Raw genomic sequence first — 72,089 nt, forward strand, 5'->3', positions numbered from 1 at the left:
TAGTGGTAGTAAGTTAATTGGAACTCGTCGCCCTTATTGATGTGTAGGTGTAAATTCATTATGAAATGTTGACTTTAATGAATGTTATAAAGATTTACAGACACGGGTGATGAGATCTGGAAAATCAAAAGAGATCTGCCTCTTGATTGGACATTGATTTTGATCAATATTTGCAACTTGTTTCAATTGAATAACAGAAAAGCCTAGCTTTGGAAAGAGATATCGTCCAATGATGGGTCGGTGACCGTCTTCCACGACAGTTACATCAACGCCCGTGGCTATCCAGTCATTACACTTTATTGATGTATTGATTACACCGACAATCTTGATTATATCATTAGAAAAAGTTTTCAGATCATGTATTTCGGGTGACTGTACCCAATAACTTTCTCTGCATTCGGACACCACTGTGTCCGCCAGACTTGTGTTTACAATAGTGCATGCGCTTCCCGAATCCACCAATGCTTTTTTGCATGTATTTCCAACACAAATGACTAAATTTACGGGTTCTACCTCACGAGTGTCGGTTTTGATGGAAATTGCAGCTACACAGTTATCCTTATAATCATCGTAATCGGAGTCGTAGTTGGCATCGTAAATGCTTTTCTGCTGTAGAAGCTTGCTGATATTGTTAACTTTTTCCGCCGCCGTTGTTGAAGTACCTACTGTGGCCGCCTCAGAAACCGAATCATCTACATAGTTTACTCTAGGTTTTGGTTTACTAGATTGTTTTGATTTGCGACAAACTTTTGCAAAGTGATTAGCGATTCCACAATTTTTACAAGATTTTCCACGAGCAGGACAGTTTTTTCTATGAGAAGGAGTCCAGCCATAGCCACAATTTGGTCAAATTGTAGGTTTGACAAACTGGTTTGTCGGTGCTCGGGTTCTATTCCACGATCCTTGAACACTATTTATCGATTGACTTGAAATTTCAATTGTGGTGTGGGGAATTGGAGTTCCAGAAATTTTCAATTGGTTTTGTATTCCCATTTCAATGTTCATTGCAACCTCGAGATCTTTTTTAGCCGTCCGTGTTTCTTTGAGTAGCTCCCTTTGGATTTCACCATCTTGCATATTAGCAATGAAGACATCCCGAATGATCGACTCCTCGTGACTTCCTAGATCACAGTTGAAAGACAACTCTCGAAGACACCCGTAGAACTTTTCCACAGGTTCTCCTTTCATTTGTTTTCGAGTGAGAAATGTGTACCGATCAAATGTGATATTTCTTTGCTTTGTGAACACCCTATCAAGGCAATCCCAAAGAACTTTTGTTGTCACTCTATCGATCTGGATGCTCGGTTCTTGCGAACCAAATATTCGTCTCCCTTCCATTCCCAAGCTGAGGTATGTTAGAGAGACTTTTTGAGCTGTTCGTTTCTGGTACGTCGATCTCGTTCACTTTGAGCTGTGCTATTTTCGACATCATCCTCGTAAATAGATTCGGGGGGTTAGAGTGACCTTGTTCGGAGGGTCGTCAAGGAGAGTGTCAATTGAAATTCCTTCTTTAGCCATGATAGCCAATTTTAGCATGATCTGCCATCTATCCCATCGCAATGGAGGTTCAAGTGTTGATTTATCCCAAAAGGGCTCGATTCCCAAGAGTGCACGTTCTTTAGTTGCTGACTGCGCCATGTGATATCCCTGACTGTAGAGATACAATTCGTGTCACAAATCCACTTAGAGTTAGGTGAATGGATTCGAGGTGCGAATCCAACTTTTACTGAATTATTGAATTACCACTTTTAGACCTAGCTACAATCGTGTTGCGATTGCAGACAAATATAGTGAGAGTGGAATTCCTCCTCAAATCCAATAGGATCTCGACTAGTGCAAAACAGACTAGATTGAATGCAACTGAATTCAGAAACAAGATTCAAGAGAATGAATAAATAATCAAAAGTGGGGAATGTGAACAATCTGAAATATTGACATGTTAAGCTGCGGTAAATTACTTGTATGTGAACGATGACTTTAGTCTGACAAGGACAAGAATAAAATAATTTAGTACAACTTAATGAACATGAACTAAAATAAGGTACAACCGTACCACAGACGGCAAAGAATGGATATAGTCATCCATATAAAAATGGTTCTTTATTGCATTAACTGCTTTTGGAAATTCAATTGCATTATCTTCTGCGCAACGGTTCAGAACGAAAATTGCACAAAATGGGGAGCAGGTTGCTCCAAAAATTAATCTGGTGAACTGGTATTGGTTAACCATCTCTTCATTGGGCCAGAGAAAGCGTAATGCGGATTGGTCCTCATGCCTTATTGCTATCTGCATGAACATGCCTTCGATATCAGAGAGAATGGCAACTGGGTTTTCACGAAATCTCAGAAGAATTCCTTCCAAGTTGTTCAGCAAATCCGGTTCTGTGATCAAATTGGAGTTCAAAGATTGTCCTCTAAACTTGGCCGCAGCATTTGCTACTCTGCGCACTTTTCCGGGATTGTTTGGATTAACCACCGGGTGATGAGGCAAATACCAAATGTTCTCGGGTTCTGGCTGCTGCATTTCAACTGGCTTGACATAAAATTTTTGAAGATCTGTTGTGAGAGTTTGCTCATACAACTTTTGCGATTGGAGGTCATTACTGAGTCGCTTCTGAAGACGTTTCAGCTGGCTGAGGGCTGCAAAACAATTATTTTCAATTCTCAATGGTTTTTTCCAAGGCAGTCCAATTTCGTACCTCTCACCATTGTAGCTGATTGTTTTGTTCAATATATCAAGGGCTTCCTTTTCAACGGGATTTTTAGATTCACGCTCGGGTTGAGCTCCTTCGGCTTCAATTTTCCAAAATTGCTCAAGCAATTCATCAAGAGGTTGATTGTCGGAGCTTCTTCGTGATACGTGGTACACGTACTGTTTCTGCTGGTGAGATTGTTGTTTGGGTTGCTTTTGCACTCTTTCATACTCTCCAGCTAGGGTCCGTCCAAGCCTCGTCTTTACGCCGAAAGGCTGGTTTTTAGTTGCCGGGATGACTTCAACTGGATGTGTGAAAGCAAAAGTGTTTATTCCCAAAAGTGCACCAATTTTGCCTTCAGCTATTTCTGGGAAGCGAATGTGACGCAATTCTTTGAATGAATCGCAAAGCTGGTTGAGTTCAAATGTATTAGCTGGTGCTACATTTAAACAAGGAGTGCTATAAGTTGCTTTAATTTGAAACTTTTGATCCAAATTTTCGTAGGGTGGAACTGTCACTTGTTCTGAAAATTTTGAAAGTGGCGTATCATGCTCTGTGTTAAGCTACTGAAGCGTAGTGACTTCTTGATCTTCGCATGGAAGGGCAAGGAACTCTGTGAATTTGTCAAGTATGAAAGTAAATTGGCTTCCGGGATCGATCAGAGCGTACGTATCGAAAGCTTTCTTGCCGTTCAAAAAAGATACTGGGATAAGTTGAAGTTGTTCGAACCATTCTTTTGGTGAAGACTCTAGATGATTCACGCTAAAATTTTGGTTGGCATTGTTCAAATTAGCGCGCTGAAATTGATTCTGATTTTTGTTTGCAAAAGACTGTCCGTAGGGGCTATTTTGTGATTTGGATGAGACGCTTGCGTTGTTGTTACTTCCTGGTTCACATTGCCGTTTGACTGGCTGATTTTCTTGGTTGGTAACATTTGTACCTGTGGAATTGCTGGTGGCAAAAGCAGCTGACCGACGCTTGATAATTTTAGCGGGGTCATGCAGTGTTGTGTGGTGGTATCCGCTGCATGTTTGGCAGCGTTTTGTTGATGGGCAATTCTGCTTCTTGTGTTTATTGCTCAAACAGTTCAAGCAAAGATTGCTCTTGCTTACAATATCAAATCGCTGGCTTGGGCTGCATTTTTGGTAGTCGGGACAGGTCGCTATTATATGGTTTCCTCGACAATTTTCGCAAGAACGCTTTGGTTTATTTGCGTTGTTTAGGGGTGGAAATGGAGGGGCGCTAGGCGGTTTCGGAGTACCGCTACTGCTTATTGCTGTTGACTGATTTCGATTAGTCGGCTGTGCTGGAAAGCCTGAACTTTGGGTAAATACTTTTTTTTTCGTGACTGTCGCTGTTGTTCATGTTTCCAGAGCTATTAAAGTTGTTTCCACGAAGTTTATTTTGCTGGAATGTTTTGCGGTTTATCTTATCGTACACAAGTGCTTGAACTTCTAACCATTTCTGAAACTCAACTAAAGTAGCTGGTGTTTTGATTGATGTAACGGTGTACTCTGTCCATTTGAGGAGGATGATATGCGGGACCTTTCTTTAGCTTTCTTCATAAGTGTTGAGCTCTGTAGGTCTGCTGTGTATCCCAGGTATTGGAAAGCTTGCACTAAACGTTTCAAGAACAAAGCAAAGGCTACAACGTTTTGCTTGTTATAGTCAGTAGTTGACTTCCAGTTTTCCAATTGATTTATAAAGGCATTCACCACTATTGTAGGATCACCAAAATATGACATGAGTTCGTTTAAAGCTGTGCTATAATAAGCAGAATCACACGAATACGCTTGGATGACATCTTTTGCTTTTCCAGTAACTGCATTTTGCAGGTAGGTGATACGATGTATGACAGTAAAACTGGTGTTGTTATGTACGAGGCAAAAAAAAGTTATTTATCCATTCGTGGTACTTCAATGGGTTGCCATTAAAGTTTTGAATTGTAAGAGGTGGTAACTTATTGAGTGTTTACCCGTTGGATTCTGCCAATATGGAGCTGTGTTTGAGGTCCATGGTAAAGAATTGATTTCAAATGAAGGGTGTCTGAACCTTTCATTTGATATTGGATGTAATACGCTGGAAAATTGATGTGAATGTGGTAATTGTGACTCGGGATTTTGCTCTACTGAAAGCAGTGCTTGTGGGGGAAACGTTGAGATTGAATGAGCAATGGGAACACTTTCAGTTATTGTTTTTAAACAGGCGGTTTGTTGAACACGGAATGGGTTGAGAGTTATGTTAGAAGTTTGAAAATTGTTTGCGTTTTGGCAGGAATTTTCAGAGAACTGATTAAAATTTGTCATTGGGTTAATCAGTTCAAATGGTTGCTTTGTCTGTTGCAGATGAATATCTAGGTTCTGTTGGTTTTCTTGACTGTAATATTTGACAGAACTGGGATTCATCAAGCGGGGATTGCGTGTTCCTTGGCATTTGGAACAACCCATGCTCTTTGGTTCAAACGTTTGCGTCTGAAACCGTTCCTCGGCGATATCTCGAGAAAATTCAGATAGCATGTTTTTGACTGAAATTGATTATTAAAGTTTTCCTTAGGAAAATGGTTTTGAAATTTATTTTGCGTGCTTACAAAACTAAGCGGCTGGACTGAATCATTGTCTGCTTTAAGCTGCTGCTGGTTGATTGTAAAATTATCAACAGCAGATAACGTTGTATCACTGAGAGCAAAACGATCGAGAGTTTTTGCGACGGTCGTCTCAGGTTTTGCAAAATTTTTATCCGAGTGTTTTACTTCTGACTCCAATGTGTTATCGATGTTAATTGGTCTGAATAAACTTGCTGTACTCATTCCCATAGAAAGCGGATTCTCATTGTTGCCATTTAAAAATTTAGACAACATTGGTTTGGTCGTGTGGCATTCAGACAAAAACAGTGATGGTTTCTCCGGTCTCGGTGGTAAAGGTGGTGTTTTGTTGGAGAATGATGAACGTTCTGGGTTGCTTGCTTCTGGAATCTCGTTCATTGATGGTGAGCATCTCCGTGAGGTTGGATATCTGGCAGTCGTATGAGTTGTTACACTGACATCATCGCGTATCCTAGTTGAAGATTGGCTGAGTAGTCCATCGTCATCTAAACTGTCAATTTCGTGTTCAAATTTCTCTAGACGTGACAGAAGGTTTGAATATCGTTCCATGACAGATGAAGTGCTGCTGGAGTTCGGACTTTCTTTTAACACGGCATCAAATGTTGTTTTCAGCTCGTCAACATTTGCTTTTGCTTTATTAATGAGCAGGGTGAGTGATCTGAAACTCTTTCGCTGATCGATTGCAGTTTGTAAGAGGTCCACCTTGCTTTTCAAACTCAGCTCAGCTATTTTGAATTTGTTTAACGCTTACTGACATCTTTGACTGTTCTTCTTTGTCATCTTGCTCTTGTTGGTCTTTTCGAACTAACAGGTAAAAACGGCTTCGAAACCGGAGCGACGCAAATTTCAAAGTTTAAAAACAATGTTTATGACGCTGTGAGGCTAATCAGCCCCAGGTTTTTTTTGTTGTTGAAAATTACGACGCAACTTTTCCGAAAAACAGAATCCTGAAGTTTTTTTTGTGCAAAATCTAGCTAGTTTTATCTTAAAAAAATAAAAAAAAATAACCGTTTGCGTGCGCTTGTTTCGTTATTTCAATAAACACGACCAAATAATTGCCACAACTTGGGGAAATCAAGATCTAGAATAAGTGTATGGCTCTTGAATAGTTTTTGTTACAATCTTTTACAAGGACAAACCATTTTTGAAAAAGGACCAAAAAAATGTTTAGAGGTTACTACTGCTTAGACCCTGTGTTGAAAAAGTTTAAAAGTTTTTGTTTTATTATTGCGGTGCGAATAGGCAACGTGAGCTACAGACAAGCAGACAAGACAACTCGATTTGTACTGGGGCTCGTTTGAAATTCTTTCCTCTTAAGTTGAACTGCTTGCTTCTTGTTTTCTTTTCAAAACTTTTGAAATCTTTACGTTGAATGTTCCTTCCGCTCTTGTAACTGCTGACACTAAGATTTGAAGATCATCTATGGTAACTACTGACATCAAAAATGCTCTCTTCTTCTATCTGGTGACTACTGAGACCGAAAAGGGGCAAGGGGACTTCTTTCGGCAACTTCTGGGACCGCGGACAGAAAGAAAGAGACGCAACTCAAAGGGATTATTTGAGTGAGCAAATTTAAGAGGGGAGTAATTTCGAGCTTTTGATTTTCTTGCTTTTGGGCTAAAGAAAAGAGTTTTTAATTTTCTTTTTTTTTTTCGTTTTTCTTGAGAAGTTGTTTTCAGTGCATACTACCCGCATAAACTGGCGCGCGGCTAGTACTAAACACAAATTGAAAACAAAAAAATGTGATTGTCTGGTCTCTTAGGAATACATACTACCCCATTAACTAGGCTCGCGGCTAGTAGTATGCAATTTTTTTTGTGAAAGAAGCAATTTAGCAAATGTTCTGTTGCCTCTTTACTAAATGCAAAATCGAAACACTAAAATTGAAGTTTGTTTTAAACCACACTCAGGGGGCTCAATGAATAGGTTTTCTAAGATCTACTAATTGTTTATTTCAAAACGTCAGGAAAACACTTTTTTGAATTTTTAAAGTCAAAGATGCAATTTTGCTAAATTCTAGTTGCCTCTTTGTTAAAAAGCAAAATCCATAAACTAACTTTAAAACCTGTATTATAGCAAAGTGAGGGGGCCAAATCAATAGGTCTTCTTGAATCTACTAATTGTTTATATCATAACGTAAAGAAAACGTTTTTTGAATTTTTAAAGTCAAAGATGCAATTTTTGCCAAATTCTAGTTGCCTCTTTGTTAAAATGCAAAATCCATAAACTAACTTTAAAACTGGTATAATAAAAAAATGGGGGGGCCAATCAATAGGTTTTCTTGGTTCTACTAATTGTTTATATCAAAACGACAAGAAAATGTTTTTTGAATTTTTAAATTAAAAAATGCAATTTTGCCAAATTCTAAGTGCCTCTTTGCTAAAATGAAAAATCCATAAACTAACTTTAAAACTTGTTTTATAGCAAACTGAGGAGGCCCGATCAATTGATTTTCTTGGATCTAGTAAATGTTTATATCATAACGTCAAGAAAACGTTTTTTGATTTTTTAAAGTCAAAGATGCAATTTTTGCCAAATTCTAGTTGCCTCTTTGTTAAAATGCGAAACCCATAAACCGACCTTGAAACCTGTATTATAGTAAACCGAGGGGGCCCAATCAATAGGTCTTCTTGAATCTAGTAATTGTTTATATCATTACGTAAAGAAAACGTTTTTTGAGTTTTTAAAGTCAAAGATGCAATTTTTGCCAAATTCTAGTTGCCTCTTTGTTAAAATGCAAAATCCATAAACTAACTTTAAAACTGGTATAATAAAAAAATGGGGGGGCCCCATCAATAGGTTTTCTTGGTTCTACTAATTGTTTATATCAAAACGACAAGAAAACGTTTTTTGAATTTTTAAATTAAAAAATGCAATTTTGCCAAATTCTAAGTGCCTCTTTGCTAAAATGAAAAATCCATAAACTAACTTTAAAACTTGTTTTATAGCAAACTGAGGAGGCCCGATCAATTGATTTTCTTGGATCTAGTAAATGTTTATATCATAACGTCAAGAAAACGTTTTTTGATTTTTTAAAGTCAAAGATGCAATTTTTGCCAAATTCTAGTTGCCTCTTTGTTAAAATGCGAAACCCATAAACCGACCTTGAAACCTGTATTATAGCAAACCGAGGGGGCCCAATCAATAGGTCTTCTTGAATCTACTAATTGTTTATATCATTACGTAAAGAAAACGTTTTTTGAGTTTTTAAAGTCAAAGATGCAATTTTTGCCAAATTCTAGTTGCCTCTTTGTTAAAATGCAAAATCCATAAACTAACTTTAAAACTTGTATTATAGCAAACCGAGGGGGCCAAATCAATAGTTTTTGTTGTATCTATAAATTGTTTATATCAAAACGACAAGAAAACGTTTTTTGAATTTTTAAATTAAAAAATGCAATTTTGCCAAATTCTAAGTGCCTCTTTGCTAAAATGCAAAATCCATAAACTAACTTTAAAACTTGTATTATAGCAAACTGAGGAGGCCCAATCAATAGGTTTTCTTGGATCTACTAATTGCTTATATCAAAACGACAAGAAAACGTTTTTTGAATTTTTAAATTAAAAAATGCAATTTTGCCAAAATCTAAGTGCCTCTTTGCTAAAATGCAAAATCCATAAACTAACTTTAAAACTTGTATTATAGCAAACTGAGGAGGCCCGATCAACTGATTTTCTTGGATTTATTAAAAAGTTTTCATTTAAAGGTTGGAATAACCTTTTTTGATTTTTGGCGCTCAAAAAACCACTTTTGCGACTTTTTCGTTTTTTGAGCAAAAATTTTACATAAACAACTAGATTAAAAAAAATCAATTCAGGGTCCAACTGAGGTGTTCTTTTCAACTAGTAATTTTATTTTCATGTAGATTTTTTGCGACAAATTGAGAAAAATGTTTTTAAATTTTTCTGATGCAAAAAACGCTATATCGTTTTTTTTCGTACAATCTGTGTGTTTTTTGTTGCTAAATGCTGACATGTGGTTTCTCATGGCTATTTCTTTCATAAACCATCGACAAAAGCTCGTTGGGGGACAATTTTCGTATTTTTGAGATTTTTGTCGCAAAAAACTTCAAGTTTTTTGGATACGCCTAACCGGGGAAGGGACTTCTGAGGTGACGTCTGGAACCTCGGGCGATCATCTCTTGGTGACGTCTGTAACCAAAAAAGTCAGGCTTTCTTGATCGGGTGACGTCTGGAACCCTTGAAAAAAATCTCTTCGTCTTTGGTGTCGTCTGAGACCAAAAACAAATCGTCGTCTTGGGGGGGGGGTCTTTTCTTGATGCTGATTGCCTTCGTCTCGATCATTATTGGTCTACGAACCCATTGAATTCTCGTCAAATGGAGGTGTTGTGTAGCTGGGGGGCAGATAGGCTCCGTTTGGACAATCTTGGTACGGTTTCTTTGTCTTTGGTTGGGGAGGGGGTCTTTTCTTGATGCTGATTGCCTTCGTCTTGATCAGTATTGGTCTAAGAACCCATTGAATTCTCGTCAAATGGAGGTGTTGTGTAACTGGGGGGCAGATAGGCTCCGTTCGGACAATCTTGGTACGGTTTCTTTGTCTTTGGTTGGGGAGGGGGGTGATGTTACCCTCTTTGTTTTTTAAAAAAAATTCCGCTTCAGAACGTAGTCAATGTTTCTTAAGCACGTCGGTAGGTCTCCAATTTATGTAATGAAACATATATTATAGACTTTTGGTTGCTCATATTTGGTTGCAACTTCTGGTCAGATGTTTTTGGGAAAGAGTAACTCTCAGGTTTTTGGCGGTAACTCTCAGGTTTGGCGGTATATATGTAGATATATATATATATATATATATATATATATATATATATATATATATATATATATATATATATATATTTATAAATATATGCACTCGTTATATTTTTTTGTGCCTATTGCCCCATCATATGGACTCATTGCCACCACCTCCTGGTCAGCTCTGTTTTTAATCTTTCGATCTGACCAGAAACGGAATCACGACACGAGAAGTTTTCTTCGCATAACTCAAATTATCGATCTCAACTTACTCTGTATTGCTTGAATTTTTCGTTTCGGCCGTAACTCACGTTGAGGTGCGCAATTCAATGCAGGTGAGATTTGGTTATATAGTGTTGAACAGCACACCGTAGGTTAAGCACAATCCTTCAACCGAGTCTGAGAGCAATTTTAAGAGTCTGAGAGATTGTAAAATCTTGATATTTGGACGTAACCATGTGTTCCGTAAGTGTCTTTAAAAAATAATTACGAGAAAATTTATTCCCATTTTCTCTTATTGCTTAAATTGTTTAATTGCATTGCTAAAAATTAAGAATTGGTGAGTTCACTTCGTGCCTTAAAACGTTGAGTTCTTAATCAAAAAAAACTTTCAGAAAGAAAAAAAACTATTTCGGGTTTAGTTTCATATACCGTGAAATTATAACATTACGTGGCCGATGTGCCAAAAATTGGATTTGTATAATTGATTTTGTTAGGCATTTTCATTATCCCTGTTTTTGGATTAATTTTGTAAGCCGGAATAGAAACGAGTGATACAAGGCTAATGTATTTCAAATTTGCTTCATAATTGGACATTGTGCTCTCAATTTTTACCAACCGTGTTCTTAGGGCTAGCGTGAAAACTTTGTACAATATTTTGTCACTAGTATCTACGCTCCGAAGCACCACTCTAGTCTATTACCGAGGGCTATCTTGCACGATCCTGCAAGAATCTTGCAAGAATCTTGTAAGATTACGCACAATCTTGCCAGATCTTGCAAAATAGCCGTCAGATTTGCAAGAACATTGCAAGACAAGCGTCGATCTTAAAAGATTTCTACAAGATAAGCGTCGAACTCTTGCAAGATTCTTGCAAGATAAGCGTCAAAGTCTTGCAAGATTTTTTGCAAGATAAGCGTCGATTTTGTAATATCAGCGTCTGATTCTCGCAATGATCTTGGTACCCATTAATGAGTCAAAATGATTAGAATTATAAAAAACGTCTCATTAATTGAACAAAATGTCAAACGAAACGTAATATTTGATCAGCTGCAAGGCACTGGAGGCCTTTTTATTAGCTTTTATAGTGATTACAAAACAATTCAAACCTTGCTTGGATAGAACAAACCATTTCAAGGGTCATTGCAAAAATTTTTGGACATGAGTTTTTTAAATACCTTATTGATGGCAGAAATCATATGAAAGTTCCTCTTTTGAACCCAGAGCTCCCTTCGATGGACTGAACTCATAAGAAAATATGGTCATTGAGTTAATTGGTCTTTGAAATTGCAGTTTTTTCTTTACCATTTTTGACGTCTATCTTGCAAGATCTTGTAAAGTTATTGCAAAATAAGCGTCTGGATCTTGTATCTAGCAAGATCGTGCAAGATAAGCGTCATTTGCAAGATCTTTGCAAGATGAGCGTCGGAGTTCGTCTAGGGTAGTTTCCGCATTATAAATAACACAATTCGGCTTCATCTCCTTTCCCATGATATCTATTCACCGAAAAAAGAGAACGGCTAATTAATGATGAATTTCAGAAAATTTCTTCCAGATAATATTAGTGGTTTAAGAAGACAATAAGTGGTTTTGCAATTACCCATAGCACTATCTAGAAGAAGAACTAACTCATTTAATTTTGTCTCCATTAATTACTATTAAAAATTCGGGCAAAAAATTTTAGGCTAATTATATGATCAAAATTTTGGGTTATTTTGTCCGTGAAAGTTCGCGACAAAAATTAAGCTTTTTTCAGGATATCAGTAAGTTGTTTTCACGTTTCGTGTGACTAAATTTGCTCGTTGAAAAGGGTATATGAATCATAAAGACTGATTCACAAATGTCACTGGACTCTACAAAACACAAATTTAATTGAAATTTATTTTTTCGCACATCGGCCACGTATTGAAAACAAAACCACTTAGTGCTAAGAAAATACCTACACTCTGAGTACAATAACTTCTAAAGCTATCCCCCCCCCTGATTACCCATTTCGCTTGAACAAGTTTCAAATGTTATGCCCCTAATCACTCGTTAAATTAACAATTAGCAACGTTGCATTTTACAAAATGTAATAATTTGCAATTGGTATTTTTAAAAATAGTTTTCTATAAAATATTAAATTTCTAAAAGATACAAGAGCTGCGGAAGAAATCTGAAATGCCACCGTCACTTTGGAAAACTTAATGTTTCAAAAATAAACCCTCATGAAATCAGTGAGGAAATCTACTCTTAATCAAGAACACAGTAGCGTTTCGAAGTGTAAACCGTTTTCAAAATCCCTTCCACAGAATTATGTAATTTTAACTTGGATATTTCAAGCAAGGATACGCGACTCACGTCGGAACTCGGGTTTGCATCTGAAAAACCTGCGTTGTTCTTGATTCATGCCTTATTGACTCACTTCAAGAAGAGTCACATAATCTAGACTTGAAACGCGGACTAGGGCATTTTGAACACTTCAGTTTATAATTTAATTTGAGTTTCGAATCAAACCCCTGGGGGGTACATACTGCAAATCCAGGTCTGTTCCTCGCACATTATGTTCAATTTGAACCAATCAAATGTTAGCTGATCCACAATGTAGCGACGGGAGAAAAAGTAAATGCCCTTGTCGTTTGGGTTCAGGATAAACACAGCACCGCGTAAACCACCGTTAATTCTAAGAGGTCCACTTCCAAATCCAACTTCGGATATTATGTTGACACAGAGGCGTTTGCTAAATTTTGACTGAAATAAAAAATAAAATAATTGGCCTGAACAATTCCTGAACAACGTGTTGTCTCTACTAACCTTGTTGTAAGCGCAAGAATTTGAGGCTCAAAAAAGATTAGATTACCCGGTGAGCGCACAAAAATTAGCATCAATTTTGAACAACAGTACGTCTTCCATTTTTTTGAATAAAAATATAGTCATTTGTATACTGCGTTTTTGCCCAAATTCTAGCTAAAATTGTCGGAAATTACATTTTTATTTGAATTAAATTTTAAAAAACCTAGTAATTTTGACGCAAGAATATGCTGAATTTCATGTTTCAATTTTACTTTTATTTGGAATCATGTTTTGTATGGTTTGATTTCCAACATTGTTTATAAACTTCTCGCTTTGATAATTTACCTAAGAATTTAGCGGTCAGCTCCTAACAACCAGTTATCTGATTTGTTTTTGTTCAATAACGTTTGTTATTGTTCGAAAACGTTTATTATTCAATAACGTTGTCTGATTTTGTTATTGTTCAATAACGTTTGTTATTGTTCCCAGTAAGTTCGTAGAATAGACCTAAAAAATTCCATAATCTACAACATGATAACAAAACGAAAAAAATGCATCTCAAGAAAGTTGAAAACTACGATATTTTCGAACAGTAATAAGACAAAAAATTATGTCAGTATAAATTGAGGTTCCAAAATTGAGTTTCAAGTTCTTATATTTTATCAGTTTTAATCTATACTCTAGGAGAATCACTCAGTTGACCACCCAGGTGAACCCGATAGTAAAATCCAATAACAAACATGTGTCTCTAATTTCCATTGCGGAAATTTTTCAATAATTATAAAATCAGTCAATTAATTTATCCGAATAATTGTTTAGTTACAATTAATGATTGCTATACAAAGTTTTATTTTAAAGAACTCTCTAAAATGTAATGCTTTTAAAGCCAGAGCCGTAAAACCTAAAATGTTCATCTTATTAGGATTGTTGCGGAAACCGGCCATTGAACAACAGTAACAGGCATGCAAATACTGTCCACGACTTTTTGTTGGAATTTCATCTGATAATATAATTTAACAAGGCGGCTCGGTAAGGTGCGATGGCACATAAGGTTCCGACCCCGCCCATCCACAATTTTGGCATAATTGTCTACCAAATGAGGAACAGATAGAAAAACCCAAAAATTATTTTTTATGAATCCCGAAAAAGCCCAAGAATTTTCCAAAAAATTCTGTATGAACGATAAGATAGCCTTCCAAGCAAATAATTCAGTGGAGTAAACATTAATGCATTAGATGGCTGTAATATCTCAATATTAAGAAAGCGAGTCAAGACGAACAGCAAAATCAAACAACAACAACAACAAAGATTAATTACATCAAAAAATTTATGTCCCTCTTAAAAACTAAATTTAATAGCAAAGTCAACATACCGTCGGATAAACCTAAAACTAAACAAAAGTAACTTATAAATCACCAGAAAACATATGCAACCAGTCCATAAAATGGTTTGGTAACAATTATACAAAAAAGAACAAAAACAGTAGGTAAAAAAATTAAATTATTTTTTTGAAACAGTTAACTTCAAAGTAATAAATTCCATTAGGAATCAATTAAAATTACCACAAATTGATAGAAGGGCATTAGGACCTGCTTCTATAGAAGGGCATTAGGACCTGTCCTTATTCATTTTTTAAAGCGGCTAAAAAGAACAACAAAGAACAAACAAAATTTCAATTGAAACTTGCCTGAAAACGCTGTCAAAACAGTCAAGCCAAATTTTGGCACACAAAATATATTTGATTGCGCCTTCTTCAAACAGCTAAAATGTAGTACGTGGCCATTCATTAGTAAGACTAGGTAACAAGTAGACAAAAAAAGCGAAGTGCTAAAGTATGTAATACTTTTGATTTTTTTTCGAAACAAAATTACATTCAATATCATAAAAGGCATTAATTACAAAAGAGCTATTTAAATCTGGTCGTTTATTCGTGAAAAAGAAGCCCTCGAGACCTGTAATTATCCAGAATATTTCTTGCATCAACAAAAAGAACGTCAAATATGACAAAAATCAAATTAATTTACTTTTTTTGTGAAAAACCGATGTCGAAGCCAGTAAGGTCATAACAAATTCTTTAGAAAAAAGATTTTGGGACACCAATCCCTTTTGTTCCCTTGACACCCAAAATGTTATATTTGACCTGTAATTAACTAACGAGATTAGGTAACAAAAAGAAACATAAAAAAACAAAATTGCGAAATTAAAAAGTTTTTTTTTAATTTTGGAAAACGATTGTTTTCAAAGTCATGAAAGCCATCAGCTATCTATTAATATCAGAATATCGGTTCTTCTATTCTTCCATGAAAAGCCAATGAAAGCTATCACTATACAGGAAATTTCATACGACCGAACCGACAAATCAAAAATGACAGTTAGAGACAAAATAAATTTAAAAAGTCGAGGCCGTTAAAACGATGATATACCTCTTTCAGGATTTTAATATGTTCAATTGTGCCTTATTTTAAATGCAAATAAGGTGACATGAGAACTGTCAATAATCTGATAATGTGACAAAATTAGAATACGTGAAAAACTGGCAAATATCAAAACAAACAAAAATCTGAAATCTTGTCGTATCAAAGCCAAAAAACAATAACTTCAGGCTTAAAACTGCAACCGAGATTAAATGTTAAATCAGTAGGAAAAAGAAGCAGTCTTTCTTTGCTGACACTCAGCTGGAAGTTGTACAAATTAAGAAAAAAATAGAGGAAAAAATATTTATGCTATAAACTTTCAATTAAAAACGACCATAAACTTTCAATTAAAAAACTAAATGCATTAGCTTGGAGCTGTTTAGCAGGCGAATTGGTCGGACCTATCACTCCTGAGCTTTGATTTGATATGTTCTGTTCTTTATTCTTAAAAAAAAGTTTTTTTTAAAAAAAAAAGACCGACTGATTACAACCCGATTTTTTTCGGATTGTAACAGTCCAAGAATGGCCCAAAACTAGCCCTGTAAATACTTATTGTCAGTTAGGAACAATTGATTTTTCGAATGTTGTAGATATAGATAATTTGTTAGTTGAAAACTCAAAATAAAATCTGCATTTTTGATAATCAACGAGTAAAGTTAGCAAAAAACGGCAAAATTTTAACTACAGTGCACTCTCAGCGGACTCTGAAGTAGAAATAGCCCCCCTCTGAGTCTACAAAGATTGTATGAGTGTTGTTTGGGGGTTTACTGTTGGCAAATTTAATCAAAGTGGACAAAAGTAGCTTATTTCGTGCTGTTTTTGATGAAAAAGGCTAAATTTTGAAATGTTTATCCAGATTTTTTGACCAAAAAAATGAAATCAAAACAATCAACAATGCTTTTTCGTCTTCAAAAATAAAATCAACGACACTATTTATAAAAATTATAACAAATTTTAGCAAAATTGACGAAAATTTAGGCAAAAATTCCGGAAAATGTGAATAAAAACAACGTGAATTCACTCTTCTATTCTCAGAAGTTTAAACCTCGATAACTCCCTGTAAAAAACGAAAATTAAAAAAACTTTTTAATTCCATATTCTACGCTGGACGAGCTTTCTAATGATACCAGTCTCAACTCTCTACGAAGAATATATCGAGCGGCGAAAATTCACGGAACAAAAAAAACCCAGTTGAGTATATAGTTCCTCCCCCCCTCAAGAGGGTCGGAACAATTACTTTAATGCTTAAAAGGAATCAAATAAATAGAGGTATCACCCATTAATTTCGTGGTTCTTGGAAAAAGACTTTTTGAATCATCATCATCGACAGTTTTTCCGACCTCACTGTATCAACTGGGTTTTTGTTAAGTGCGTTTTTTGTTAACTGGATTTTTGTTGACTTCTCAATCAAATTTGGCCGATCGATTTTGTCGCAAAATTATGATTTTGAAACATTATGTGCAAACGCGCTTGAGTGAACCAACTTAGTTTCACACAAAAAAGTTAAAAAATGTGCAAATACACATTAATTGAAGGCCCTCTTTTTAATGACCAACACACATTTAACCTCACGTCAATTCCACTAAAATCAAAAAAATGTTTATTAGCCATTCATTAAGAACAATTTCAAGTTAATTTACTATGATTACGCAAAAACGCAATTTTTTACAGTTCATTTTTCTTGGATGGGCAGTTAATGTTATATTGTCATTTACAAGGCACTCAATTGTGTCTCAGCCCTCTAAAACTAAAAATTTTCTCCAGAAATATTTCACAAAAATGCAACACACATCATTTAACTATTCGTCAATGAGAAACCACTATCAAATTGTATTTAAGCACAACACTTTCTCCTGATCTAACTCAACACAGTGTTTTCAAAAAATTAAAAAAAAACTATGCTTTTATATGAAGAATGTAACCATCAAACGCTTAGGCGTCCCTTGTTATAACAATAACAAAATGGAAAAAAAGTCAAATAGTTACTGCCTCGTAGCACGTCATGAGCGGCTAAATTTGGTGAATCATTGTTAAATATAATATTATTTATGGTAGCCATAATTTTCAGTAATTTGACTATGTAGTTGCTGCAATCCGACATTTTGGTCGCTCGTATTTCATACCAACAGTTCACATGGTCAATTTGCCTATGTATTGGTCAAATCAGTAGTATCACCAATTGCCACCTTCGTAATTGCAGGACAAATTTTGATCCCAGTAGGCCTTCTTGCAAATCCAAAAAAATATATAACTTTTTCCAGTCATTCAACTGAGAAATTTGGCGTTTAAATCTATTTCTCATTTGTTTCTATTCCATGTCTGATTTAATGCAAAAGGAGGACCTCTTCCGTTTGTGCCCTCTCCCCCCAGGTAAGTGGTGGTTGTATATTATTTGCACCCTAGACGCACGTGACATAAATTTTAATTTAAATATTTTCGATGTAATGGCACGTGAACTGTAATTACGGGTGCATAACTTACTCGGGCACAAATAAAAAATATTTCGAAAAAGGATATCAATACGAATATTTTGTTTTTTATTTTCATTTTTTCAGCATAATCAGGTCCAATTTGTTTTAGTAAAAACAAGTAAAACTGCTTTCTGGATGTACATTTTTGAGGTAGCACTGAACAAATACAGTTTTTGTAACCACGAGCGAGAACTGAAGTCAAACTAGTAGTTTTTAACCTGTGCAGTCGCCTAAAGTATTTCTCCAATTCTCTCAAGCTCATGTTCCTGAAAGTCTCCATTTTGCTATTTTTTAAATTCTTAAATGCGCTTTTTCTCCTACGAAATTTTAATTTAAATTGCGAGCCTGTGCTCTGAACGATGTCTCGTATATTGCGGAACCATAATTATTTTCTCTACAATCCATCTACGTAGAAAGTGTCCTGAAGAAATATTGATTCGAAAAAAAATGTCAATTGAAGCCGTTTCCAACGTCAGAAAAGGTGTTTTAGCGCGTAACGTTTGCCTTTTGTATTTAACAATTTTACGTGGAGCCTTTTTTTTGCATTTCGTTCCAGTGTTTTTTTATCTTTTAATTAATTACCTAAACTAACTACTATCACTATTTGTACCAAGAAAAGTTAGATATCCTATCTCTTGATAATTGCAAGGTGCATGAAAGTCAAATTGTTTGGATCTTTGTTGGATTATTATGTTCTGGGAAAAACATGCGCAAACGCACCTTACCAAGCCTCCTTCTTTTTAATGAAATCAACTGAATCAACTGAATGAGAAAAAAATGTTATATTTCTAATTGCAGGGAACTCCATATTGTGCTCCAAACCTTTAAAACTAGAAGTTTTTTCCAGAATTGCTTCAAAAAATGTTACAAACTTCATTTCACAACTTCATTGAGAAATTTTCATCAAATTGTCGTTAAGGACGACATTTTGTCCTAATCTAACTCAACACGGCATTTTCACTAAATTACAAACAAACTGTGCTGCAATTGCAACCGTCAAATTTTTACGAGTGCAAAATTCTTTAATTAAAAAATTAGAGCTTGAAAAAGTTGCCCAAAACATTTGCCTCGTATCGGTCGGATCGTGAGCGGCTAAATTTTGTTATTTATATTCGATGCATGGTTGATTATGGTAGTCACAAAACTGACTTTCGGTAAATTGACTATAAAGAGCTAAAACTCGAAACTTTAAGCGCTCGTATACCACACCAATGATCAACAATTTTGATAAAAATCCTGTTGCTGCCTATGTATTGGTCTAATACTTGTGTACAAAAATTGTTGACCTTTGTAAGTTTAAAGCAAAACTTCATCACAGTACTACACACTAAAAAAAGTTCCGGTAATTGGATTTTCAGGTGAATTTCAGGTGTAAAGGAACCTGGAACACAACTGAACTGTAGTTCAGGTAAATTTTTACCTGAGCAATTTCAGGTGTATTTAACTGATATTTTTTTTCTAATTACTGCATTGAACAATGTAACGACAAAAATCTTTCATCAAATAAAACTAAACGAAAACACGACAAAATTTCAAATTCAAGGGGAAACAACATCACAATTAATCACAAGGTTTTTTTTGCCTGAAAATTCACGTAAAATTCAGGTACAATTACCTGAACTGTACAAATTACCTGAACAGTTCGGGTATTTTTTTCAGGTAATTTTCAGGTAAGTTCAGCTGAAAATTCAGGTAGTGGTACCTGAATTTTTCAGGTAAATTTCAGGTATTTAGGTGTGTTTAGGTATGGTTGAGCTGAGACAAATCTACGTGAACTGTTCAGGTAAGTTCAAGTGTTTGTTCAGATAAATTTGTACCTGAACTTTTTTCCTATAGATCCATAGAACTATATCTTTTTCTAGTCATTTAATTGGGAAAAATCCTGCTAAATTTGCGTCTCTATCTCTATCTCAATTTTATTCGACGTTTGATTTAATTCATAAGGATCATCATGAAAAAGACCCTGATTTATTCCATTTCTGCCCCCAGCTTAGTGGTGAAAATTATTTCGCCCCACCAACCAACGTACGCACCATCTTTTTTCGTTACAATGTAATGGCACTTAATTAGATCTTGAATAAAGTAATGGGCGGCACAAACGGAATAAATCTAAACAATCTTTACTGTTTTTCTGTGTTTCAGAAAAAACACTTGGAACAAGTGCAGTTTTTACAATCATTAGCCAGCTCAAAGGCTCCCTATCTCTTGTTATAGAGTGTCACGATTTTGCTAGTTCTATCTTATACTTCAATGAGATTTATCCAAAACCAGTTTTACTCTCAATTATGTCACACGTATTTACTAAGTGTTTCATCATAATAGATGACAAGTGTTTATTAAACTCTGATTTCTGACGCATCAATTTTTCTGTCAATATATTGAGACGAGACTGCTTAAACAATGAAGTTATTAATGAAGAGTACTCAAAATGAGTAATATTATCATCGGATTATTTTACAAGCCAATTTTGGCTTTCAATTTTGACCTAGAACTATCATTTTTGGCAAGTTTTACTTGTGCAACATTGTTAACGGATAAAATAATCATTGAAGTCTTCTGCAGATTTAACATTGAAGAATCTCAATTTTTGAGCCTATTAATGAAATAATTCAAGCAAATATTTACAATAATATGGCCCCATAACGTAACGTAACCTTGCCCGTGCCAAGGATTTTGCCCAAAAATAATTGGGAAAAGAGTTGACAGAGTGTAAAAAATTAAAAAATCACAACAGTATTTCTCCGTTTAATAAGGGTGGAAAAGGTAATTTAATCTCATTATAGAGTAGACACTGCTTTTCCTAGCTCTTACTTAATGGTCCATTTTGGTTTTTGGCAAATCGGTTTCTTGTTTCAGTTCATTACTGACTTGATTCGCCTGGAAGCAGTAACCGGATCGAATTTTTTACCCCAAAAAGATGATAAATTAAGGGGGTAATTGGGGACATTTTTTGGAAAATTTATCCCAAAACTCTTACATTTTGAGGCAGGTAATTGGGTGGATACGATGCAAGAATTGACGTAACAGGGGGTAATTTTGGGGTGAATTTGATGCAAGGGATGGGCTAAATTACACTAAAAGAGAAAACATTGCTGAAGCATTACCCTAATTAGGTTGACTTTTTTGTCCTGGCCTGTGAAGTTGACAGCCCTTGCTAGGTAGACATTGGGTTCCAGTCCCAACAATTGACCATTCTCTATGTAAGTTGCCAGCTGATTTTCACAACACGGGCCTTTCTCTACGGAAAAAAAAAACAGTGAATCATTGATGACCGCCAAGTAAAATGTTAAATCTGCTTTCTCTACATTCCTTCGGCAACCCCCCCCCCCCCAACTTGCGTGCAACGCTTTGTATAAGAACAACATTTGTCAAAATGTTAATGGTCGACAAATTAAATAGTGTAGTATTAAAAGAGCCGTTACAAATGAGCGGATAATTAATCCCGCATTAGAGCGAACGTATTTAGGCGCTAATTAACCATTCTTTCGCCGCGCGCTAAACAAACTAACGCTTGTTAAGACTACCAGTACACAAGTATTTAAACAACTCAGTTCGACTTATTTAAATAACACAACTTTAGGCCTGGATCTCCTCGCTTATATCCAGGATAGAAAATGTACATTGTTGAACGTAGGCGGCCTGTAAAACCACAGTTTCTTTTGATTTAAATTACTTCTGCTTTTGACAGTTGCAATGCAGATCTTTTCCCCCAATTTCAATAAAGATGAAGCAGATTGCTTCAGGGGAAAAGACAATAGAGTCTCATAAAAAGCCCCCAAGAAAACCATAATTGTTGCGGTTTTAGAAGAGGGGAAAAGCAGAAAACAGGCGCCTACGAAATCAATAATTGATGCTCTCAGCTTTTTAGATTTTTATTATTTTTTGGAGTTTCAATAATTTCTCCGTGAGATAAAAAAGAGTTAATTCTCTTGCCTTCTCGGCCAATAGGAAAATTAAGAAGCACCTCACTATGAACGTGAGTTTGTGATTCGCTCCCTATCGGCCCAAACGGAGCTGAGAGGAATTAATTGTTTCTCTCAGCGAAGTGGGACGGAATAAAATTAGAGAGACAGAAATCACTCCCAGAAACAAGCAGCAGACAACTGCTTTCATTTTTCTCAAAATTTAACTTCACTTTAACAATAAAATAGTCGAACAAAATTGTTTAATAACTTAGACAAATAATTCCAGATTTAATTTTATAACTTTCTTTTTCGACAAATAACATAACTGAAGAAACACCCAAGTGAACGATCGCCCAACAGCTCACCTCCAATTCACCACTACACAACTGGTAATTAGTAAGCTGAAATTTTATATTTACTCTTTTATAAATTTAATACTTTCAGCCCCCCAACTATTTTAAATTGAGACTTATAGCACAGACAGGTCTTAGGCATATATCTTTGCCTTCGATTTGTTATATCTTTTGTCAAGTTTGACTGGCATACATAAAGAGATCCCGTATTGTGTGATCTGTAGCAGCCCAGCCAAATTTGATAACTGGTGCGCCCAGAGGAAAGAATCACGCCTGAATTTTTGTTTTTCTATCCGATCGGATTAAAATAGTAAAATAACCACTACCACAGAAGTGAAAGCACACTAATAGACAAACAAATAGAGTAATTTATATCAAATTTACGGCCGAAATACAGTAAATTTACATTAAAATAGTAACAGGCAACTGATTCTTTGCTCTTGTAAAATTGTTCTGACCCGGGTGGGGGTAATCTATGTCCAATTTTTAGTTTATTTATATAACAATTGAAGTACTTTTACATTTTATAGTCAAAATTTAACCAAAAATCATCCCCCCAAAACCTATTTAGCCTAATTTTCACCCAATTTTCATCAAATTTATGGTTAAATTTTAGTATTTACACCTTAAATGACCGAAATTCAACCAGATTCTATCCCCCCAAAACATATTTAATTTGATTTTAACCCAATTTTCACCAAATTTATGGTTAAATTTTAGTATTTTCACTCTAAATAGTCGGAATTTATACAGAATTTATCCCCACAAAACTTGTTTAGACTATTTCTGACCCAATTGGGACCAAATTTATGATTAAATTGTAGCATATACACTCCAAATAACCAAAAATTATCCAAATTTCACCGCCCCAACACCTAATTAAACTAAACTTTAGCCGATTTTCACCAAATTCACAGCAGAATTTTAGCATTTTCACACTAAATGGCCGATTTTTAACCAAAAATCATCCCCCCAAATCATATTTAGAGTAACATATGTCTAATTTTTACTAAATTTTTGACCAAAATATAGCATTTTCAAACAATTTAACGTAAATTTAACCAGAATTCATCCCCCCAATACGTGTTTAGTGTAATTTATATCTAATTTTCTACACATTTAAGCACACGTTGTTGCATTTTCACATTAGCTAACCCAATTTTGGTTAAATTTAAGCCTTCCTTAGTTGAATATTCACTCTGTTTTATCAATTCCTTGACCCGGGTGGGGTAATATTAATCAAATTTTAACCAAATAAACATTATTTTGACTTAAATCCTCAAAAACTAACCAGATTTTAACAAAATTAACGTCACTTTTATCATAATTTAACGGATACTAATCACATTTAAGCCTTAAAAACATCATTCTTATCCAATTTTAACCAATATTACTCAAGAAAATAGCCATATTAACGTCATTCTTACAAAAAATTAGGAAATATTAACCATAATTCTCCCGCTGATTTTTGTATAACTTATGCATCTGAGAACCCAAATTTTCAGAATTTACTAACTTTGTTGAAAACTAAAAACAGTGTGATCGAGATTCCCGCAGAAAATTTAGCCAATAATTAATTAAAAGAGCGTAAACTAGCCTTTTTAACCCAATTTGTACACAAATTTATCATAGAAAAGTTGTTGTCTCATGTTAAAATACGGTCATTAACAGACTCAAGCACTTTAGAAACAATATTTAAACACAATAATAGCTACAAAAATACTACTACTGATGTACTAAACATCCCGTACTAAACGTTTTTATACTGTCTTCTGTGTAATTTCATACAAAAATACATTAATAAAACAACAAAAACAATTGTTCTATGTTATTTATATGTCATATATTAAAGTAAACGTTCAAGATCTAAATATAAGTATTAAAGTACATAACAAAATAGGCAAAGTTTCATATTATTTAACTGACCAGAACAGAAACTTTTTATGCATTTACCATCACTCTTCTAGCGAAACAGAAACTGAAATCTACATAACTTACAAGTGGACCAACCCAAACTTTAAGGAACTTTTGTGTGCTCTAAGAAATCAGAACAGTGTGATAGAATTAGCATAAACGTTATCATCTTGTGTGTGGATGAGCCACCAAAATAAAATTCCCCCGTTTGGCTTACAAATCTTAAAAATCATTAAACCCAAATACATCAACGTTTCTCCTGACGATCCGAGTTTACCAGATAGAGTTAAATTACTTATAAAAACAGAATTTGTCACACAAATTAGATTTTCAAAAATAAACAGGTTTCACCAATACTCTGTTGGATTTAAACACTCTGAAAGCACTTATCCTTGGTTATTAAATTTTACCGTTGAGCAAACCGATATTTACTCTTGGGTTGAAATTTTTAGTACTGATAACGGCAAAAACTTTGAATTTAAAATACAATCATTAAACGGTCCTAAAAAAATAAAATTCATAACACAAAACAAACAGTTCAACTTTCTACTTTAGTATTAGTGTTTTATTACTTAATTGTTATAACAAAAATATTTTCTACACTAATTACTCAAACTAATAGTACTTTCGTATAAAATATTCTTTTCATACACTAAATTAAAACATGGCAGCGAACGTTGTTGCGTACCCCGACATAGCGTTAGAGAAATTTACAGGTTTAGATCCATCTGAAGATGCCCAGGAATTCTTTAGTTTAATACAAAGAAAAATCCAATTCTCACTAGGAACAAGAGATCCTGCGGATGCTGATTTGCAAGCAGCATACGACGCTAGACAAAAAGCGTTGTTTGGTTCGGTTTTGCGTGGGCCCGCAGCCCAATGGTTTGAAACCTTAGCACCAGGTTTAGTATGGAACGAAGTTAGAAATCAGTTCATTACCCGTTTTACTGATGCAAAAGACAAGTATAGGAAAAGAATTGAAGTCGAGAGTATTAAAAGGCAACCAGATGAGTTGATAAAAAGCAATACACACCGAGTAACAAAAGCAGTTGAAAAAGGATGGCCAGATCCAGATTTTAACAACGACCAGCGTAACGCTAAGTGTATGGAGTACTTTGTAAGAGGATTAACGCCACCTACACTCAAGCAAAAGGCACATCAGCGGTTAATAGAAAACCCAGCTACAACTTGGCAACAATTACAGGATCATGTAGCAACTAAAGACTTAAGTTTTTCTGTTAGCAGTGAATTCACGGGTACTGCCTCAAGTAGTATCGACAATAAAATAGAAATAGAAGGGTTAAAAAACCAACTCACAGAAATTGCAAATCTAATGAAAGATCATAAAATAAACGCCACATACAACAACGACAATCCCAGATTCAAACAAAACCAGGCTAGATTCTGCAAGTTTTGCAAACGTTCAGGTCACACAATAGTTTTCTGCTTTAAGTACAAGGACATTAAAAACGAAAACCGAAACCCACCTCAACAACGAGAAATGTTCACAGATAATTATAAACGTAGTAGGAGCCATTCACCAGGTCAACAAAATTATAAATCAAACAATTATGACAATCGAAATTCTAGGGACCGACAAACAAATAGTTATAACCAAAATCAATCCAATTATCAAAACAATTCTAGACCAGAATATCGACATCGATCACCGTACCCATCAAATTCTTCAAACAATCACCGCTCATCTTACGATAACCGATCACAGGAACGACAAAATAACTATCGAAACATTTCTTACAGAGATAACAATAGGCAAAATAGTAGGGACAGACAAAGCAACGGTCCTCCAAGATCAGATAATCAATATCGTGATAGGTGTAGAGATCATGACCGGGATAGGACACCTACTAGACAGAACAATAATACTCATTCAAGAGATAGCAGTGAAGGGCGAAGCCCTCGAGTTCACTTTACCAGTGAAACTTCTAGAGACTATTACAATAATGAGAACCACAACGACGAGTATTTAAACTAGACAGGTCTCCGTTCATAAACACTACTGATAACAAAACAAGTTACTCACATATTTACATTAATTTATACCAATCCGTCGGAGACAAAAATAAAAATAACGGCTTAGAAACACAGTTTTTATTGGACACAGGAGCATCAAGCTCTATAATTAATTACCACACTTATCTTGAACTATGTAAATTACAACACATTGAGATGAAAGCTTCAAAAAATCATACTTTAGCGGTTAATGGTGAGAAACTAAAACTTCTAGGTCAAATTACCTTCAAAACTTCTTTCGACATTGAAGGAAAGTATCAAGTGGAAGTTACCACATGGGTTTCAGCCAAAGATGGTTGCAAGCCAAAGTTGTTGGGAATGGATTTCCTTGAATCTACAGTAAAATCTATTGACCTAACCACTCCAAAAATTGATTTAAAAACTTACCCTGAAGTAGCCGTCACATTATCTAGATACCAAACGAAAAGCTATCCATACATTAGTTCTTACAAAATTGTAACTCTTGACCAGCAACTACCATTAGCACCAAAATCAACTCGAGTAATATCAATTAGACCTCCGAATGAATTCTTCAGAAAGGGAACCTCCTTCGTAATTGGAAGTGAACTGCAAGCTCAAGGAATTTATACTTACAATGTTCAGTGTTTTAGAAAAGAAAAGGAATTACCAATAATGCTAAACAACCCTCTAAACAACAAGGTTGTCATCCAAAAGGGTCCTATTGGGCACACTTTAGAAGACATTGAAATTAGACAAGACCCAGAATTTTCTGTAGTTGACAACGTTGCATTCATAAACCACCTAATGAATAGTGACACTAATTGGGATCAAATATTCCATGTTAGTGAAAAACAAGGTCCAAAAATTCAAACTTTCTTTGCAGGCAAAACTCCTGAAAAACAAAAGAAAACAGAAAAGCGAAAAAAGCAACAAGATTTTACCAACAACTACGAATTAGAAACAGACTTTAGCGACGACTTAAAGGATCTTAAGCCACAATTAGAAACAACTGATGAGAACATCAGACCCGTTGAACTTCCCACAGAAAAACTTAACAGATTTGACAAAACCGATCAAGCGTTTCTCAAAAAATTTGATTTCAGTCAAGCTGAGATCAATGACGAAAACTTAGACAAGTTACTGAGGACTTTAACTAAAAATAAAGACGTTTACTCTCAACACAAATACGATGTTGGTAAGATAAAACAAAAGTTTCATGATAAACTGTTACCTAATTCAACTTTGACAAAACAAAGACCATCCAAAGTACCATTACATTATCAGGAAAAACTAGAAAACCTTTTGGAACAACTGTGTAAAACAGGTATAATCCGGGAAATGGGTAATGATAAAGAAATGGGATCAGAATTTATTAATCCAATCATAATCCTACCCAAGGGGAACACAGTAAAACTGGTTATAGATGCCCGATATCTGAATTCAATAACAGACCTTAGTCGATATTCATGGCCACTCGAACCAATCGGAAGTCTATTAACTAGATTAAAAGGTAATTTCTTCACAACCAGTGATCTTTGTTCAGCCTATAACCACGTCCCTCTAACTGAGGAAACCAAACAGCTGGTAAGTTTTGTAATTGGTCCAAAGCAATACACATTTGAACGCAGATTTTACGGCCTATGCGGTCTACCTAACTTCTTCAGTCGTATAATGACTATCCATTTTGCACCATTAATTAGAAAAAAACAAGCTATAACTTACATCGATGACACCATCATGCAAGCGCAAGATGAAACCGAATTGTTTGAAATAATTGACAAGTACCATGAACTTTTAAGGAAATCAGGATTGAAAGCTCAACCTGAAAAGACTAAATTTTTCCTTAGGAAAGTACAGTTCTTGGGACATGTAGTAGGTAAAGATGGGATACAACCAGTCAAGAAGCGAGTAGCAGATTTAAAAGCACTTAAGTCGCCTGAAAACAAACGTGATGTCATGAGAGTTCTAGGTTGCTTAGGATTCTACAGCATGTACATCAAAAATTTGCATGTTGACTGCAAACCATTTTATGACCTAACCCGCACAGAAACTAAATTTGTCTGGACAACAGAACACGAAAAACTGTTTAACGACATTAAAAACAGGATTAGCGAAGATACTATCTTAGCAATACCTGACACTAAATACCCTTTCCACGTGCATGTAGACGCTTCTTCCATAGGAGTAGGCTCAATTCTCGTTCAAGAATTTCCAGAAGGGAAACGAATAGTGTCTTTTAATTCTAGAATTTACACTAAAGAGGAACAAAAAATGAGCACCACAGCACGCGAACTTTGCGGTGTAATATCTGCACTACAAACTTATGAGCATTACCTAATTGGTTCTCCCCATCCAGTATATGTGTACACCGACCATAAGCCTTTAATGTATCTATGGGGTAGAAGAGGAAAACTCTCTCACAGGTTTTTTAGATACCAGTTAGTAATATCTCAATTTCAGAACTTGAAAATTATTTGGACTGAAGGAAAAAACTTAGCTTTTCCTGGCATCCTAAGTCGCAATGTGAAACTTAAAGATCTGGACAAGTATCAACTTAAACACAAAAAGATACCAAAAGACATTAGGTTTTACGACGAGCATGGTAACGAGGAAAAATACTTCATTTTGCGTGATAATGAAAAGGGACCAGCAGATGACTTCTTTCCAATCCTAAAACAAAGCATAACGGGTATCGACAAATTCATTTTCAAAAATGACAAAATGGTAAAGCAAAAGTACGACAATAATCAAAACAGACTTTGCTCAATAAACAATATTTCGGAAGATTTCTCGTATGGTTCATCAATTAACCACTATAGGCGTCACCGCAAACATGAAATAACCCCTGTGTCAGAACAGGAGGAAGACGAAACGTCTGATCATTATACAGAAATTGATTCCTACCCTGATGAAGGGATAACCGAACAAAATTTTGACCCAATTTCGGAATTTGAATTGTTCAATGAGAACCAGTCACCGGAATTAGATTTTGACAAACTCTACATTGATCAAACTAATACCACAGACTCGGAGTACAGATTCCCTCTAGAATACGATAAAGTTTTTCTCGTGAAAAATAGCACTTGTATAGATAAAACCGAATTAGCAAAAAAACTTCCCGAAAATCCAAAAATAAAAGATGCAAGAGAACTCATCGATAAACTGACAATCTTCTCTAAAGAAGTTGATTTAAATACATCGGTAATTTGTCAAGAACAATTAAAAGACCCAGTGATACAACAAATTCGCCAATTAAGGACGAACAATAACAAAGATGAAAAGAAAATTGAATTCCGACAATCTAAAGCCATAATGTCGTACATTAATAACTTTGAGAAACTGAGTTTTGTAGGTAACATCTTATGTATTCAACAACAAACAGACGAACCAGGTATTGAATACTTAAAAATTTGTGTACCACTGTCATTGTTCTTTAAAGTTTTTTAGCTAGCTCATTGTGAACTGTCAGGTCATGTAGGTTTAGATAAAACACTTGCTAATGTAAAACGATTTTTTTATTGGCCCGGAATGTGTAAATGGATTGAAAACCTAATTGCTGATTGCCTTGAATGCCAAAAAAATAAACAAAAACGGAGAGATATCCACGAAGCACCTCTCGAAAAGTGGACTGATACAGTCCCATTCCCCTTTCATACGGTCCATATTGATCACAAAGGACCTTTAAATCCACCATCGAACGGTAAACACCATTGTTTAGTTATTGTCGATTCATTTTCACGTTTCATTCAAGTATACCCCGTACGTTCCACAGACGCAGTAGACACCATAAAAGCTTTAGAAAAGTTCATCTTGTCTTTTGGAATACCACAAAAACTTGTTTATGATAAGGGTTCGGCATTCATGAACCAAGATTTTGCGAGTTACATTCATGAATTAGGTATAACACCCGCACCTCGAACTGCCTATGCGCCTTGGACTAATGATAAAGTCGAGATCCAAAACAAACATCTAGGAGCACATTTCCGAATTTTTCTAAAACAAGCTCGAGGTAAATGGGACGAACTGGCACCAAAATTTGCTTTTTCTCATAACACGGTTCCAAATGCTAGTACTGGAATCTCACCTTATGAAATTGTGTTCGGACAAAAACCACAGATACCTCTGTCACTTAAGTTAGGACTCCTACGAAATTCACAACTCACATGCTCTTCCGAGTTTTGCAAAGACCTGCCTCTTCACAGGCATACCTTGCAAACTTCAAAAAACACCGAAATTGGCAAACTTCTAAAACCGACTATTAACAATTCGTTGCTTATGCGAGAAAACCAATTCAAACAAATATACAATAACGCTTATAAAAAGAGCTTAGAAAACAATAACCGCGCACATAAACATAGAAACAAACACAAAGTAGGTAAGCCACTTGAGGTTGGACAAAAAGTTCTAATGGAAAACCATCAAATTGAGTTAGGAAAGTCAAAAAAATTAAATGAACTACGATCAGGACCTTATACTGTAGAAAAAAAACTAACCAATGTTAACTATGAATTAACTTTAGATAGCAACCCGGCCACCAGGAAGGTCGCTCATAGAAATCACCTAGTCGAGTACTACCCAGCTACTGAAACTATACCAGAGTTAACCCTAGAGTATGGTATAGATAAAAATAATTGTGACACATTTTATAAAAATCTAATGACAAGTCAGATGAATAAACTCAATAGTCCCTTGACTAAATTCTCTTTCCAAAGCCCCACTAACACCGAATATTTCCCCGTGGATAATTTCATACGAAGAGACTCCCCTGTGCAGAACTTCGACCCTGACCGAACACCTACCAATTTTGATTCTGGATTCAACGAAGCAAGTTCAGGTGGTCGTGATAACCCACCTCCAGTCCAAACACACCTACCTAGCGGTAGTCGAACAAGAAGTTCAACTCCTTGCCCACAGCACAATTCTAGAATACCTCTAGACCCTAATTTAAGTCCTCTCCGCCCTAATACATCGGAACAAGGACCTTCTAATTTACAAACTTTAGAAAATAATAATAATAATAGGCGAACTTCTAGTCGCTCGGCCAAGCCGCCATCACGCTATCAAGCCGGATTTACTTAACTTTGTTTTAGGTAGCAATAAATCCAGTCAACATTTACTGGCAGTGCCTATTACTACAACTCATAACCTTAATTCCCGACTTGAAGCGCTAAAAAAAACAGGATGAAAAGATATCCTTGTTTTGAAAAACTTTATTTTTCTTATTTACTTATAAGCCTTTTCTACTTTTGTACTCTTTCTATAGTTATTAACGCTACTGAGGATATTAATGACGTATCTAACAAACTTAGGGTCATTCACTATGACTGTTCTAAAATGAAAGAAAATAAAATGTATGCTTTAACACAAGTTTCTCCTTGCAAAATTACACCCGAAAACATTCAGATGGTTGATACACATGTAACACTTTATCAACGGTCTTATCGGACCTTTGTTAAAGCTCTTATGTGCAAAGTCACTGCAATGCTCATTCGTTATAAATGTGGTATGTTTTCCCATTCATCAATTGTACACAACGCTCCAATAATAACATACGATATTATTGTTTCACCCGAACAATGCCTAAATGCTAATAAAACTGGAAAAATTACTGTTACTGAATTTGACGATGATGACATGGAAATTGACATAAAACATGGAATAAAAACTGTCTCCTATAAAAACCATGGAGTTGATCTTGAAGGTGAATCATCAACATCTTGTGATAATCGTGGTCAAATTAAACATTTCTCTTTTGAAACCCTGATGCAAGAAACTGTACTCGATATTGATCTTAATGACAGAACTGTCTATAACAGTCAAGGACTAAAACTTCCTTGTGCCCTCTCAGAGGGAGGTTGTCATTCGACATCACTCGACCCCTTTGCATACAATTGGGAGGCACCGGAAAATTGTATAGTTATTAAAAGATTTTCACAAATCGCAAAAATGCTAAAACATGAAAACGAACTTGGTAACGTACAGTATTTCATAGTTAGTGATGAAAAATCGGAGACGCCCTATGAACGACCAGGAACGTATTCTCCTGCTGAAATGGACATAAAAATTAGAGTAATTGATGAAAAAGAAAAGGTGTGTGGAAAACCAGAATTTATTTACAGAACAAATTTAGATTCTTTATATGTTTCTTATAAAAGCGGATTTAATATGAAGACTGGCAAACCTTATAAAACAAAAACTCAACAATTTTTTCATAAACTTCGTGTTGAACCTGACAATAGCCTAAGTGTAAATGGGTTTAATAGGAAGCCTTCAGATGAACAGATCCGAACATCCGACAATGGTTTTGTTGCATGGGAACACTTAGACAAAGACAAGTTAGACTATGATCTTAACCTTGCGGTAAAAATGGATTTTGTCATATATCATAATTACATGCAAATAAAACAAGCATGGAAAGGTTTGGTCATAGAACAATGTGATTTTGACCGAACTCAAAAACAAATGATACTAATGCAGGCTATCCAAAACAATCGTTTAGCTGGATATATGTTAACCGGCAACCGCTCGATGTTCTTAGACACATATGGTAGCATAGGTTGGCTGTACCACTGTCCAAAACGAAACTCACCACTTCAGGTTCTTGAACAGTGTTATGATAGGATTCCTATTCATTATGATGGTAGGACAATGTTCGTCGACCAAATTACTCGACAAACCTACCCTTTTGCAAACGAAGTAGATTGCGTTGGAGGCTACAAAAATGCCTACCAATTAGATATTGATAATGAAAATTCATGGTACCATTTGATGCCAGCACCTGTTCCTTTACAACCGCCAAAAATATTCACTTCAAGAGTTATTAGTTCTATTCCAAAATTTACCGGTTACGAATCGCAACGTGCCGGAATTTACACACCAAATCAACTTAAATCTATTTGGGACAATATCTTGCATTCGGAAGCTTCAAAATCTGTCTTGACAAAAATTTCAAGAGAAGTTCTAGAAGGAAGAAGCATAGACTATTCTCAAAAAGATATCTATGCGTCGGCAATGGGAATTAACAGACAAATTTATCTAGATTCTCTTCTTTCACCTACATTTTTTACAAACCAGTTCAAAGGCACTTTTGGAATCATCACTTTTTATCTGGAAAAAATTGGAGTTTATTTTGCTTGTTTCTTGTGCATAAAATTCTTAACTGATGTAATCGTAACAATCATAAGAGCGTTTGAAATCCACAAAATATCCAACAAAACAATGGGTTTTTGGAAAATTCTATTAGGAGCAACATATAATCTATGTATCTTATCGTTCTTTACACCGGTATTCTCTAACGAAACCAAACCGTCGGCCCCACAGAACAACAATCATTTTTTACCGCTTAGTAATTATCAACCTTACAGCACAATAGAAAAAACTTACAAATGCGTTGAGGATCAACCTCGAGAAAATAAAATTGACGAGCATTGTCATACAGAAAATAATAAAGTAGAATACCCAGATCTGGCTTAACATCAACCGCAACCACAAAATGATGCAACCATTCGAAGTGTTGTGGCACCTCCTTAAAAGCTGTTAATAAAAAAATCATCTTTTTTATAAAAAAAATAATTTCTCTCAAAAATAATAAAAATTATTTGTATTAGACTCTATAAGTTAATTAATATCTTGTTTAGATACACCTCAAGGATGCTATGCTATGCAACCCAAATTCATAAAACAGCCTAACGCTTTATTCATTCGATTTGGACAATACACCGGACAGATATTATCCTCAAGTCTTTCCGATTTAAAAACTACTGTAACTATTAGAGTTGCATCTTTCTACTTCAGTGACATTATAGACTTGGACGTACCGCATTCAAATTTTCAATACTTCTCATTGTTAAGAGCCCTGATTGATGACACAATTAGTTTTGTAAACATTGGAGTCGAATACAAAATTGTTTCAAAGCATCTGAAGAAAAATATTATTAGACTTTGACTTTTCCTGTAAGAGACATGTGTGGATTCCTTGCTTGCTTTTTATTTCTTATAATCCATTTTCAACTATGTAATCGCAACTATGTCTATCTAGCTATTGCCTGCACTCTTCCCATACTCCGATTTTGCCTCAGTGAATCCGATTGATATATTATCTATAAATATCAATCGTTGTCAATAATCCTCTTTTCAGAAATAATTGACACACCCTTTTTTATCCTTTTTTTTACATTTACATACTTTCATACATAGTTTTGAAATGAAGAACAATAAGTTAATTAACAACTAAAACGCTTCCATTAATGTACTTTTTGTTTCAAGATAGACTCGTTACAATTTATCAAATAAAGAAAACTTTTGAAGAAAATCACGGAGACATTTTCCCTCAAATCGTTATAGATTTTGAGTTTTGGGACACTTGGGAAAACGATACTGTGATTTTAACCCCTCATTCGTTGTATTGGAATTATTTCGTGTATTTAGCACAATTCGACCCTAATAGTCTGCCAAATGAGCTAGATCAACAACATGATTCATTTAACTAATAGAAACTTACAAATCAGAATCGGAAACCAAAATTTTGAGCTATTAGCCATATACTATGTTTCCGCTATAAGTATAATGACTTTCGCAAAAAACCCATGACAAATATTTGCAGACTTTTAACTATTTTCATTACTCATCCTCAGTTCGCCGAATTCACCATTTTTCTAGCATTCAAAGAGAACTCGGTATTTCAAGTACAACATCCAATCTACATTGCTTAGGTATCATTCTAAACTATGATATTTGCAGTTAACAATAAATTTGTAGAGTTACAAAAAATTCAACGATCTTTTGATGCATACCCAACTCCTGTGCCTACTATGCTAGTAACGCTCAAAGAAATCCAAAGTAAAAAAATTTGTTTAATAAGTATTAATCCTCTCTCAGTTCATTGGAAATTCTTCCTCTTTATTCTAGAAAACCCAAACTGTGTACCTCACAATCTTTATTTTGAATTGCCGAAAAGTGACTCTTCTCAAAACGATTTAATTACTAAAGAATTGGAAACAATTACCAATTAAAAAACAGCAATGATATTCTCATACCAAAATTGCCTTATACAAATTCAATTTTTTGAAAAATCATTTGTGACAACAAAAAGTAACAGAGTTATACCACAACTAATACTCCATTTCGAATATTTAAACACTTGGACTGATGGAACCATCATCTTAACACCATCTTCCCCCTATTGGACATTCTTCATAATTGTATCCCAAGCTTTAAATGGTTCCTAAATCCCTTTTAAATTAGATCTCCTATAATGCTGTTCCACTTTGGTGAGCGACTAGTCAAAGTAGAATCCCTCGAGAAATCATTCATTGAAACTCCCACTGCAGAAATACAGCCCTGTATAATCATACATTATACTGACTACGAACGTGGATGTGAGGGTTCTACTCGAGTCACCATGGGAATGATGCACTGGGAATTCTTTCTGGCACTCATCGATATCGAAGAGCACTTCCCAGTCAACTTGGGCGCTCTTCAGTAAAGTAATTTGTTTTACATAACTTGCTCTCCACAAAATTTTTTTTCTCCTTTCCTCTTCTTCATTTTTTTCTATCCTTTTTTTTCTGATCAATTTGTTCTTTTCCCCTCACTTCTTTCCAAATTGTTAAAACTGAAATGATTTTGTTTATTGGAAAGGAAAAAATTAAAATTGTTAAAGTAGAAAGATGGTTCAATATTTGTTTCACACAGTATAAAGCATGTATCAAGATAACTTATATGTTTTTAAGCACCGGTACCATTAATCATTATTACATTTATCCAAACGAGAAACACTGGAATTTCTTTTTTGCTATTGCAGATTTAAATGTAACTATCCCCAACGAACTTGAACACCATGGATTAGAACTCGTATACCCGGATCTTTCTAATTTGTCCTTATAATGGGAAATTTTCTGAAAATACCGTCTCAGCAACCTAAGATTGATACAACCCCTAAAGTTGAATGCCCTGTTTGTTATCTCCCTTGCCGTCAATTTAAAAAATTGCACAAAAACCCAAACGGTCAACCTCCCCATTTTGCTTGCATTCCCTGTAGAAATGAATTATTTAAGTATTGGAACCAACCTAAATGCCCCATTTGCGTAACTCCCATTTATACAATCAGTCATTGCCATTATTTCCAGTGTGATTCTTGTCAAGAAGTCAAAAAGTTATCCACCTGCCACAGTCACTTCAGAGATTTTCACCCAAAACAGTCAATTTGTTTGCAGTGTATGACCTTCACAACTACTAAATGCCCCTTATGCAAACAAACAATTGACCCAAACAACCCGTGGTAAAATCCTTGATTCAAAACTACCTTCACAAATTATCCAAAATGTTTATCCCCACTTTACTTGATTTTTTATTAATGGCCCTTATAATTATTGCAGCAGCCTTCTCCTTCGTTTTAACCGTTTTCCTCGTAGTTGTAAGTATTCCTTTTAATTTTTTGATGTTCATAATTACATTAGTAATAGACCAAGCAATAAAATCCCAAAATAATCGACAACCAAGTCCTCCAACCGTGCCAATCCCATAATTCCCTCCAATAACAATCTTTCAAAAATGAATACAACTGACAAAGAAACCAATACTATAGAATCCAAACCGGTCTCATTAATTTGTTTATGCTGCAGACGTGAAACAATTGTTTTCAAGAAATTACACGAGAACCCCCCTGACGAACTACCCCACGTAATGTGTCTGCTCTGTTACCAATATGTTATAAAAGATATGGGCTATGACTTTTGCCCAAAATGCTCTAAATTTAATGTTATCTTTTCAATCTTTAACTGGTTTCAATGTGATATTTGCAAACAAACAAGATTTCAATACTCTGTTGCAAAAACGTTTCATCACAGTGATCATAAGCCCGTCAACTTTTGTAAATTTTGCGTAGAAGATTATAAATTATGCCCTCGTTGCGAAAAAACAACCACATAATCTAAAATGCGTTCAAGAACATCCAAAACTTTACTTCTTTCCCTAGTTTTATTTTTAATCCAATCGATATCCCTAATTCACCTCAGTTTTTACCAGGAGCAAATCACCTCCTTCACCCTAGTTCTACACTACTCATTGAATTGGCAAAATGCATCCCGTAACATTGTTTATTCTTCTTTTTGTCCTCTTATGCGCATTGGCAATATCCCTTTTTATTAATCACTACCTCCTTTCCATTTTCTCCAGATACGGAAAATGACCGATCTAGACCTATCCACAAAATATTTATCTTAACCCTAGTTACCTTGCTTGCAATATCGTTCCTTATTAACCTCATCCTACTGCAGTTTCTCAGAGGTTTTCCTGTTTTTGTATAAGGAAAATAAAATAACAGTCACTCGATGGGTCTTTCACAATCTCTATTCGACGGTTTCCGTTGGTTCTATCCCCATAAGGACATTATCTGCCCTATATGTTCACGAAAAACCGTTATTGTAGAGAAACTACACAAGCAATTCCCCAAAGAAAATCCCCACTATGTATGTATTCCTTGCAGAAAAGCACTTTTTAAAAGATACCCAAACCCTAAATGTCCCATCTGTCTTCGACCTTGTCTTCCGTCCTGATCACATCCTACTTCCGATGCAATTTATGCAAAAAAATGAAAACAGAATTAGGAGTAACAAAACACCCACATTTTTCCCAACATGACGAACACCGATTCTGTCGAGTGTGCATAAATAAGCAGAAAAAATGTCCCATTTGCAAAAATTTTTTAGACGACGTTGTCTAAAAATCCAAAAACAACTCAAGTACAAACGATCTTTTTTTCTCTCTTTTAACTTTTCCTCGGGAAGGGGTTACCTCAGCTTTCTCCAGCCTGCCCCCCTTGCTTTTGAACCTAAATAACTTAGAACACTAACACGATAACTGAAATTTCCAAAAACGACCCGAAAAATTTCCTTCTTTCAGCTAAAGCAAGGTTGTCTCCCCAGCTGCACGGGTCGTTGCAGCCGTGTTAGTGTGACGCACGCCCCAAGACTCACACCTCCGGGCAGCGGAGAAAGACGTACTTGTGCCAGGGCTGCCCGCCTGGCATAAGTATAAAAATTTTTTTATTATTGCCCCCCTCCCTTTATTAAAGTTAACTTTGCATTTAGCAAAACAAAAACTTTTCTACCAAACTTTAATAACAAATGCATTTAGCATTATAATTTTTAAGTAAAGCAGTTAGCAACAAAACCTTACAAAAACATTTTTACAATAGAATACATTTTATATTAGCAATACAATTGCAAAGAAGCCATAATGTGTGATATTGATGACACAGGCTAACCAAAATCAAAATATTTTAGATCATTAACAAAGAAATACTCAGAATGACTACCAGACCCACACTCGCAAGCGTGGTAATCCCCAATCAACATCAACAAGTGACAACACAACAAGAACAAACACAAACCCACTCTTCCCAGCCTCCTATCTTCTCAAAGCCTCCATTTACAACCATTGCACCTCCATCAACTTCCAGTCAATATGATCCGCAAAACAATTGGATAGTTAATCGCAAGAGACCAGCTCCAGGAAATCATCAAACCAATCACGCTGAAAAAATCAAGAAATTGTCAAATATTAACGACCTGTTAACGGAAGGTGATAGAAAAAACATCCCTCACTGCCTAGACATACAGAAAACAAGAGAAGCGAAAATTAACACTGAAAACCCCAGGTTTGTTACAAACCTCAAATATGCGCTAAAAACTGAGTATAATAAATTCGCCGTATCCGAAAGGGTCAAAGTGAGCAATATCACTACAGGAGAAGACCTCTTCATGAAAGCAAGCGAACTACCCATTCTTAAAGACTTCTCTTTGAACGACAACCAAAATATATGGAGGATTAAAAACCGAAATCCGACCACAAAAATGTATAACATCAGGAACAATCAGCTGGACATTTACGCTAATGTACCATATGCGGCTATAACTGCTTTTCCTTCAACTAATGAACAGAACGAAATCACGAGAGAATCCATAATTTCGGAAAATACGAGATTCAGACAGGAATTGTTCATCAAAGAGACGGAATTGCAGGAACTGCAAATGAAATTCGAAAGTCTGCAAATGAGCAATACAGAGAAAGGAAGAACAACAAGTGATGACTACTGGAGAAGGCAGTACGTCCTAACAAAACAGCTACAAAAAACAGAAGAAAGCAACCTGAAGCAAATTAACAAAGCATTGGCTCAGAAGCACCTTGAAATAACGTCGGCTAACAAAAAGCTAGGAATGGCAAACAAGGAATTAGTTGAACAGGTCAAACAACTGAACTGCAAGTTAGAGAAAGAAAAAAGGAAGAGGCAAAAACAAAAAAAACTAATAAAGTCACTGATCCCTAAGCACGAGAAGACCCCAGAGCCATGCGATGACAGTCAAGATATACAAGAGGTTCTTTTGATCGAAGACGATGGAAACAGTCCAGTGCCAAGCCCAGTCATTTTGCCCCCAGAATTTTTTGAATAATACAGCACAACATTATCGCCCTTAGCGATTAATTTTATAGCATACCATTATCGCCCTTTGCGATTAATTTCATAACTATCTGAACTTGTAGTAACTCATTTATATGTTCCAAACGCAATAAAACTATATACGATGCAATATATTTCTTTTTTTTAATCATTTTCTTTTCTATCTTAAAAATCGGGGTGAGCTGTAGTATTAAGAGAGCCGTTACAAATGAGCGGATAATTAATCCCGCATTAGAGCGAACGTATTTAGGCGCTAATTAACCATTCTTTCGCCGCGCGCTAAACAAACTAACGCTTGTTAAGACTACCAGTACACAAGTATTTAAACAACTCAGTTCGACTTATTTAAATAACACAACTTTAGGCCTGGATCTCCTCGCTTATATCCAGGATAGAAAATGTACATTGTTGAACGTAGGCGGCCTGTAAAACCACAGTTTCTTTTGATTTAAATTACTTCTGCTTTTGACAGTTGCAATGCAGATCTTTTCCCCCAATTTCAATAAAGATGAAGCAGATTGCTTCAGGGGAAAAGACAATAGAGTCTCATAAAAAGCCCCCAAGAAAACCATAATTGTTGCGGTTTTAGAAGAGGGGAAAAGCAGAAAACAGGCGCCTACGAAATCAATAATTGATGCTCTCAGCTTTTTAGATTTTTATTATTTTTTGGAGTTTCAATAATTTCTCCGTGAGATAAAAAAGAGTTAATTCTCTTGCCTTCTCGGCCAATAGGAAAATTAAGAAGCACCTCACTATGAACGTGAGTTTGTGATTCGCTCCCTATCGGCCCAAACGGAGCTGAGAGGAATTAATTGTTTCTCTCAGCGAAGTGGGACGGAATAAAATTAGAGAGACAGAAATCACTCCCAGAAACAAGCAGCAGACAACTGCTTTCATTTTTCTCAAAATTTAACTTCACTTTAACAATAAAATAGTCGAACAAAATTGTTTAATAACTTAGACAAATAATTCCAGATTTAATTTTATAACTTTCTTTTTCGACAAATAACATAACTGAAGAAACACCCAAGTGAACGATCGCCCAACAGCTCACCTCCAATTCACCACTACACAACTGGTAATTAGTAAGCTGAAATTTTATATTTACTCTTTTATAAATTTAATACTTTCAGCCCCCCAACTATTTTAAATTGAGACTTATAGCACAGACAGGTCTTAGGCATATATCTTTGCCTTCGATTTGTTATATCTTTTGTCAAGTTTGACTGGCATACATAAAGAGATCCCGTATTGTGTGATCTGTAGCAGCCCAGCCAAATTTGATAATAGTAATGGACGATATTTTCACTGCTATTTATTCGACGATATTTAGATAATGCTATTTATTCTAATTGATGATGAAATCCCCCCAACTTGGTAGATGCATATTATTTGCAACCCCAAGGTGCGCGTTCCATATTGATGCATATGGCTCTTGAGTATGGGGTTGCAAACAGCATGCACTTATTACGCTGGTGGGGAGAGGGATTTAATATTTTTCAAGTGTGTTAAAAAATACTCGAAAGATGTATATGATGTAAACTCACAATATAGCTGAGAGAAATATATTATCCACATTCGGATCTTTTCCGTTAGATTTGTTCTGCTACCGGAAATAGGACAAGTTCGACGGGTCTTAGTCTTGATTTTTAACTGGTCGAAACTAAATGTAAATCTATTCTGCTCCCCCCTCTGTTACGCCCCCAGCTGCAAGTGCTATTTTTGTTCCGACATTCCCTCGTAACATTTGGAATTCAAAGTTACCAGTTCATTTTTTGTCATTTTTGTTGCTTGAGGAAACCTCGAACACCCGTATTTTCAGTTCTCGTTGCGAAAGTTGAAACTTCTATTTATTTTTAAATCTACCCTCACGGTATTTATTGTTCCGACCCGTCTCTGAGGGGACAGGAGCTATATACTCAAATGGATTTTTTTTCTTCAGACAATTTTGGCTGATCTATATATTCATCGTAGAGATGTGAGGGGTATCATTAAAAAGCCCATCCAGCGCAGAAAACAAAATTAAAAAGATTTGCATTATTTTAATTTAGATTTGCCGGAATTTTCGCGAAAAATTTCGTCAGTTTTGCTAAAATTTGTTAAAATTGTTAACAATAGTGTTGTCGATTTTAATTTTAAAGACAAAAAATTATTGTTGATTATTTTGATTTAATTTTTTGGGCTAAAGTTTGGGCTGAATTTTTCAAAAGTTCAGCATTTTTCACAAAAAAAATGCACTATAGAAGCCTCTTTTGTCCACTTTGATTAAACTTGCCAGAAATAGACACCAAAAAGCGGCAACAAAAATTTTGTAAACTGCTAAGGGCACAAGTCTTACTTCCAATTTTATTGAGTGTGCTCTGGAATTAAAACTTTGCCGTTTTTGCCAACTATGTCCGGTGATTACCAAAATCGCAGCATTTATTTTTGACTTTATAACTAACACATAACCTATATCTCAACAATCGAAACAATAAAGTGTTTTTAAGGGACAAAAAGCAATAGCAAGGCTAGTTGTGGTCAAATCTTGGAATGTTAAATTCCAAAAAAAATCAGTTTGTCTTTTGAAAAATTAATCTTTATTATTTTAATTAAAGAACAGAACAGTTCAAATCAAAGCTCTCTGGTGATAGATTCAATTGTCCTACTAAGCAAATCAAAATTAACCTATCTATTTTTTTTACTGGAAAGCTTATGGACGTTTTGACAATCAAAAATATATGATTTTAAAATAAACAATGCTTTATAATAAACGATTAACTTTACCGCTGCTTTTTTCCTAATTCCGTCAAACTGTAGCTTAGTGTCAGCAAAACAAAAATGCTTCTTGTTTATACTGAAATAAAACTAATCTTTTCCGGTTTTACGCGTTAAGTTATGAATTTCCGGATTTGATACTACTAGATTTAAAAATTGTTTCATTATTTTTAGGAATTTGCCATTTTTTCACGTTTTTCAATGTTTCGTCAAATTATCATTGAACTTAACAAAAAATTTAGGGATAAAATTTTTATTGTAGATTATGGTTTTAAGGGCTTCAACACTTCTTTCTCGAAGAATTGAATTGAGTTTTTTGATTTTGTCTTTAACTGTCGTTTTTACATGATCTGTTTAGTCGTATCATTTTTTCTGGATGTTAAAAACCCTAATTGGTTTTTTGTGGCAAAATAATTGAGACTACTTGATTAGAAAGCTGATGGCTTCTATAACTTTGAAAACAATTGTTTTAAAAAACACTTTTTAATTTCGCATTTTTCTTTTTTTGTCTATTTGTTACCTGGTCTTGCTAAATGCAGGTCACATAGGACGTAAATAGCGTCAACGGAACATGCAAATGTACAAAATAGATTGTTTTAAAAAAAGTTATGACTTCACTGGCTTTGAAACAGGTTTTTCGTAAAATCGACAATTTTTGTTTTTTGTATTTTTTGACGTTCTTTTGTATACGTAAGACATATTCTGAATAACTACAAGTCGCCAGAGCTTCCTTTGGAGTGATCAACAATCATAATAAATAATTAATTTTTGTAGCTAATGGTTTTCATGATTTGGAAAATACTTGTTTTACGAAAAATACATACGTATTTCTTAACTTTGCCCTTTTTTCTCTTTATTTGTCGATTTGTTACCTAGACTCATTAAAGAGAGGTGACATACCATACTAATGGCATTAAAAAGCAGAGCAATTGAACAAATTTTGAGGGGCAAATTATTTTGACAGCTTTTCTCGCATGTTTTATTGGATTTTTTTGTTGTCTCTATTTGTTGTTTTTGTAGCCGCATACAAAAATTGAATAATGATAGGTCTTAATGCCCTCCTATAGAGGCATAGGTCGTCAGAAACTTGTTTGATAAATTCATCTGGTATCTAACTGGTATCTAATGGTTTTCCTTACGGTGAATTTTTTTGTTTTTGAAAATGTAATCGAATTATTTAACTTTGCTGTTTTTCTTGTTTTTGTCTAATTGTTACCGACTTTATTATGGACTGGTGTCATATCTTTTCTGTTGAATTACAAGTTATTGTGTTGAGTTTCAGTTTCATCTGACCCTATTGTGACTTTGTTATAAAGTTTTTTAAATAACTTTTTCAATAATTATGTTACTTTTTTTTATAAAAAATGTACATAAAGTTTTGGTTTTAATTAATGTTTGTTGTTGTTTTTTGATTTTGTTGTTCGTCTTGACTTGCTTTCTTAATAGTGGCTGATATCATCAATTTAATGCGGCACTTTTTACTCCACTGGGTTGTTTGCGTTGGAGGCGATCTTTTTTTTCATACACATTATTTGTTTCATTTTCTGTTCCTCATTTGGTAGACATTGATGCCAAAAATGTGGATGAGCGGGTTCTGAACTTTATATGCAAACGCACATTACCGAGCCTCCTTGTCTTACATAGTAAAAAATGTTTTCAATATATTAACGTGCTATATTTGTAAGCGTGGGGGCCGAAACAGAATAGATCTGAACAAATGATGTTCCTTAATTTTGATAAAATAAACAAACAAGGGAGATAAATATTAATAATTCAATCTCCCCTTGTTCAGAGTTCTTGGTCCTATCGATGCAAGCCACTATCGGTATCATTGGATTTCGTCAGTCTTGCATTTTTAGTTGGCGTTATGGCTTTTAAACATAAAAGAGATTAGTTATTGTTCTGTGGTAGCGAAAGAAACGATTCAATCTAATTGCAAAATGAAAAAAAAACTTAATCTCTCTGTGTGTTTTGAGAGTTTATTCGTATTTCATGTGCATTTTAAAGTATCACTTCAGAAGAATCATATGTTTCAAACCACCTGAGAATTGCAGAGATAATTTAGATAATTCCTTAGATAACTTTTAGTTTGTCAATATTCCATTTTGATTCATACCAGGCGGTTTAAGCAAAAAATGATGAAAATGGAACGAGTTTCGTGTTATATATTAGGAATTGGCTCAACGTTTCTGTAAATTTCATCGTCTGTTGATCATATCAATGTTGGTGGGCATCGTCGTCATTGGGGGCTATTTTTGTTCCCGGGTTTTGCTCCCATTTAATTTTACCGATGGATCATAGTAGTTCCTTAACAAATCCATTGCTGGATCATCAATGGCTCATTGCCACATTTTTGCCGATCATTAGAACTCCATCAAAGAATATCTCTGATTTTTACTGGACTACAGAAAATCCATCCGAAACCTCAAATAAATGTTTATTTCTCTTCTCCTTGTCGAGCATTGGTCTTTACTATTATCCTAGGAATCGAACTCGTTATCTTTTGTTGAAGAGCCAGCTATGATACCTCTGCAACATAGAATTTGCTTGACTAATATTCATTAATTATCTTGTAAATTCGCTGTATATAACAGAAACATAGTGCGTGTCGACTTTCAACCAATCGCAAACGTTTCCAGTCGATTTTAAAGTAACTAAAATCCAGCGGTGAGATTATCGGCTTCTATAAAATTACTATTGTCCATTGATGGGAATTTTGCCTTCTATGAAATCACTATGAAACAACCATTGATAAAAATTTTAAGGCTTTGAATTTGCTTTGATAGTGTATTTGGATTAATGACATTATGCTAATCCATCGATGGAAACCAAGGGGACCTCAATCCGTGTTGTCCTATCAATTTTTGGCTGACACGTTCATATTGTCTAACGTGCATTGATTTTTTTCAACCGTAAGTCGGGCATATCCCCCATGTCTCTTTAGCCCCTTCTTGTGCTAATGCTTATTTGATTTCGATCGTTTTTAGCTATCATCACATAAATAAATCAATTAAATTCAAGTCAGGTTTTTTAGAGATAGTTGGGAGTATAAATAGATCTCTTAGATAATTTTATCTGCTATTCAAATCAACAACTTCCCAACAGTTGCAAACGCTAGTTTTAAAACTTTGTAACTTCTGATACAAAATTTAATGTAAACTAGAGTTACTACAGGGAATTGAGTTCGTGTGACTAGGAACATACCAAATGGGGTTTTGCCTGCGAAAGAGAACCAGTTGATGCTGACATGAAGACTGTTGATCAATTGCAGGAACTTTTCCAAGTCGTCTGCTTTGAGAGGTCTGTCGTATTGTTTCGCATTTAAGTACAGACCCAAGTAGCAGTAGCGTTTGCTGCAGAATAAACAAGTAGTCAATCAGAATTATCGATCAAAGGAATAAGCGGAAGGTAGCCAAAAAGAATGTCCCTCTTTCTCAATCCTTACATCTTAAATCTTTTCGGATGGTAATTTTGGGGGTGAAAACCTAATAACTCCCCCCTTACTCCCATTGCCTCCAATACCCCCCATCTTACATCATTCCCCCCTTCCTCCTCCTCATTTTACCCACTCCCTTTAACACTCCACTTCATTTATTTTGAATCATAACAAAAACATTTGTAACAGAATGTTTATTTTATCATTGGATTTTATAAACTGTTTTTTGCGATAAATTTGGAGCGCAAATGTAGTAGAATGTGAACTTTGCAAACTGTACTCAGCCCAAATTCGATTAGATCAATTTAGGTCAACTTTTTCGACGCAAAATCACTGTGTACTCGATAGCTTGATGCTGTTCAAGTCAACATTTTTGATAGAATTTTAAGCAAAACAGTTTGATCTGAATTTCAAAATTTCAAACGTTTTGAGGATACAAATTTTGAAAATTTATCGGGAACAAGTTTTGAGTTTTTATGGGTTGAGTTTAGCATACAAAAAAAAGAAAGGCTTACTGAATCCATCATACTGTCCCGAAAAAAACTTGTTAAGACGTTTTTGGAAAAATTGGTCCTGGGAATTGATCTTGCTATGGCTGAAGGACATTCTGTCATACTTGCTGGAGACTACAATTAGAACTATTTTGCAAAGCGCGACGGAAGTCTGCTGTAATCTGTTATTTCTCCATATGATCCTAAACCATCGAATATTGCTACAGCTTCAAGAATGACTAACTCTTCTTCAACCCTTATTGATTACATCATAACAGACTATCACATAACAGGCATAGTAGCGGATACAATTTTGAAAAATATTTGTTTTGCAGCAATCACAGTTCTTAAATCTGTGATGCTAAAATCAAAAACAACAAAGGAAAGATTTCTTGACAAAGAAAAGTACTCAGCCATAACGTTCCAAAATATTATTGAAAATTCAGACTGGAAACATTTTTACGGTGCAGTGACGGGAGATATGATATTATTAGAATTGCAGAGAAACATTGAAAGAGCATAAGCACTACATACTCCAATTAAAGTCTGTGGTATTAGAACAGACAAACCAAAACTTTTGCTTCAAGAAAAATGGCTAAGTGAGAAAACAAAAAAAATTTCAAGAATTAGTGATGATGAAACGAAAAACGACTTTTTTCGTCAGAAAGAAAGCAACTTTTTTCAACATTTATGGAGTGAAAAAAGAAAAAAGCCAGAGGCAACTTCATTCAAGATCTTTGTAATGAAAAAAAAGTCATACAAGATTTCAATCTTTTTGAGACAGTTTTGGTAATAAGATAACAAAGCCTATGAAAATAGCAAATCTTCTAAACTACAGATTTTTGGCACAACAGGAGAATTAATTCCCTTGCAACAAACAAACAGCACTCCAGCTGAAACCGCTCCGACAAAGTTTTTCAAGTTCCGATATATAACAACCAAGGAAACAAATGTGCTCAGAGATTTATGGCATACAAATAAACCACCCGGTCCTTCAAAAATACCAGCTTGGATAATAAAAACTGCTAAAAAAGCACTGGCGGATACACTATTTTAGCTCATTTATCAGGTCATTACAGAAGGAAAGTTTTCAGAAGACCTTATAAAAGCTTGTGTAACTCCATTTGTCAAAAAAACGGAAATCCCGAAGACCCACTCAGTTATAGACCTATATCTGTCACTTTTGCTTTGTCAAAGTTTTTTGAAAAGGCGTTCAGTTCACAAATCACAAGTTTACTAGAAAGGGAGCAGTTATTGTCTATTAGTCAATTTGGTTATAGAAAACAAAATTTCATTAATTAATCCTATCCTGAAATGGACTGAACAAATAAGATTAAAACTCAACAAAAAAAATTTTGACATAAATGCTACCAATTTAAAAGAGAATTATTTTAGTGAAAGAACGCAAAGAGGTATCCTAAATTAAATTGAATCAGATTGGTCGAATTTCATTCAACATCTACGTCAACGATTTAGCAAAGATTGTAAAAAACGATTGCACGGTCGTCCAGTAGGCAGACGACACTTTTTTTTTAGATCTCACACTGACGAAATATCAACAAAAACAAAACTTGAAAACAATTTCTCAAAATTCATTGATATTTTTGCAAAGTCCCATTTAGTGATGAACAAACAAAAACCACACTATGCTGTGTTCAACAACAGACGTTAACAAATACTGTTCTGAATGTCGAGAATGACGAAAAAGCAAAATCAAATAGTGTGAAGTTTCTTGGCGTAATTATTGATAGCAAACTAAAATTTGATGGAGAAGTGAATATGGAGTTTGAATGGCTTGTGGAATAAAAAGTTTTGAATACACTTAGTAAGTTTACAAGAGAATAAAAAAATCTTTTTTCTCAAAGCTATAGTAGTAAGTCATCTACATTATTCCGCTTTAATTTTGATAGCGTTGCAAATATCATTACTCACAACTTTATAAAAACAATTGAATGGGGGAAATATATTCTTTTTTATTAGGAGAAAATAAGATCGCTCCACAGATCTCAAACTTCGCAACAAAATATTACCAGTCTTTTTTTTTCGTAAAATGTCATTGCTCAAAAAGTTTTCGCTTACTGAACAACGATCTTCCAGCATATTTAAATTCTCTCTACCATGAGAATAAAATAACGTGACAGGTCTAAAAAATAACGTTTGATATACAGAAGAACAATAAGTTTTAACTGATTCTTTTATTCCACAAGCCATTCCAATTTATAATAGTCTGCCCTCTAATATTACCTAAAAAAAACAACATCAAAAACTTCCTTAAAAAAGAACTGAAAAATTATTGCTGGATGAATTTTTGAACGACCCAAAAGTAGCTGATATGAAAGATGGCGTTGAGAGCATTAGATTTTAGTTTTTTAAAAATCGTCATGATGTACATATAAAAATGTGAGAACATTATATGCTCGCATTTTAGGCCGTGTTTTACTTATGTAAAGTCAAATTTTTAGTTTAGTGATTTAATGATTTTAGAGTTTTTACATAATGTTATGTTCTTAACTTTACATTGCCTCTTGTACCATTTGCATTTTATTGTTATGTGTTCCAAAGGAAATTAACAATATTCTTTTTTTAAAAATGGTCAGACATAGTAAGAATAAAAGCTATGAACTGACATAAAAAATGATAATTTTTTATGCAAAATTAGCTCATGCAAATACCAGCTGAGTTTATAAGCACTCAAATTAAAATTTAAAGATGTAGAAATAATTATTTTTTTTAACAAAGCGAAGGGAATCAATTTTTAAGGAAACAATTTAGCACAAAATTTCGAGTTAAACGCTAAATAGTAGATAATATTAGAATATTCTAGAAGTTGTAAATACTAGAAGGAAGCAAAAGTTTTTAAGCAGAAAAACTACTCAAAAATGCAACGTACATCGAAATAGAATCAGCTTTAATTTTTTTGGTTACTTTTAATTAAATATTAAAACAACACAAACCTCAATTATTCATATAAGGAAAATGTTTGGAGGTTTTAAACTTTTTCCTCAAATTTCGGCAGAATGCTGACTTAATTTTTAAACTTCGTTTAAAAATAACAAAAACTGTGATAATAAAAAGATGATATAAAACAGTAAGTGAATCTAACTGTAGCTCTAAATTGAGTATACCTGTTTAAATTTAAAAAGGTGAAAACGGGTGCAAAACTTCTAAAATACTCTACCTGTAAAAAGCGCAGTTTTGAGACAAATCGCTGAATGATTTGACCTGAGGTAGTGTGAAGGTCATTGAAAACCAACTAGCATTGGAAGGCAACTCAATAATGGCAGCATCATCGCACACTGGAACATTTTTTTTTATTCAGTAACAAAACAACAATTTACTTTTTCAAATACCCGTCAATACTTACCAGCCAATCAGTTAAACAGTTTGCTATTTCTCATCATAAAACTATTTGTTTAAACTTGATGAATAACTAAACATGGCATTTTTGCTAAAAATCTTTAAGTTGCTTTAAAACATCACTTGACAAAGATCCTGTGAAGCCTATTTATGACGTGTCCAAGCTGAGTGATGTGTTTTTAATGAATTAAAAACATGTCTTTGATTAAGAAAAACAATTTCGTTATATTCTAAGAAATAAAATGTACAGAGTTACACGATTTTCAATGAAACCGATAATGAGCAAAATTATCAAATAGGCCCAGAGCGTACCGCTGAAAAGCTTTTCCACATAAAAACTTTGTATTCGGAATATACAAAACGACTGGAAACAAAATATATTGACAAATGTCTGACTACCAGCATCTCTCTTAGTAATGAAATGATCAGGTTAACCATTTTTATAAAGAAAACAAAAAGAACTTGTCAATTTTATCAAAAGGCAGTAATAAATTGTTGAACTGCATGCTGATCAGCCAATTGATCTGTGCCAGAAGATAGAAAAAGCTTTAACTATCGTTTTATAACATTTTTGTCCAGTTTCCACCTCGTTAGTATTCGCAGAGAATATGTTTTGAAATTTTTAACCTATTTTAAATTTATACTTGACTTATGAACTGTTAACATGAATGCTAAGCTTTTTTAAAAACCAAAATTGTTGATATTTAATCTGAGAAAAAATCAAATTTTATAAACAGTTATAAAATTTTGTTTTCTTTTCTAATTTCGTTTTACTTCGCACACTCTCCGAATCATTTTTGTGCAGTGAATTTAATAACCCTATCTTTATATACAGCGGATAGTTAAAATTCTCACTATTTAAAGAAAGAGACAAGAAAAATTTAAATTGATATTTTTGCTATTAAAAACCTAATTTGTATGAAATATAATCATTACGCAAGATGAAACCTCAGTATTGTTATTACGCATACACAACCGGAAAATTGTTTTCTTTTGAATTGTCTGAAAAAACTATTCAGAAGAAAATTTGCTGAATATTTTTGCTTCAATCTTATATCCGAATTCCATATTTGATCTAAGAACGTATTTGCATTAAGAAAATAAAAGTTTAAGCGCCAACTTAAGGGTTTTGAGAGGTTTCCTTTGAAATTGTTGTTAAGAAAATGATAAAATGCGAGAAAAAAGAAAGATTTTGAAAACCATCCCCTCAGTTTGACTTATTGGTTTGTTCTATTTCTCCTGTGTAATATGTGGCTAGGATACATTGAATTTGAATCGATAAAAGGGAATAGAGCCGAATCAAAGAAATGCACATTTATGTTTGAATATTTATGTTTTGAAATTCGCAACGTTTATACCGCTGATTAGTGAAGGAAAAACAACAGTAGTTGATTGCTTGATTTTCTTCGCAAACGTTGACAGAAGTTAAAATTCGAACCATTTGAGTAAAAAAAACGTTTGAATCTGAGTTTGGGATTAGGGCAATAGATTTCCTGGTTGCTTTCCCAATTTTAGCTGATTTCATTTTAGTTTTTTTAGTTAAATTTGTGACGATTTCCTTGTAATTGGAGATATTGTTTTTTAATATCTTATATATAGATGGCTTGTTTTTTGCCAATCCTTTTTTGCCAAATTTTCTTAAAAAATTATTAGTTTTCTTTGCAGTAAGATTTTCCATTGGCAGTTAAAATTATGTGAATTTTTCCGAGATCTACAGAATTTATCAAAATTTTGAAAAGCAGCCTCCTTAACCTCTAAAATACTTTTTCTTGTCTTTTTATTTTTTAAATTAGCGATCTTTTAATTTTTCTTAAATGAAAAAAAAGCCGCTCAAAACTGGTTTTTATCCCTGAGATAACGTTTTTCAAACATTTTGATTATGATTGTTTATATACTAAAAATGCTGTGAGCGAGTTGGAAATCAACCAATACTTCCGAAATATTATTAGCCAGCAGTTCCATGAAAAAACATTTTGCATTTTTTTGAGCTGCATTCAATGGTAGTAAATTTGTGGACGTTTTTAAAGTCATGTAAAAACTTGGCGTTGTTTTTCTACAGTCACTTAACAGACTTTACTCAGTTCCCTTTTTAACTATTAAAACATGTCTGAAACAATTCAATACAAAAAAACTACGCAAATATTTGCGATCTCAAAAATGAGACTTTAATAACCATAGTAGAAAAACAAGATAGGATATTTTTTTTTGATACACTTATTGCAATTTTTACTAGCTGGCGCAATTATCTTTCAGTATATGAAATCTCAGCTGATTTCAAGGGCATTGAGTTTAACATTTTATATATAATAATTAAAAATGAGGACAAATTTTAGCAATCACTTCTTTGTTCTTTGATTCATTGTTTGAATTATTCCACTCTATATAAAATTTTTAAACAAAACGATTAAAAGCAGCTGCAAGTTTAACTCAATTATCTGTTTTGTTATTGGAAAAATTCGATCTCTCCGAAAATGGTTTACTTTTTGACAAGACAAGGAGGCTACGATCAATTTATACTAAGAAGATTAACCGGTACCTTTTTGGAACAAAATATGGGATATTCCGCAATGCGACTTGGCAACAAGTCGACTAGAAATGAGCAAAAGGGGCAAAAATTATAAAAAGATTGCTTTTTAAAAAAAAAAGAATTATGTTCGAACTGATTAAAAACATTACGCATCAAATGAAATCATTGAGAGAGTCTTTTCTTACCTCAATGGAGAGCGACTTTCATTATCCAGGATATGTCATACGACATAAAGAACGACAAATACACGCAAATATTAAAAACTTGCACGAAAAATTGTGCACAAAAACGGTGCCCGCCAATCAGTTAAATGTTAGGCTGATCACTAAAAACAATAAAAATTATCGTTTGCACTTTTTACTCTTGACAACATTTGTAAATCAAAGGACGCCCATTATTGTGATACTGTGAAAAAAAACAAAAACCTACAAAAAAGGGCAAAAATGCAAAAATCACGAAAACTGGTTTTAAGAAAACTGGTTGTTCCAAGAAGAAAGACATTTGAAGAAAATATAAAAGCTTTTTGAAGAGCAATTTGTTTTTCAATAGATACATGATGGGAATTGTATATAGATATAGATATGCTTAGCTACAATTTAACAGAAAAAAAAATGGCAGATCTCAAAAATCTATCTCTTTTTTTATTAAAAACAAATATTTACAGAAATATTCGCCAACAAAAATTTTCAATTAAATGAATAGACACTTTTTCCTGCAACTACGGGGAACACTATTTGCCATTTTTTAAATGAAACTAAAGCATAAGTCTATGAAATAACATTAAAAACAAGCTGAACTAATAAGTTTCACAAGCAAGTTTACGAAACAACAGTTTTCCTGCCTCAAATTTATAACATAGTAACCGCGAGAATATAAATTTTTCATTTGCATCTGTTTTGATCATCATAACGTCTTTTTGTAAAACGACTATCACAAAATTAGATTAAAAAGAACCACAATATCTGAAAAGTAACTCAACTTCACAAAACTCTTCTTAAACAAAATGTCTAAACCCTGAAGACATCATTTAAAACGTTTAAACAACAGAAAAATTATTGTTCGATTCGCCAACACGGTAAAAAGAGCTCTAAATAATGAGGCTAATTATCGAAAATGATAAAACATTGTAAAATACGAAACAGACACGCAAACCACAACAAAACATGAAGAAAACTATTACTCTTTTTGTAATTCAAAAAAAAAACAACCATTAGCTATTAACCGATTTCAGTTATTAAGTTCATCTGTTTATCTATAGTTGGCCACTGAGAACTTTAATTACACTATATTTGGCATATGACAACAAAAATTAACAACAAAAAAAGGGCAAAAATAAAAAAAAATACCAATTTCTGCAAGAAAACGGTGTCGCAGCCCTTCAAACCATATGCTAGGAAAACAAATAACATGTTCAGTTTCAAACGTTAAAAAGTTTTTTTTTTCAGTTAGATTTTCAAGTATTGTGTCAATTTACAAAAAAAAACAAAAACATTAGCAAATATTATGCAAAAATTGGCAATTATGCAAAAAAAATCTGAAAATTTTGTATAAAAACTCGTAGTACCAAAAGCAAGAAAACCTTCTGTTAAAACAATCACAAAATTAGTTTTTATTCTATAAGGAGGAAAAGTTAACCTGTACTTACTGAGAATAAGCAAAATGTTGACTGAATAATATAAAAAATTGACAAGCTCAAAAATCACAGAAATTTCCTCAAATCAAACTCATTCAACAACATAAGAGACATTAGGTAACAACCGAATGAGGAAGAAATTTAGATCTTTGAATGGTTAAATTTAAAAATCAGACTGACAAAAGAATAACAATTGAAGGCAAAAGACAAGAATTGAGTTAATTTTTACTAAATTTCTTCCTCAAAGCCATCAAAACCCTTTGCTTCTCCTAAAACAAACTGTATCTACGTTTGACCTCAAATTTATGTAACATGGAGCTGTCATTAACGAAGCCGTGAACAAAAACTATTGTCAGTAATTAACATAAAAAAAACAAAATCAAAATAGTTTGAAAAAAGGCAGCATCAAAATAAAAACCAAAAAGTCTGTGGATATTATCGAATCTCTCCCTTTTTGTCGCACGCCTAGCAAACCAACCAAGTGTTCTAAGTGTTTGTGAATTGACCAATTGTTAAGTGGAGTTCTTCAAATATTGAAAAAAAATTGAATTTTGTATAATTATCGAGTTAAATCTGCAAAAAACGGCGAATTTTAATTCCAGAAGACTTTCATACGGCGCCTAAAGGCAACTAATTCTCTTCGTGAGACTAGGGCGTTTTGTTTTGAGGTTTCTAGGTCACTAAGTCTGGCAAAATTTAACAAAGTAGACCAAAACAGCCTATTTTATGCCATTTTTGATGAAAAAAGCTTGAATTTTGAAAATTTTATCAAAAATTTTAGCCAAAAAAACTTCAATCAAACAATTCAGCAAAGTTCTTCTATCTCTAACGGTAACAACAACACTCTGCCGTTAAAAACTTAAACTTATTTTGAATTATAATAGCGAAATTGTGCCAAGTTTTAGCAGAAACTTATGAAATTGTGAACAAAACAGTGGAATGTTTACAAAACTTTAAACCTCGATAACCCCCTGTAGAAAACGAATATCAAAAAAATCTTTTGAATTCCGTAGTCTACGTTGCGATGTTAGAGCGTTCTCCAAATTACTTTAAACAATTTCAGAAACAGCTCAAATTTGTCATTCTTGAAGAAAAACCTAGCTTTTCTATTGGAAATTTTTATGCAGTGTGTGCACATTTTGATTCCGAATTTTGCAATTTAGTTAACAACCATTATCACGTTCTGATTGATACAACTACTTTTGAAAACGAAACAGTGAATCGATATCAGAGCTTTCCTGTGCCTTGTGTTCATACAGCTTTCAAATTCTTGTTTTGGACTGCACCAAACTTGGAGACTAATGGAGACGTTTTTACAAAGCTCAAATTGGCAATCGAATTCAGGAGAAAAAACCGATTCATAGTCAGTGCGCAAACGACTGCCAGCTTTTGCTAACCACAACAATTTATCGAAAAGCAGCTCTGCAAAACAAACAAATGTCAATCTCAAACCGAGTGCCAAGATTCCAGTAGTTGCTCAAAAAACTATCTACAATGCTCGGCCTCCATCGAAACAACTTCAAACTGATTTTGTTAATAGTGAAACTTTACGAAGAGTTGAAACAATTTTGTATGGTCCTCATTCTGGCGCTTTTTGTCAAATTATGGATATTTTTATGAGTGGATATGGAAAATTGAATTTTGATTCTGATTTATTGAGTGTTCGCTTTGTGTATGAAGAAAAAGTAAAGTTTTGAAAAAAAAAATAAGTTTCTCAAGTTAGTAAGGTTAGAACATCATATGAAAAGCGAAACGAATCAATTCATTATCGCTAATATTTACAAGTTTTTGAGCATTGAAAACAAAATGAGCAATATAAATACAAAAAAGTCCACAAAGTTTAGAGTTTGCTCTTTGGATTGGTTGATTCTCCAAAAGTTGATAGATGTTGTGATTGCTGTCAACGGAAACGATTCTTTGATATAGATGTTTGTACGATGAAATGGGCTGACAATGGGGATCGAAAAACAAAAGTTGATTGTTTTTTCTGCATAATAGTAACCAGTGGCTGCCAATATTTTCAGCAGTTGCTGCATTAACAATAAGGAAGCTGTTTCTGTTCATTTTTTCCGGAAAGTTGTTGGCCGCAAACACACCATGGAATTTGTATTTAAGAAATTTGCAACCTTGGATTAAACCATTAATATCATCTTCATCCATCATTAATTTGTCAGAATGTGATTCTTTGATACTCTTCTTGCACTATCAACAAATATTGTGCTAGCTTTTTCGCCAATAAAGAATATTTCTTTATTGTTCGGTAAGGCCGCAGAAAATTTCAACTCAAAAGAAATTGACGAATTTGTAAGCTCAGGATGAATAAAATCGTGGGATGCTTGTTGGGTGCTGGTCAAATCAAAAACCATTATGAAATGGTTTGGGTAATCTGTCAAACTTATTCCATGACCATTGTCGATGTAAGCTAAATCCGATATTGTGTTAAAGTAAAGACGTTTGTCATCACTTGTTGATATCGGACTGTCTGCCACAGGTAAACCGTTTCGATAAATATAAATCTGCTCAAGGTCGAGTTTGCGGAAATTAAATGGATTTTGTCTCTTGTTACCAAGAAACGCTTCGTTAGTGTTCAGACAAATTGCTAGTCTGCGAATCGGTTCTCTGGCAAAAATATCTTCTTGTTTCCAACTGTGGAGACCCGTTGACGCCAGAAACGTTTTTGTTAGAGTCTCTAGGTAGGGATACGAAGCTGGACTTGTTAATAAAGTTTTTTCAATAGCCGATACAACATCATCGTTCAATGTCATCTTGCGCACATACAAATTAGCTTCAACAATTTTTACTTTGCAGTGCTTGGCAGCATTGTCAGACATTATAACAAAATCATCTATTGACCGTCTAAATGCAATGCGAAGTGTCACACCACTTAGCAAATGTCTGTCACAGGTGAAAAAGTCGACTGCAACTTTACCGTAGAAAGTGCACTCGGCTGATTGCCTCACTAAGGCTTTCCTTCTGTTCACTTCTCCAGTTGACAGCGCTCCTGGAGTTTCTTCGTAGGAGTAACCCTGACATGCCAGCCAGGTGTTTTTTGCATCTTTGTTATGTGAAAATTCTGTTTCAATAAAACTTTTATGAGTATAGTTTCCGTTAGCGTTTGAAATTTTTAGTCCATTAGCAGACACTGTACAGTCAGAAAAGAGTGAATGTGACACATTATTGCAAAAATAGGGAGCATCTGTCTTCGTAACATCTGTTGCTGCTCCTGCGTCATATCTCAAATCAGCTTCTGATGACTGGACAGTTTTATATTTTACTTCCAAGAAAATTTTCTGTAAGTCAATAAAATTATTTCGGTCACCGGCGACTTCAAATTCTAACATGGGTCCATTTGGACTGTAGACTGGGCCCAACTTTTGACAAAAACTACCATCGAAAGTTACTAAAAGAGAAGGTTTTTCGAAAAAATCTAAAGAACTGTGAGTTGCTTCTGATGGTAACATATTAGCGATCATCGTTCACTCTGGCAAAAAAATCTGACCGACTTCTTTCTGGAGCTCTGTGCGTTGAAATGGTTTTTTTGCGTTTGTTGATCGCTTTCTGTGGCTTGATTCGACTTGACTTCCTCCGACGTGAAGTATTTCGTCGAGATCTCCCTGTCTGTTTTTTAACAGTTTTTGCGATTGTACTTTTAAACGCCTGTTTAGGAGATTTTTTGCTTCCGACTACATCCAAAATCTCTGAAACATTTTGTTTCAAAAGCTCTTTCCCAATACGCTTCGCTGTAGGCAAAATTGAAACGACGTGCTAAAGGCAGCGCAACACGTCCAATGCCTGCAGCTAGGGCTCCAAAACCACTTCCTCTTTGACGATAATGTCCAGAGAAGTGAGGCAAAGACGTTGCTTGATTCACATAATAAGAATCCATTTTAGGAGGAAAAATTTTTGATTTGTTGTGTTAGAATAACTTTTCCAGTTCCCGAAAAGGGAACTAATTGTCCTGTTTCCGTTCTCAGTTCAATTGAAATCGATTGAATTGTGTTGGTTAGGGGCTTCTTATAGTTTAAATTTGTAAAAACTATCTGATGAGTTGGTTCAGGCTCACAAACACTACCGTTTTTCAGACGTTGTTTTGAATCAATGACTCGCAAAAGAGGAGCCTTAGTGTCACCAACGTATTGATACTCAATTATGTCAATTTAGATGAAAATTAGATGCTTTCCAGCACAAAGATCAGCTGAGAACTCCCCATAATAAGCTTTCGTATCATCACTTTTCATAAACTTGTTCGCATTGGAAATCATTTTGTACCCAATATGTATTCCATTACCGTCAGGAATACCCTTAAATCCAATAATGCTCGGAATTTCCTCGCTGGGAAATGTAATTCCCTCATACTTGCCAAATAAAATTTCATATTTTCCAGAGCTCTTCAACTCTCTGAAAGAAAAACGGGGCAGTCCAATTGTTCGCTTAATTGTAGCAAGAAGTTGTGCCACTGTATCAAAGGTTCCTGGCATAAAACTAAATTGTTGTCCACTATGAGGTCTAGAAATAACATTAGCTCCCGAAGACATCTTTTGGGAATCTTCATAGTCTTTTAAGTTGTACACAATTAGATTTCCGTTTACTATGTTTTCTATTTTTGTTGGCAATATGATTTCACTTAACGCCACTCTCCAATCACCTGCAAGTTGAATTTCGTCTTTAATAAAATTTCGAAATGATGCAAGTGTGTTTGAATCAAATATTTCCATTGAAGCGGATGAAACAACGTGAACTGTAAACTCGTCTTCAAACCGGTTGTTGGACATTTTCAACGAGAGGGAGCCTGATAAGTTGTAATTCTGGTTGATAAAATTTTCTTTGAATTGGTTCTTTGTCTGTGTCGACTAAGGAGTATGTTGGCGGGCTTAATGTCGGTATTCCCATTATTTCAAAGACTTCGTCTGTGAACGATTGCTTGTAACTTTTCCTGAATGCTTTATCTTTTTTAACTATTCTCACAAAGTCTCCAATGTAAAACTTGGGCTTCTGATTTGAGCTTGTTTGGGCTGTCAGTGAAACTAGTCGTGGCACATCTTTTTTTGTAACTTTGTTGGAAGCAATTTTATTTACTCGATTGACTCTTGAATTGATTGTTTTCACAAATTGGTCTAATTGGTCAATGTAGCTATAGGTCCATTTTTCTTCGAGATACCGATGAATTATCTTTTTGAGAGATCTAATGTTCCTCTCTGCAAAAGCTGACTTTTTTCACTGAAAGTACTATATAACTGAATTCCGCGTTTGTTGCACAATTGTTTGAATTCTCCCAGAAATTCTGTGCCATCGTCAACCCATACTTTTTCGGGCTGTTTGTTTTTGATCATCTTTTTGAATGCTTCAGCTGCTTCTGTTGCGTACTTTGTTTTTAATGGTTCCACTCATAAATATTTTGACAAACAATCAACCGCTACTAGGAGATACTTGATATTGCGGTTATACTTTGCTAATTTATCAACGTGTGCCAAACCTAGAGACCAAATTTCGTTAATGTCTTTTACAAAAACTTTAAGCCCAGGAAATTTTAATCGAATTGAACGGTACTTTGTGAAAGACGGTTTTGTCTCCAAATAGGACAGGACTTTGCTTAAAGGGAGCTTGCTTTGAGTCTGTAGTCGTTTTATGCTTCCATACGAAGCTGGTCCTTTTAAATACAACTGATCCAATTTTTTTACTTCAGGAAAAGAAAGACCACATCTTCCGACTTGTCTCTTCTTTGTCTGGCGTTTGGTCCGTTTCTTCTTTATATTTTTTTCGGGTTTGTTTTGAGCCACTGAATTGTTCTCCAGTAGAGGAGAACTCTTGTTGACTGGGTTGTTCTCTACTTGGGAAAAATTCTTGTTCACTTTCAGACGAGGCTTCCAAGATTTGCTTGGCATGTGTATTTGCAACAAGATGAGGTGAGATATTAAGAGCAAATAAAATTTTTGAGTATTTTTCAATGTCAATTTTTTTAGTTGGTTGCTGTAGATTGTACAGAAATGTTGAAGCTCTGATGCCCAGTGTTTCTTTATTAACGTGAAGAACGTCGTTCGACTCTATGGTGACTGCTTCAGACTGATTAATCAAGTCAAGTATGATTTTTGATCTTTTGATTTGGTCTTTATTCATAATTTATAGCTCTATCATTATGGAGGTGAAATCGTCGCTTTTTCTTTGTTTTTTCACTACCGATTCAATCTCGCTGTCTTCGCTCATGGGTTCTGTTTTCTCCTCTTCTGCTGTTTCAATCATCAGTTTGTTTGCAGTCTCAACTGGTTCAAGTGCTTTCTCTGGTTTTTCCATTGAGTTGGACTGGTTTCACTGCAAAAGAGACAGCTGTGCAGCTTTCTGTTTATAAAGGGGATTGTCCAAAACCTCTTTTTTACCGGTTGATGTGAAGCAAACATTCGTTTTGGAATTAAAATGAATTCTTCGGTGCGCATTATGATTTTGTCAAATATCGATAACAAGCGAAACCAACAATTTTGACCAAATCTGTTTCTCTAGCAAAAAGTTGCCTCTTTTCTTTCAAACTTGTTTGTCTAGACAATAGCTTTCTGAATGATTTTTCATAACCTTCTCCAACACTTTTTCTTATTGGAACATTACCATTGACAATATTGAGCAAACATTCGCAAAGGAATTTAATGAATTTATTTGGAGCTCTCTCGATCTTCTCTTTTAGTTTTGTATCCAATATGTCTAGCAGCCGCCCCAGCATACAAACTTCTTTCTCTCTCATCGCTCAAATTTGTGATAACGGCTTTAGCTGATGGCAGATAAAAAATTGATGGTCCTGGAGGAACAATATTTGAACAGTAGCGCAAGACGTCTGATGTTTTTGGATCCAAATCAATTAATAAATGACCAAACGGTTCTTTGGTTGCGAGCTCATAGCTTTCTTTTAAAAATTGTGCATTATTCAACTGTCGACCAATAAAACTAATCTGTTGTGTGTCACGGGGTGATTTGAACAATATGATATGCGTTGTGTTTAGATCAATTGTTCTGGACCATCTGCTTTGCTGGAACAAATTGTGTTTAACATAAATTACACTGATGTTTCTATGTCGCCCTGCGGTTGCTAATTTGGAAAATTCTTTGTCATTAAAAGTTTCTTTACATGAATCATCGAACACAAGAAGGCAGTTCTCTCACTCTGAAATGTGCTCAGAATTGGAGAATTTTTAAAAATGTTTGTTCAGTTTCTTCTCTGACGATTGGAATTTTGGCTGATCATGCTGATAAAAATAATAAATTGTTTAAAACTCTGGGAAAAATATGCCAACTAATAACATTTTGAAAATGAGCTCAGTTTTCCCGCAGTAAGACGGCCCGCAAACAGCCATGAACAACCGGTCAGTGGTAGAAATAATTTACTTCATAACTTTGGATTTGGAAGAGCGTATCCAACTGTACAAGAGAAAAGTGAAAACCAAAATGTGGGTTCTTCACAGTCAAGACTGAAAAAAAACCAACTTGGTGAGAGATACAGTTATAAGAAAATTATTATAATGATTTGTGTAAAGTATACAACCTGTGATCGAGGCAATCTCGAATTGCAAAACCTCCAAAATCGTCTTTCTTGGTGCTCGGAGTCAAAAACCAAGTCAGTTATGCCTCTACCCGAATCTAATTGATCTTCGGCTTGACTCATTGTGAAATAAAATTGTTCAAAAAAATGAATTGCTTTCCAAGAATTTTTACATAATTATTTAACTATAAAAAATTCATAAGAAACATATCCAGAGTCTCCGTCTCCTTGTTTGTAAGTGATTGTATAGTTTGCATTCATCGAATCTTGCTTAAATCTAAAAACTATTGACTCTACATTGTTCTCTTTAATCAGCTGCTTGATGTCATCGGGAAGAGTCTCATCGTCCAGAGACATCAGAACTGGTACTGCACGTTTGGGCGTAGGTAAAGGGGTTAGTTTCAACTTTTTCATTTTTTTTGTAAAGACATGGTACAATTGAAAGTACTCCAGTAGAGAAAGATACTTTTGGAAAGCTTCTATTTCAGCACCAGCACACACAATCTGCTGTTTTCTCAAAACTGTTTGGCCTCTTGTGTCAATTTTTTCTTCCTTGATAAGAGTAACCGTTAACTGATTTTCAGTCGTTATGCAACTGTAAACTGTCAAATTTGGAGACAAATTCACTTGTAGTAGAGACGGAGCTGGTTTCTCTAACCGGCTATTCATTCGTCAGCCACTGGTAAAAGAGTTTTGCCTTCTTATTGGCACAATTCTTGCTTCTCTGTCGCTTTGGGCAACTCAATGCATGTAATTTACAAACAGGTGTCTCCCGATATAACTTCAAGTTTTCATTATTTGGGCAAACAAAGTTTCCAAGTTGATAACGTTCCTCTGTAACAGCTGTCGTAAAGTTTCCGTTTTTTCTAATCCTTTTGCGTAAAAATCAGAAAAGGGAAATCGAAGAACTATACTTTGAAAAATCTGTTGCAAATAATGATAAGGGTACTCTCCTGTCTCCCACGAGAGACCATGAATGAATTTAGATACCCAGAGGAAAGATCTTTGCTCAGTCGAACAAAGTATGTTAAATGATTTTGGAGGTGAAAACGAAATTATATCGTTGTAATTTTCGGTAGATACCGAAAGTTCCTTTATTATAAATCCAGATTTTTTACTTCGAAAGCCTTCAAAATCAAGAACAACTGCTCCGGATTTCAACATTCCAGCAAATTGAATAAACTATTTTTGAAAGATTTTACGTATAAACAAAAAGCAATTCCAGTCACATGACCAAGGTACTCATTTGTCACTGAACAAGGTAATACGTAAGAATAGCCTGGACCCTTTTCACTATATTCATAAATAAAACCGGAAGCGTCGTGGAGTATGGCATGTAATCTCAAAATTTTTAAGTTTTTGAAATATTTGTCTAACGAAGAATTATCAATACCAATCAAACCTCCGTACGGCCGCAACTTCAACGCAATATGCAAATCAAGATCCGGATCCAAATGCAGACAGGTGGGTAAAAAGTATAAAAACCGTTTACCGTATTGTGAATATTCTTTTTCGATTTCCTTGTAAGTTTCGTGAATACTTTTCAAATCAAGCGTTGCTATAGTTGCCATTTGATCTATGCATACATTCTCCCAAAAATGATCAATTTTTGCTAACAACTGACCAAAACCACTTAATCACACGTCTAAATATCACATAATAAGCCCCTCCCCTCTCTTAAGGTAATAAGACTACTTTTTACATGTAGCGTTAAATTCAAACGACCAGAAAGAACTAGCAAGAACGGTGGAATAGAACAATCCAAACGGCAATAAACAGCAGGCGGAAAGACTTTATCCCCTCTAGCCTATTCCCACTTAACCGCCACTACCTATTATCCTATGGTTAAGAGTCGAATGATAACCCCCCCCCTTTCTTTACGTAGGTATTATATACTACTGACGGGCTAATTTAATGATACCACTCACACTTCTCTACGATGGATATATCGATCGGCCAAAATTGACTGAACAAAAAATAACAGTTGAGTATATAGTTCCTCCCTCCCCAATGAAGTGGGGGTCGGAACAAAAAAGACAATTTTTGCTTGATTTCATCCTCAGCGGATAACAAATTACCGAAAAAATAGACGAATAATTTACTTTGGGAAAACTACCTTTTTTTCATCAAAAAATTGTAACCGTTTCTAGTTAACAATAAATATATCACTGTTCGTTTAAGCATAAAAAAGAAAATGTATAACGATTAAAATTAGACAATTCTAAGGATGACACATTGCTTTTCTAGCATCATTGCGTCACACTTCCTCTAGCAAACAACCAAAACTGGATGTAAAATTTTGAACAGTTTATGATTGTGATTGAGTTGAACTAAGTCGAAACTTGACACAATATTGAATTTTTGTGATCTCCAAATTTTCCTCCGGAAAGTAACATTAAATTTTCTGTTGTTTTACATCAATGACAGTAAATTGCAAAAAAAAACAGTAATAATTTGAGGAAAAAACATCTTCCATGGATCTCTTCCACGATTCGTTTTGGGTCTTTACCATAATAGCCTGCCGTTATAAAAGCAACATCACTAAAAACGGCCCATATATCTAAGAAGATAATTTCAACTTACCACTCAAAATAAACAACACAAGCACAAAATTGTAGTAAACCATTTTGTTCTGCTACTTTAAACAATTTGTTTGTACTAAAGGTCAAACTAGGTTGAAAATTTGAATTAACTTACTATGACCACAACAAGTGATCAACATATGTTTAACACTCTGCCTTCAGACTAAACAACAACAATCATTTCAGCTCTTTTCACAATCGAAACGTGAAAAACTCTTTTAAAATACCGACAGTCTGCAGTGCCACTAGTTATACGAGCTGACACAATCAGTTTTCGGTATTTAAGAATCTCTAATATTTTAAGTGCACTATATTTATTATTCTAAGTGCATTGAGTTTATCTTTTTTACATAACATAAGGATGAAGACATTTTTTGGCAATCACTGTTTGAATATATTTTTTTGTCAATTTTCATTTAAAATTTAAAAAAATGAGTAACACCCGAAAATTTTATAACCATTTTTAGCTTTCTTAACTTTCCTCATTTTAGTACGTATGAGTTGCCAGTTTTGAGCAATGTTAAGTCACTCTGCAGAAATCAGACTTCATATCTTGGACCGCTTCGGCACAGTTCTCGATAAACGGCAAAATTTCTCAAGTGACTTCACGCGAAGTCTGATAACGCCATGATTCCGCTGGTCCGCATTGGGAAGGGTGATAGGTCGTTATCTGTCTTGAGTCTTAGCTTTAAGTTTCAATTAGTTTGGTTGCTCATGTTTTGTTTCGGGTTACACAATTCAAGCAAGAGTATCATTTCCGGTTTTACAACATTTCATCATCATGACTTTTCGTTACAACTTTTGGATAACAAATCAACTTACAAAAGGCGGTAAAACACAATAAACGTTAGAAGTTAATCTCTAGCATTAACATCCTCCGGGCCCACAAAACCTAACCCTAACCTGGTTGTGAGTTTGGGGTAGACATGCATAAGTTTAACTGCTGGTCTGTTTAATTTGCCTAAAGCGGTCTTAACTTCACATGACCTAGCTATGTTGTCGGGGCCGGTGAAAGTCCGTGTGACTCGTCCCAGCGGCCAGATTCCTCTTGGTGTAAACTCTTCAAGAAGCCAGACAACATCATCCACTTCCAAAGCTGCTTCACGAGACGTCCACTTCTGTCGTTTGTTCAGCGAAGGAACATACTCGGTTAGCAGCCTCTTCCAAATCTGCTGAAGTCTCTGCTTCACCTGTGTCCACGCCGAACTCTTCAAGGTAAGTGTCTCGTTGAAAACGGCTCCAGGTACATTGCAGAAGGGCCTTCCAAGCAAGAAGTGGTTTGGGGTAAGTGGGTTGTCGTCTTCATGGTTGCTTCTCACGTGAGTGAGTGGACGCGAGTTGACAAGACACTCGGCTTCACTGACGATCGTGGCAAAGACATCTGGGGTGAGTTTTGCGGAGCCGAGGTTCAAGAGAAGAGCTCGTTTGACACACTGAACGTGTCTCTCCCACACCCCACCGAAGTGAGGAGCAGAAGAAGGGTTGAGCTTCCATTCGACAGACTGATTCAGTAGCTGATCTTTGATGTAGTCGTGGTCCAACATCAGTGGTCTTCTTCTGATCTGCTTTCTTGCTCCCAGGAAGTTGGATCCGTTGTCCGACAGGAACAACCGCGGTTGGCCGCGTCGAGCGATGAAGCGTCGGATTGCTGTCAAACACTTGTCTGTGCTGAGGTCCTCTGCAACTTCCAGGTGAATTGCTCTTGTAACCAAGCAAGTAAATAGGCAGATGTAGGTCTTCACTTCTGTAACACGATGAACGACGGCAAAAAGTCCAAGGTAGTCCACGCCGACATTGGTGAAGACGACTGGTGACTGTGTTTCCTGGAAACGAATGTCTGGCAAGTCTGCCATCGGTGGCTGTAGTCCCTGTGCTCGGAAGCGGCGACAGTCGAAACATTTGAAGGCCAAACTTCTCAGGAAGATTCTGATTCCAAGAATGTGGCATCTCTGTTGTATGTAGTTGCGAGTGTATTCCACTCCAATGTGCATACAAATTTCGTGGCATTTCTGTATGTAGAGTTGAATGCTGTGCTCTTTAGAGTCCAGGATGATGGGGTGCTTGGCGTCAAAGGGTAGCAAGCTTCGTTTTGTTCTGCCACCAACGCGAAGAAGTCCACTTTCAAAGAAAGGGGACAAACAGAGCAGACGATCTTTCTTTGACAAAGGCCTGTGTTGTTTCATGTCTTTGATGGCGTCTTTGAAGGACTTCTCTTGCGATTTTCTGAAGAGATAAATTCGGGCTTGGTTAATGTCGTCGAGTTCTAGTTTGCCTCTTTGTTTCGATCTGAGATTCTTTATGAACCTTATGACAAAAACCATAGAGCGCATTAACTTCGTCCACTTTGAGAATCTGCTGACGTCGATAATACATTCATCGTTGGATGGTTCCATTATGACGTTTGTCTTCTCCTTGTTACCCAAGGAGTTCTTCCAATGGCTTTCGGGATCACTTAAGAAAGCTGGAGGCGTTAACCACAACACGTTGATATCACAGGCTGGTATTCCTCGGGAGATATGGTCTGCAGGGTTGACTTTTCCGCTGATATGCTGCCACTTGGAGACGTCTGTGTTGTTGCGGATCTCTTGTACTCTGTTTGCAGTAAAAGTTTTCAATTTGTCTTTGCTTTTGATCCAGGCAAGGACAGCTTCACTGTCGCTCCAAAAGTGTCTTGAGGTAACTGGTATTGTTAGCTGCTTGGAAAAAAATTGCATTAGTCTGCATCCTAGCACGGCTGCTTGCAACTCAAGTTTCGGGATACTGATTTGCTTTAGTGGCGCGACTTTAGCTCTAGCTATGACAAACCCAGTTGAAATGGTGTTAGCTGATTGAGACCTGATGTATATGACTGCTCCATAAGCCAGCTGTGAGGCATCACAGAAGCAATGTAACTGGTTTATCGGAGATGGTTCGTTCGGAGAAACAAAACATCGTGGCATTGATATTTCGGGCACATTTAGATATTGCTCTATCCAAGTTTTTATTGATTTCTGTTTCTCATCTGACAGGAGATCATCCCATGCAAGTCCTTCTTTCCAAGTATCCTGCAAAATGATTTTTAGTGTAATCAATAATGGGGCAATGATTCCTAATGGATCGAACAAGCAGGCAATTAAGGAAAGGAGCATTCTGAGTGTGTAGTCCGTTTTGTCTTCCTGAACTTTGTCTTCCTGGAAGCTTCTGGTGGAAGAAAGTATCATTAACTGTATTCCACATTACGCCTAAGACACGATGTTTGTCTTTTTCACTGTCACAATGTTCTTTGGGTATTTTGCTTAGACATTGAACAGAGTTTGAGACAAACTTAGTTAGACTGAAACCTCCTTTAGAGAGTGTTTGTCGCAAGTCTTGAACTGCAGCTTCAGCTTTCTGTTCATTGACGAACGAATGTACAAAGTCATCCATGTAGAAACTGTTGAATATTAGATCTTTTGTAGCGGTGTTTCCGAAGTCTTTTGCTGTTTCTTGGAGGACAAATATTGCTGTAGTTGGTGAACATCTGGCTCCAAAGATGAGTCGCGTATACTGGAACTGCTGTACGGAGTTGTTTGACGGCCAAAGAAAACGGAGACATGACTGATCTTCTGTTCGTATGCAAATTTGCATAAACATGGCCTCTATGTCTGCCATTACTGCAACAGAATTCTGGCGAAAGCGAAGTAGTAAGCCGACCAGGTTGTTGAGAAGGTCGGGGCCTGACAGAAGGTTTTTGTTTAGCGACTGCTTCTTAAACACAGATGCGGCGTTTGCAACACGCCTGACTTTCCCGGGTTTGTTGGGGTTGGTGACGGGGTGATGGGGAAGGTACCAAATCTTCTCTGGTGCTGGATTTGAGAAAGTTACTGGTTTGACATAACCCTTCTCTAAATCTTTTTCCAAAGTTTTCTCATACAACTGTTTCAACTCAATGTCTTTGTTGAGTCGGCGCTGAAGGCTGTCAAGTTGTGCTTTGGCAACCGGATAGTTGTTTTCTAATTTACTGTCCTGTTTCCAAAGTAAACCAATTTCATATCTGTCTCCAATATGATGGATTGCATCTTGTAAAATTTGAACTGCTCTTTTACTGTCTGTTGAAGTATCTGCAGTTTCTTCAAACTCGGTTCCTGTATTCTCTATTTTCCAGAAACTGGTCACACATTCACTGAGATGTCTTTCAGTATCAATAGTTAAATTTGTAAGTGCGTGGTCGAAGGCTCTATAACTATGGGATAGGAAGTTTGTTTCCTGTTGGATTGGATTACTTTTTCGTTTAATTGGGCCAGTAATTGTCCAACCGAGAAGATTGCGTAAAGCAAAGGGGCTTCCTGAGGGTCCTTGAAGGAACTCGCGTTCCAAAATGTATTGGGTAGCGTCAACACCTAAAAGTATCTGTATCTTGTTGTCACTAAGTTTAGGAAAATGTATGTGTTGAAGGTGAGGGTAGGACGAGCACGCTTCGTTCAAATCGTTTACAGGCGCATCGTTGAAATTCCAATTATTCACGGCATGAACGTAGTTTAAACGGAAGAGTGGTTGACCGCTATTGAACTTTCCAAAGTCCAACCGAACAAGATTTGCGTGCATGACGGATTCGTCAAATGCGTGCGATACATTCAGATCGAATTCTGAAGTCTTTGGAGCCCGTACCTTGTCGGCAGTGGTGTTGAGGACGTATGAAATTGTACTACCATTATCCAAAATGGCATAACAATTATGTCTTCTATTATCATTTCCGAATAGGGTGACAGGTATTACCTGTAGTTGATTCCTCGTTTTTGATGGGAAACCAGGATTGTAAACCTGAGTTGGAATGTCACTGTTTTTGTCTTGTTGATCCAGTGGTTCACACATTGGCAGATCAATTGCTGTCATGTTTGTCAACTCGGGTGCTTTTTGTCTGTCTGTGTGGAGAAGGCTATGATGTTTGCCATTGCAATATCGGCAGAGAACTTTTGACGTGCAGTTTTTGGCGGCGTGACTGGAGCTCAGGCAATTGAAACACAGAGAGTTCTTCTTTGCTTCGCTATTGCGTCTGCTGACATCGAGACTGAGAAACTTTGGACACTTGCCAATGTAGTGATCTTGTTGATCAAGCGGGCATTTTGTTCTGCTCCTATTTGCTGTTGCATTTCTCATAGGCTGCTTTGAACCAGAGAAAGAGGAGCTTCCGTTTGTGTTGTTGCTACTGTTAGCCGTCCATTGCTGAGGCTTTGCATTACCGATGTTCTTATTTGCTGTATTATTATGTTCAAAACTTTTATTGCTGGGGAATGAACTTTTACTTCCTGGAAAATTCTGTGTCCAATTTGAACGATTTTGGTTCTTATTCCGATTGTTGAAGGAACTTGAACCCTGTGATTGGTTCTGTTGACCTGAATGGTTGTTTGTGTTTGATGAAAATGTGTCTTGTAATTTTTCGAAGGCTCTGGATTGCCGATCCATCCAATCGGAAAGCTCTGTGAAACCTGGATTTGTCCAGTCGTTGTCAACAACATGTTCGGTCCACTTCAACTTGATTGGGTTTGGTAGCTTATCTCGAGCTATCCTGAGCAAGTACGTGGCATTTAGGTCGGCACTGAAGCCATGTGAGGCAAATGTCTGAACAACCTTTCTTAACAACGAAGCGAAAGCTATCAAAGCTGCGTGGTCATTCATAGCCGGTCTTTGGAAAGCTTCTAGTTCTTTTGTTAGGGCACCGACAACGTTTTGCGGGTTTCCAAAGCGTCTGTTGAGCTCTTGAAGGGCGGAAGAGTAAAAGTTTGGGTTGCAAAGAAAGCCGGAGATGCAATCCTTTGCCGGTCCAATTACTAAACTTTGCAAATAGCTCATTCTTTCAGTGTCAGTGATGTCTTTGTTGTTGTGGATGGTCGAGGAAAACATGCTGCTCCATTCGTTCCACTTGAGCGGGTCTCCATCGAACTTCTGAATTCGGATGTCCGGCAGCTTTACTGAGCGATGGATATTCCGTTGACGATATGGGTTGGAGTTTTGATTACCAAAGCTTTGGCTGCTCGGGTAAACAGGTCCGCGAGGGGTTGCGTTTGAGGGCTCAAAACTACCGTTTGCTAAGTTTGACCAACTGTTTGAGCAATATGCCTGAAATGGGCCGGGATGGCTTGGCGTTGGGAAACGATTGCCGAAAGAGACTGGAACAGGTGTTCTATGGTCAGGTACATTTTCAAAGAGGCCAGTGTTATTAATGGGCCTGGCAGGAGCGAAAGTATTTCCAGCCGGAGGAAGTGTTCCACTAAATACTGGCAGTTGCATATTTGAAGCTGTAGACAATTGTGGGAACGCACAAGTTGCGTCAATAGAGCTCTGTGAAACAATTGATGGATTCACAATTGGTGCTATTGCTTGAAGGTGCTGATGTTGATTGCTTGCTAAGTTGTCAGAGTCTGTTTGTTCGAGTGCTGATGGCTGGAGACTATTCTGTACATCAGAACTGATGACTCTATTGGAGTTTTCATGCAAAATTCCCATGGCAGACTGCACTTGTCTATGAATAGTAATTAGGTTGGATGTTGATTGCTGGTCTGCCAAATCATTGATTTGTTGTTGCTGTCGTGTATCTCGCATACTTTGAACAACTCCCGGAGACTCAGGTGCAGAGGGAACAGGTATTTGATTACTGCGTGATGAAGAGGCGCTGCTTGGACGCGTTGAAGTGTTTCGGAATGAAAGTTCATGCTTCTTTACAGTTTGTGCAACTTCAACTTTTAGCTTTGTCAAGCATGCTGCGTCATTGAGGGAGTCTTCCGCGTCCACATTTTCCGATTGTGTAAGCTGGTCGACAAGTTCGTCTAGTTGTGACATGGTTCTCTTGAATTCATCATGTGTTACTGACACAACTTCGGGTTCCAAACCTGAGTGTATTTGATATTCTATTTCCTGATTGAGCTCTTTGACAATGTTTAATTTTCGGTGAAACAATCTAACTGTTCCAACAATTGATGGCTTTCGACCTCCCATTTTCTTTGTTGGTCTAACTTTCTGAACTTCAGAGGTATATTGAAAGGTCAAGTGGGGTGAATATAGGTCCCTTGAAGGACACAACGAGTGATTTTTGGACGTTCCAGAGGAAACTTAGATGTGAAGTGGGATAATCTTTTGACTTTTTAGAGGTCAATTAAAGTTCAAGTGGAGTAACCTTTCGACCTTTTAGAGGCCACTTATAGGTCAAATGGGTTGACTGTTTGACCTTTTAGAGGTCAAGTGCGGTGATTGTTTGACCTTTTAGAGGTCACTTAGAGGTCAAGGGGGTTGACTGTTTTACCTTTTAGCGGTCACTTAGAGGTCAAGTGGGTTGACTGTTTGACCTTTTAGAGGTCAAGTAGGGTGGCTATTTGACCTTTTAGAGGTCACTTAGAGGTCAATTGGGTTGACTGTTTGACCTTTTAGAGGTCACTTAGAGGTCAAGTGGGTTGACTGTTTGACCTTTTAGCGGTCACTTAGAGGTCAAGTGGGTTGACTGTTTGACCTTTTAGAGGTCAAGTAGGGTGGCTGTTTGACCTTTAAGAGGTCACTTAGAGGTCAAGTGGGTTGACTGTTTGACCTTTTAGCGGTCACTTAGAGGTCAAGTGGGTTGACTGTTTGACCTTTTAGAGGTCAAGTAGGGTGGCTGTTTGACCTTTAAGAGGTCACTTAGAGGTCAATTGGGTTGACTGTTTGACCCTTTAGAGGTCAGGTGGGGTGACTATTTGTAGGTCACTTGGGGGGTCCGTGGGGGACAATGGTTGACTTCTGTAGGTCACTTGGGGGGTCCCTGGAGGGCAGTGGGTGACTTTTTTAGATCACTTGGGGGGTCCCTGGAGGACAATGGGTGACTTTTGTATGTCAATTGGGGGGTCTGTGGGGGACAATGGGTGACTTTTCAGGTCACTTGGGGGGTCCTGGGGGGACAATGGGTGACTTTTGTAGGTCACTTGGGGGGTCCCTGGGGAACAATGGGTGACTTTTGTAGGTCACTTGGGGGGTCCGTTGGGGACAATGGTTGACTTTTCAGGTCACTTGGGGGGTCCCTGGAGGACAGTGGGTGACTTTTGTAGGTCTCTTGGGGGGTCCCTGGAGGATAATGGGTGACTTTTGTAGGTCAATTGGGGGGTCCGTGGAGGACGGTGGGTGACTTTTGTAGGTCACTTGGTGGGTCCCTGGAGGATAATGGGTGACTTTTGTAGGTCAATTGGGGGATCCGCGGGGGACAATGGGTGACTTTTCAGGTCACTTGGGGGGTCCCAGGAGGACAATGGATGA

General features: G+C 35.6%; 2 protein-coding genes across 2 annotated transcripts; both read right to left on the bottom strand.

Moving 5' to 3' along the window:
* Nucleotides 1-12,727: 12,727 nt before the first annotated feature.
* Nucleotides 12,728-49,504, bottom strand: LOC142348657 (uncharacterized). The gene is made up of 4 exons (XM_075400088.1): nt 49,418-49,504; nt 45,517-45,665; nt 21,034-21,167; nt 12,728-13,002 (listed from the first exon to the last, which is right to left on the bottom strand). The coding sequence occupies exons 1-4, from the start codon at nt 49,480-49,482 to the stop codon at nt 12,763-12,765; spliced, it is 588 nt and encodes a 195-aa protein (XP_075256203.1). The 5' UTR covers nt 49,483-49,504; the 3' UTR covers nt 12,728-12,762.
* A 15,207-nt stretch (nt 49,505-64,711) lies between these two features.
* LOC142348062 (uncharacterized) lies at nt 64,712-66,796 on the bottom strand. The gene has a single exon (XM_075399229.1). It carries the CDS (start codon nt 66,794-66,796, stop codon nt 64,712-64,714), a length of 2,085 nt encoding a protein of 694 aa, XP_075255344.1.
* Nucleotides 66,797-72,089: the final 5,293 nt, after the last annotated feature.

The sequence above is a fragment of the Convolutriloba macropyga genome, chromosome 10, assembly GCF_964194025.1.
Source record: "Convolutriloba macropyga chromosome 10, txConMacr16.3, whole genome shotgun sequence".
Taxonomy (NCBI): Eukaryota; Metazoa; Xenacoelomorpha; order Acoela; family Convolutidae; genus Convolutriloba; species Convolutriloba macropyga.

Excerpts from the sequence above, each read along its gene's own strand:
- LOC142348062 (XM_075399229.1), bottom strand. The coding sequence starts at position 66,796 with ATGCCACGATGTTTTGTTTCTCCGAACGAACCATCTCCGATAAACCAG.
- LOC142348657 (XM_075400088.1), bottom strand. The coding sequence starts at position 49,482 with ATGACCTTCACACTACCTCAGGTCAAATCATTCAGCGATTTGTCTCAA. Across the intron at positions 45,666-49,417 it reads CAAAACTGCGCTTTTTACAG|CAAACGCTACTGCTACTTGG; the intron begins GTAGAGTATTTT and ends TTTATTCTGCAG. Across the intron at positions 21,168-45,516 it reads CGCAGGCAAAACCCCATTTG|AGAAAGGCCCGTGTTGTGAA; the intron begins GTATGTTCCTAG and ends TTTTTTCCGTAG.